At 32.8% G+C, this 72,089-nt stretch overlaps 5 protein-coding genes and 1 non-coding gene across 6 annotated transcripts in view; 5 read left to right on the top strand and 1 right to left on the bottom strand.

Annotated features, from left to right (window-relative positions):
• Nucleotides 1–19,061: 19,061 nt before the first annotated feature.
• LOC141716107 (small nucleolar RNA snoR31/Z110/Z27) lies at nucleotides 19,062–19,157 on the bottom strand. Its single transcript, XR_012572832.1, has one exon. It is a non-coding gene; the product is annotated as a small nucleolar RNA snoR31/Z110/Z27 (small nucleolar RNA).
• Nucleotides 19,158–21,831: 2,674 nt separating this feature from the next.
• On the top strand, nucleotides 21,832–26,035 carry LOC141711589 (ketol-acid reductoisomerase, chloroplastic). Its single transcript, XM_074514155.1, has 10 exons — nucleotides 21,832–22,201; nucleotides 22,360–22,452; nucleotides 22,930–22,995; nucleotides 23,089–23,229; nucleotides 23,776–24,003; nucleotides 24,084–24,201; nucleotides 24,282–24,421; nucleotides 24,557–24,724; nucleotides 24,836–24,991; nucleotides 25,442–26,035. The coding sequence occupies exons 1-10, from the start codon at nucleotides 21,905–21,907 to the stop codon at nucleotides 25,808–25,810; spliced, it is 1,776 nt and encodes a 591-aa protein (XP_074370256.1). The 5' UTR covers nucleotides 21,832–21,904; the 3' UTR covers nucleotides 25,811–26,035.
• Nucleotides 26,036–28,169: 2,134 nt separating this feature from the next.
• On the top strand, nucleotides 28,170–32,146 carry LOC141711590 (ras-related protein Rab7). Its single transcript, XM_074514156.1, has 7 exons — nucleotides 28,170–28,352; nucleotides 28,462–28,488; nucleotides 29,932–30,031; nucleotides 30,130–30,276; nucleotides 30,750–30,830; nucleotides 30,916–31,061; nucleotides 31,815–32,146. Exons 1-7 carry the CDS (start codon nucleotides 28,300–28,302, stop codon nucleotides 31,876–31,878), a joined length of 618 nt encoding a protein of 205 aa, XP_074370257.1. The 5' UTR covers nucleotides 28,170–28,299; the 3' UTR covers nucleotides 31,879–32,146.
• Nucleotides 32,147–33,032: 886 nt separating this feature from the next.
• LOC141711591 (aspartic proteinase nepenthesin-1) lies at nucleotides 33,033–34,686 on the top strand. The gene has a single exon (XM_074514157.1). The coding sequence runs from the start codon at nucleotides 33,234–33,236 to the stop codon at nucleotides 34,575–34,577; it is 1,344 nt and encodes a 447-aa protein (XP_074370258.1). The 5' UTR covers nucleotides 33,033–33,233; the 3' UTR covers nucleotides 34,578–34,686.
• A 32,634-nt stretch (nucleotides 34,687–67,320) lies between these two features.
• On the top strand, nucleotides 67,321–69,125 carry LOC141710565 (heavy metal-associated isoprenylated plant protein 36-like). The gene is made up of 4 exons (XM_074513130.1): nucleotides 67,321–67,445; nucleotides 67,624–67,699; nucleotides 67,933–68,290; nucleotides 68,681–69,125. The coding sequence occupies exons 1-4, from the start codon at nucleotides 67,425–67,427 to the stop codon at nucleotides 68,706–68,708; spliced, it is 483 nt and encodes a 160-aa protein (XP_074369231.1). The 5' UTR covers nucleotides 67,321–67,424; the 3' UTR covers nucleotides 68,709–69,125.
• Nucleotides 69,126–70,023: 898 nt separating this feature from the next.
• LOC141711592 (ammonium transporter 3 member 3-like) overlaps nucleotides 70,024–72,089 on the top strand; it is a 2,779-nt gene continuing 713 nt past the window's right edge. Inside the window, exons 1-3 of the mRNA XM_074514158.1 lie at nucleotides 70,024–70,904; nucleotides 70,997–71,282; nucleotide 72,089. The exon at nucleotide 72,089 is cut by the window's right edge and continues 713 nt beyond it. Of these exons, the coding sequence (XP_074370259.1) occupies nucleotides 70,257–70,904; nucleotides 70,997–71,282; nucleotide 72,089 (935 nt within the window). The 5' untranslated portion in view covers nucleotides 70,024–70,256. The remainder of the gene's footprint in view (nucleotides 70,905–70,996; nucleotides 71,283–72,088) is intronic.

A 72,089-nucleotide genomic window follows, 5' to 3' on the forward strand; every position in this document is an offset into this window, starting at 1 on the left:
GGCAGATTTCCATATTTTTTTTTCTTTGGGATAAGGAAAAGGTATCCGAAGAATAGTTGGGCTTTCAAGAAACAACGCTCGAAACAGGACGAAAGCCGACATTCATCACAATTCATTATAGGATCAAAATAGATCTTTCGATAGAGGAAAGCAACAGTATTTCAAGATATAGAATCATTCATATGATCAACAATTTCAGGAATCAGGGTTCTGAGCTTTAAGCTCCACAATAACATAATCAACTCTTTTCAAAACAGTATAAACCATTTTCATTTCCAAAAATCAATTTACTGAATAAAAGTTTCAGTTCCCTTTTTAAATAATCATTTAGAACCCTTGATTGGATCACTTATCTTTCCATTTCATTATATACGGGTGATCAGCCCGTATCGACCTCCATTCTGGTCTTTAAGGTACCATTCGACATAATTTCAGCCTTAAATTGGACTAGTCCCACTAGCCTCTTACCATGACTGGACTAGTCCCACTAGCCTCTTACGTCTCAATCCAATCCATCAGGAATTCATTCGGAAAACCTTGAGTTGGAAAAACAAATAGGTTTTCTAAAATCCATTTTATCATTACCAAGCATTTGAAATCATTCGGACTCTTTCAAGTCGAAACTCATTCTTAATTCAGATTTTAAAGAAACAAAGTTCAGGGAGTGAATCAAAGATACGCAAGGAACAATTCTCAAGAATTCTGCATCAAGGATAATAAGGTACTAAATTTGAAGGATCAGTAATAACTTAGGGATCATTAGGGCGATCAAGAGAAACAGGGTATCATTAACAGAGTTATCCAAGATAATTAAAGGTTCAATATAATTCATGGCATTATAGGAAACTGGAACAGAAAGGCAGATTATCAAAGGGTGAAATTAATAGAATTATCAATAACAGGTTATCAAGAACAAGGGTACTTCAAATCAATATCAGGGTTTCATAAGCAAGGGTTTTATACTTTAACAGTTCAATACTCTACATGGTATGAACAACATTTCCTTTATAATCATTTACACAAGTAATCAGAGTTACTTGCCTGAAATTGCTTTCCTGAGGGTTTAACTACTGCCACCTAGTATACTTTTCCCTTTCCTAGCCCGAATGCCCTCACGCTCCGAATCTACAATAAAAACCAAAAATCTTAATTAGATTCCCAACTCTCGTTCCCGGAACGATCTCTCTATACGATAACTCAATTATATCTTTGACTCGAGCATACGAATATAGCTTATACAAATAAGCACACAGCACATAGCACATAACACAATCCTTTCTCGAAGTTTTTATATCCTTATATACCTAGCAATCAAAGCGTACTCGCTTGACCTAGGCTATTTCTCAAATCACTCTAACACGACTCTTTTACGAGTACTAGACCCATTTACAACCAAACATTTACGTGCATACTATCACTTATATCAATCGACTTAATTCCCTTTTCTTTTATTCCTTAATTCGAACCAAAACAACAATCCAATCAAACAAAATCAAAGATTTTCACATATAACACTCAATCATTTTTTCAATTACCAAAATCAAGTTTTGACCTTTATTTCTTATGGCCTATTCGGCCTTAACACTTATCACAATCAAGAATCAAACATGCAAAAATAGATTTTGACATGCAAGGTTATATACCACATTTCTTTCTTGTTTTAATCCCCTATTAAATCATTCCATTCATTAAGTCACCAAACCATGCACTACTTAGTGATTTCAACTTAATCAATCCATCAAATCAACATGCATACACTTAATCACCAAGTTATCCCCTTTTTATCTTGTTTTCATTCGGCAAGAACATAATTTTCAACTCAAAGACTAATTACTAGCATGCACTCATTGATCTCCTTTAAAACTATCATGCGATTGCTTTTAAATCATACAAACTTAGTGTTTACCAAGATTATCTCACCAAATTCAATTTCCTTTCTTATTAACTCAAAAATTCGAACCTAAACTTAACATGCAACAATAATTCATTCCTTATTAATCTAATCACCATCCATCATTACTTTAATCAAGTCTACTCACAACAAACCACTTTAAAGATTCAACCCATTCGGGTTTATCAAGAAAACACACATACAAAGATCAATCTTGACATGCAAAGTCCTATATCACATTTTCAACTTGTTTTAAGCCTTAACTTAGTCATTTAACTCATTTTCATCAAGATTTCCGAAGCACAAAGCCAAACATCACCTAATAACTCAACCTTAATCAAATTATTCAATGCATGCATTCACTTAATCACAAATCAATCTCTTTTAAACCCATTTTCCATTCGGCAAACATTCAAAATTCACAATCCAAGAACCAAACATTGACATGCATCACTATCTCATCTTTTAAATCAACATGCAACTCTATTTCCTACTAATTAAGCTTAGTTCATACCAAGATCAAGTCACAAAATTCAATTTCCCTTTTTATTAGCATAAAGCCGAAGCAAAAACTCACATGCAAATCATCAATTTTGATTTTCTAAGCAACAATCACATGCACACATTCATTTTACAATCAAGGAAATCATTTTACCAATCACATACTCAATTTTCAACAAAAGAAACAAAACCCTTTTTCAAGCTTTCAAGAAACCATAACATGCAACATTAAAATCCAACAATCACATCATGGAAAACCCACCGGCTCTCCTTTGGATCATGGCCGGTGGTGGTCGAACTTGAGAGAGTCCATGACGGATCTCTTCTCGAGTTTATGACCTCCAAAACCTCTTATAATCACTCTTATAGTTATGCTTCAAGAAATTATTTTTCTTAAACACAACCATAGTGATCACTTCAACAAAACCTTTATAATCACTTACATGCAAGTAGGAATTAAAGTATATACCAAGAATAACAACTAATGGAAGCAATATCTTGGTGTTTGAGTGTGTTTTAATGGTTGCATGCGAGTGAGAGAGGTGAGAGATGAGAGAGCCGAGAGGGAGTTAGAGAGAGAGTGTGTGTTCGGGAGAAAGAAAGAAAAAGAGAGAAGAGAGAATGAGTGCTCGGGAAAGAAAGAAAAAAATGGGGAGGAAGGGGTTGATGTATACTCCACCAAAGCAAGGGCAAGATGGTAATTTAATAATTCCTTTTTGACTCACACATACTTTCTCTTTTTACTTAAATGCAACAAAATTCAAATATAAAATATATCTCTCTCGGGAAGTCGAGAATTATTGAAAATGACAATTTTAACACGTAGGTCTCGAAATTAGCTTTTTATCCATTACTCATAATAAGATTTTGAGCGAACGGTTAATTTTATATGAATTTCGCAAACTTGCTTTAATAAATACATTTTCCACATAAAATCAATTTAAAAATGTAAAGATCAACAATCAAATTCACTTATCATTTTTATAAAGTCTCTAAGGTCTTTACAAGGATAACAAAACAAATCCCATATTTTTATCTTACTCTGATGATTTTATAAAAATGCACGAAAGTTAAATAAACCCTTATTTAAATTAAATAATTCCTTTAAATCCATAAAAATGACACAGAGCACACAGTCATGCACACAGGCTAGCAATCACACATATACGATCATATAACGACCTAGGTCTAATAACAAATTTATTCCTCTTTATATCTGTATTCCCTTTTTATTCTTTATCATCTTTTACGCGTACCGGGTCACGTTCAGCCTGACAGCCCGACGCTCAGCGTTTCGATTATGCTTCTCATTATATTTGCCAATTAACACGTCTCTTAAGACGAAATACTTTATTCATTCACTTCACATATAATTCACATTTTATATTATTTAATTCCATATTAGGACGGGTTCCGTTCTACCTGACGGCCCGACACCACAGCTCGACTTCTAAGCTGACTCTTTAAATTGGAACGTTTTTATCCACGCTCCTTAACTCTAGTATACAGATAAGACAAATAATCACCGCTTAATCACATAATCTCATCACATAACACATACTTTACTTTCTTAATTACGACGCAAAATTCTCGGTCGTTACAATCTACCCTCCTTAAAAGGATTCTGTCCCCAGAATCTAATCTAAGCAAATAGATGGGGATACTTTTCTTTCATTTCGCTTTCTAATTCCCAAGTCGATTCCTCGACTAGTGGATTTCTCCACAACACTCTAACTAGAAGTACAACTTTATTTCTAAGCGTCCTTTCTTTTCGATCCAAAATTCGCACTGGTTGTTCCACATAGGACAAATCTGGTTGGATTTCTACTGGTTCCAACTCGATCACATGGCTCGCGTCGGCATTATACTTTTTCAGGAGAGATACATGAAATACATTGTGCAGATGTTACATTTGTGGCGGCAGCGCCAATTCATACGCCACTTTCCCAACTTGTCGCAATACTTTAAATGGTCCAATGTACCTTGGACTTAGCTTTCCTTTCTTTCCAAATCGAGTTAAACCTTTCCAAGGAGATATCTTCAACAAGACCTTGTCTCCAGTTTCAAATTGCACATCTTTTCGCTCTTGATTCGCGTACTTTGCCTGTCGGTCTTGAGCTGCAATTAATCTCTTTCGTAACATTTCAACTTTTTCCTTCGTTTGCTGCACTAGCTCGGGGCCAATTAACTTGCGCTCACCAACTTCGTCCCAATAAGTAGGGGATCTACACTTTCTTCCATACAACGCTTCATAAGGCGGCATGCCAATACTTGCGTGATAACTGTTGTTGTAGGAAAACTCAACTAAGGGCAAATGATCGTCCCAATTTCCTTTGAAATCTATTGCGCAGGTTCGCAACATATTCTCAATTGTCTGAATTGTCCTTTCACTTTGTCCGTCTGTCTGCGGATGATATGCTGTACTCATTTTCAATTTCGTTCCCAAATGATCGTGGAATTGTCACCAAAATCTCGAATTAAACCTTGGATCTCTATCAGACACGATAGATACAGGAACTCCGTGACGCATCACGATTTCATCCAGATACAATTTGACCAGCTTCTCTAATGAAAACCTTTCGTTTATCGGCAAGAAATGTGCCGACTTTGTCAATCGATCAATTACCACCCAAATCGCATCATGATTAGACTTGGTTTTAGGTAATCCTACCACGAAATCCATCGCGATATGTTCCCATTTCCATTCAGGTATGTCCAGTGGCTGAAGCAATCCACTTGGCCTTTGATATTCCGCTTTAACTCTTTGGCACGTGTAACATTTGCTTATCCATTCCGCAATTTCCTTTTTTATGTTTGGCCACCAAAAATTTTCTTTCAAATCCTGGTACATCTTCGTACTCCCAGGGTGAATTGAAAATCTCGAGTTATGCGCTTCTTGCAAAATCTCGTGCTTTAGTTCCACAACATCAGGTATCCAAATACGTGAGTTAACACGGTATATCCCTTTTCCATCCTTTTGAGCTTTAATTTCTTCTCCCGTCAACTTATTCCTTTCGCGATTCATCACTTGCTCTTGACAGCATCTAATCTTTTCCAAAATTTCAGGTTGAAACCGTATTGCATAAATGGCTTCACCTCCACATTCTGGAGTCTGCACCACTATTTCCATCTTTTCAAAGTCCTTGATTAATTCTTCTGATGACGTTAACATATTCAACTTTTCCTTTCGACTTAAAGCATCAGCTACCACATTTGCCTTTCCAGGATGATAGTTTATCGCACAATCATAATCTTTGATCAATTCCAACCACCTTCTTTGTCGCATATTCAATTCTTTCTGAGTAAAGATATAATTTAAGCTCTTATGGTCCGTATAAATCTCGCACTTTTCCCCGTACAAATAATGCCTCCAAATCTTAAGGGCAAATATAATTGCTGCCAATTCCAAATCGTGCGTTGGATACTTTTGCTCATGCGGCTTGAGTTGCCTTGACGCGTATGCTATTACCTTCCCGTGTTGCATTAACACGCATCCAAGTCCTTTATAGGAAGCATCACTGAATATCACAAATTCACCTTTATCATCTGGTAATACCAACACAGGGGCGGTTACCAACCTCTTCTTTAACTCTTGAAAACTTTCCTCACACTTTTCTGTCCAAACGAACTTCTCATTCTTTCTCGTCAATTTTGTCAATGGAACGGCAACCTTTGAGAAATCTTGCACAAATCTTCTATAGTATCCGGCTAATCCCAGAAAACTTCTGACTTCCGTCGGAGTCTTGGGTCTTTCCCAATTCATTACAGCTTCTATCTTGGCTGGATCCACTTTAATTCCTTCTTTATTAACTACATGACCAAGAAATTGCACTTCCTTTAGCCAAAATTTACACTTTGAAAACTTTGCATACAACTTCTCTTTTCGCAGAATTTCCAAGGAAATCCTCAAATGCTCCTTATGATCTTCCTCCGTTTTGGAATAAATAAGTATATCGTCAATAAACACAATCACGAACTTGTCCAAATACTGCTTGAACACTCTGTTCATAAGATCCATAAATGCAGCTGGCGCATTCGTCAAGCCAAATGCCATCACCAAAAACTCATAATGTCCGTATCTTGTTCGGAACGCTGTCTTGGGTATATCTTCCGCTTTGATCTTTAATTGATGATACCCATATCTTAAATCAATATTTGAGAAACACGAAGCTCCTTTCAATTGGTCAAACAAGTCATCGATCCGCGGTAGAGGGTACTTATTCTTGATTGTCAACTTATTCAGTTCACGGTAATCGATACACAATCGCATACTTCCATCCTTCTTCTTTACAAACAACACCGGTGCGCCCCACGGGGATACACTCGGTCGGATTACTCCTTTGTCCAACAACTCTTGCAACTGAGCTGCCAATTCCTTCATTTCAACCGGCGCCATGCGATAGGGAGCTTTCGACACTGGTTCCGTACCAGGAGCCAATTCAATCGTAAACTCGATCTCTCTGTCTGGAGGTAGTCCAGGCAATTCATTAGGAAACACGTCCGGAAAATCTCTTACTACTGGAATATCGTCGATCCTTACAGATTCTTTCTCCACGTCCACGACATGAGCCAAATAAACCTCGCATCCTTGACGCATTAATCTTCTCGCCTCAATAACCGTTAAAAACTTCTTATCTTGCCTTTTTCCTTTAAATATCACTTCATCACCATCCTTGGTTTTTAACTTCACTTTCTTACTTTTACACTCTATTTGTACCTCATGATTTGACAACCAATCCATTCCTAGAATAACCTCAAATTCTCCTAACTTAAAAGGAATTAAGTCAGCAGAAAAGTGCCGACCTTCTATAGACACATCACAATCGGGACAAATCTTATTAACAACAACTTTCTCTTGATTTGCTACCTCTATAATCAACTTAGGCTCTAGAGGGTACGCAACACAATTTAACTTATCAAGAATGCTTTCAGAAATAAAAGATCTGGTTGCTCCAGAATCCATCAAAACTTTTACTTCTACTGAGTTTATAACAAGCATACCTGCTACCACGTCCACATCTTGCACCGCATCTTTCATTGATTTGTTAAATGTCCTAGCTCTGGGTTGAGCTGATGGTGCTGGGAGAGACGGCGGTCCAGCAATTCTGAGAACATTAGCCTTCTACACAGGCTCCTTGCAATTCCTAGCCATATGGCCTACCTTGCCACACTTGAAATAAGCCAAATCAGGCTTCCTTATTTCATTTGAACATTCCGAAGAATAATGCCCCTTCTGGTTGCACTTAAAACATGTTATATCCAGCTTATTACACCTCCCCGGGTGTCTCTTTCCACAGTTCCTGCATTCTTGCATCTGGGGTCTACTTTCCTTTCCCGGTTGTCCAGCTTTTTGGAAATGGTTCTTCTGAGCTCCATTCCCGGGTCTAAACCTCTGGAACTTTTTGTTCTGACCTCCACCATTCTTCCCAAACTTTCCTCTGAACTTTGAACTTCCTTGCTCTTGCTCAGAGCTTTCAAACTTCCTCTTTCTTCCTTCATTTTCTCTTCGAGCAGCTTCCCGCTCACCTTCTACTATCATTGCCTTCTGAACCAAAGCAGCATAGTTCTTGATCTCCAACATCGCTATTTGACTCCTAATCCACGGCTTAAGTCCCTGCTCGAACCTCTTAGCCTTCTTTGCTTCAGTATTCACGTACTCTGGTACGAACCTTGACAATTCCGAAAACTTCACCTCATATTCTGCTACCGATATTTCCTCCTGTCTAAGATCCAAAAATTTCATCTCCAACTGATCTTGCATATAACTTGGCAAATATTTTTCCAGAAACATCTCAGTGAACTTCTCCCAAGATAAGTCTTTGCCTTCCAACAACGCCTTAGAAGACTCCCACCAGAAACTTGCTTCATCCATCAAATAATAACTTGCGTACTGAGCTTTCTTATCGTCCTTAACTTCGGCTAGCTCAAAGGCTTTTTCCATCTCTCTCAACCACGACTGTGCTTTAATCGGATCTGGCAAACCTAAGAACTCTGGAGGATGAACAGATTGAAAGTGCTTGAAATTTCCAACTTTTGGGGCCACAGGTTGTTGCAAAAGCTGAGCAAGTCTGCTCATCAAAGTGGTTTCTGGGTTTATTTTTGGGTCTTGGGTGGGAATTTCTTCTTCTTGGTGATCTGGTGAGTTGGCCATTTCTTACAAACCTGATTGAGCAACTATTTAGCAATACGATAGCATGGCATATATATAACAACAATTTTTTTATGAAATCTCTTTTGTGGGTTTTAAGTTTTACCCAATTTGCACATGCAATCCTATTACTACATAATTCTCATATCAGTGTTGTTTTATCATGGCACGGAATAGGGTTTTACGATCTTTAGACATGGTTGTACGAAAACATAGCTGTATTTAAAACATGGCATTGAGAACAGTTTATAAGATAAATAAGGTGCACAAAGGAAAGCAAGATAATAGATTTATTTAAATCAAGGGTTACATAGGAAATATTCTGGATTTTAAGGTTCTGAAACAAGGTACAATAAATAGCAGGGTTAAACAGAGGAAAAACTGGAAAACATCCCCCTATCTACCCCTAACTTCCAACTACTACTACTACTGCACTGGTCTGAAATACAACAAGATAAATGAAAAAGGGATCCCGGCATCTGACCAAGTTTCCCAAAGCCTACCGGCGCTGAAAACAACAACAACAATCTACGGGCTCAACCAACAGTCCCGTCTAATCATCTAGGATCTCTCTCAACACAACCAACATCCAGCGAATGATCTTATGCAGCCTCCGGGCCTCAGCATCAGCATCACTAGTGGATGGTCCCTCATCCAATCTCTTCCTGGCAACCTGCTCCACCATCTTCACTCGAACTCGCCACTCATCATCTATAACAGAAGCACTATGCCTAGACTCTCTGGCTAGTCTATCCACCAAAGCTCCTAACTCAGGAATGCGGAAGTACACAAAGTCTCGGTCCTGGGCTAACTTGACACCAATACTGACAGGAACAGTCTTAGGCATCTCCGACCCTGGCTCAGGGGCAGGGGTCTCTGAATCAGGCCTCAAGGGTGAAATCTGCATAGGGATCACACTACTCTCAGAAGGGTCCTCCTCTGGGTCTGAACTAATATATACAAGCTCCTCTGGAGAGGGTGGAATAGGGTCCACAGGGGTACCAGTCAAGCTAATCTCTGAGTCTGAATCACTACCACTACTAGGATCCTGAGAGAAAACACAAAACAGCAACCAAGAAACAATGTTAGGGTCAAATAAAGCTTCCAGCTAACTCACACCCTAACTCTAGTTTCTGCTTTACCAATTAAACACTTTCCTTAGACTATACCTAATAGTCTAACTCAACTCTACATGAGTCGAACTCTCTCGCGATATAGATATATTCCCAAAATACCCCTTTTTAAAACCTAACTTGTCTCAGGGACTAGATCATGTAGCTCTGATACCAACTTGTGACGCCCTCAATCTCGGGATTAGGAAATGAGGACTCACACACCTCTATTCTAATAATTAAATATGCATAAACCCCGATTAACTACTAACAGGATCAGCAGGATAAAGTATGAGACAAGATTATAACTACCAATCACAGAATATAACTTACAAACCCAAAATATTATTAAATAATCAATATCGATTCCGGCTGGGAACCGACAGATAACACATTGTATCTTTAAACACCTCTTTCTAGGCGCGAGCTCACTCATAACCAGTACTACCTGCTCTGGCAACTGGAAGTCCTCAACACGGTAGGGACCACCAGGTACGCTCTTACGAGCAGTGGGCCTAAGCCTGGCCAATTTCTTGCTTAACTGCCATGGTTAGATTAAGACAAAACAAATGAGTATAAAACTCAGCAAGTAACTAAATAGCAGTTCTACAATATCAAATCTCAATATACTTTGAACAAACTAGGGCATTCTACTTTAGCTAATCTAGGTGGCAGATTTCCATATTTTTTTTTCTTTGGGATAAGGAAAAGGTATCCGAAGAATAGTTGGGCTTTCAAGAAACAAAGCTCGAAACAGGACAAAAGCCGACATTCATCACAATTCATTATAGGATCAAAATAGATCTTTCGATAGAGGAAAGCAACAGTATTTCAAGATATAGAATCATTCATATGATCAACAATTTCAGGAATCAGGGTTCTGAGCTTTAAGCTCCACAATAACATAATCAACTCTTTTCAAAACAGTATAAACCATTTTCATTTCCAAAAATCAATTTACTGAATAAAAGTTTCAGTTCCCTTTTTAAATAATCATTTAGAACCCTTGATTGGATCACTTATCTTTCCATTTTATTATATACAGGTGATCAGCCCGTATCGACCTCCATTCCGGTCTTTAAGGTACCATTCGACATAATTTCAACCTTAAATTGGACTAGTCCCACTAGCCTCTTACCATGACTGGACTAGTCCCACTAGCCTCTTATGTCTCAATCCAATCCATCAGGAATTCATTCGGAAAACCTTGAGTTGGAAAAACAAATAGGTTTTCTAAAATCCATTTTATCATTACCAAGCATTTGAAATCATTCGGACTCTTTCAAGTCGAAACTCATTCTTAATTCAGATTTTAAAGAAACAAAGTTCAGGGAGTGAATCAAAGATACGCAAGGAACAATTCTCAAGAATTCTGTATTAAGGATAATAAGGTACTAAATTTGAAGGATCAGTAATAACTTAGGGATCATTAGGGCGATCAAGAGAAACAGGGTATCATTAACAGAGTTATCCAAGATAATTAAAGGTTCAATATGATTCATGGCATTATAGAAAACTGGAACAGAAAGGCAGATTATCAAAGGGTGAAATTAATAGGATTATCAATAACAGGTTATCAAGAACAAGGGTACTTCAAATCAATATCAGGGTTTCATAAAGCAAGGGTTTTATACTTTAACATTTCAATACTCTACATGGTATGAACAACATTTCCTTTATAATCATTTACACAAGTAATCAGAGTTACTTGCCTGAAATTGCTTTCCTGAGGGTTGAACTACTGCCACCTAGTATACTTTTCCCTTTCTTAGCCCGAATGCCCTCACGCTCCGAATCTACAATAAAAACTAAAAATCTTAATTAGATTCCCAACTCTCGTTCCCGGAACGATCTCTCTATACGATAACTCGATTATATCTTTGACTCGAGCATACGAATATAGCTTATACAAATAAGCACACAGCACATAGCACATAGCACAATCCTTTCTCGAAGTTTTTATATCCTTATATACCTAGCAATCAAAGCGTACTCGCTTGACCTAGGCTATTTCTCAAATCACACTAACACGACTCTTTTACGAGTACTAGACTCATTTACAACCAAACATTTACGTGCATACTATCACTTATATCAATCGACTTAATTCCCTTTTCTTTTATTCCTTAATTCGAACCAAAACAACAATCCAATCAAGCAAAATCAAAGATTTTCACATATAACACTCAATCATTCTTTCAATTACCAAAATCAAGTTTTGACCTTTATTTCTTATGGCCTATTCGGCCTTAACACTTATCACAATCAAGAATCAAACATGCAAAAATAGATTTTGACATGCAAGGTTATATACCACATTTCTTTCTTGTTTTAATCCCCTATTAAATCATTCCATTCATTAAGTCACCAAACCATGCACTACTTAGTGATTTCAACTTAATCAATCTATCAAATTAACATGCATACACTTAATCACCAAGTTATCCCCTTTTTATCTTGTTTTCATTCGGCAAGAACATAATTTTCAACTCAAAGACTAATTACTAGCATGCACTCATTGATCTCCTTTAAAACTATCATGCGATTGCTTTTAAATCATACAAACTTAGTGTTTACCAAGATTATCTCACCAAATTCAGTTTCCTTTCTTATTAACTCAAAAATTCGAACCTAATCAAGTCTACTCACAACAAACCACTTTAAAGATTCAACCCATTTGGGTTTATCAAGAAAACACACATACAAAGATCAATCTTGACATGCAAAGTCCTATATCACATTTTCAACTTGTTTTAAGCCTTAACTTAGTCATTTAACTCATTTTCATCAAGATTTCCGAAGCACAAAGCCAAACATCACCTAATAACTCAACCTTAATCAAATTATTCAATGCATGCATTCACTTAATCACAAATCAATCTCTTTTAAACCCATTTTCCATTCGGCAAACATTCAAAATTCACAATCCAAGAACCAAACATTGACATGCATCACTAACTTCTCTTTTAAATCAACATGCAACTCTATTTCCTACTAATTAAGCTTAGTTCATACCAAGATCAAGTCACAAAATTCAATTTCCCTTTTTATTAGCATAAAGCCGAAGCAAAAACTCACATGCAAATCATCAATTTTGATTTTCTAAGCAACAATCACATGCACACATTCATTTTACAATCAAGGAAATCATTTTACCAATCACATACTCAATTTTCAACAAAAGAAACAAAACCCTTTTTCAAGCTTTCAAGAAACCATAACATGCAACATTAAAATCCAACAATCACATCATGGAAAACCCATCGGCTCTCCTTTGGATCATGGCCGGTGGTGGTCGAACTTGAGAGAGTCCATGACAGATCTCTTCTCGAGTTTATGACCTCCAAAACCTCTTAAAATCACTCTTATAGTTATGCTTCAAGAAATTGTTTTTCTTAAACACAACCATAGTGATCACTTCAACAAAACCTTTATAATCACTTACATGCAAGTAGGAATTGAAGTATATACCAAGAATAACAACTAACGGAAGCAATATCTTGGTGTTTGAGTGTGTTTTAATGGTTGCATGCGAGTGAGAGAGGTGAGAGATGAGAGAGCCGGGAGGGAGTGAGAGAGAGAGAATGTGTTCGGGAGAAAGAAAGAAAAAGAGAGAAGAGAGAATGAGTGCTCGGGAAAGAAAGAAGAAAATGGGGAGGAAGGGGTTGATTTATACTCCACCAAAGCAAGGGAAAGATGGTAATTTAATAATTCCTTTTTGACTCACACATACTTTCTCTTTTTACTTAAATGCAACAAAATTCAAATATAAAATATATCTCTCCCGGGAAGTCGAGAATTATTAAAAATGACAATTTTAACATGTAGGTCTCGAAATTAGCTTTTTATCCATTACTCATAATAAGAATTTGAGTGAACGATTAATTTTATATGAATTTCGCAAACTTGCTTTAATAAATACATTTTCTACATAAAATCAATTTAAAAATGCAAAGATCAACAATCAAATTCACTTATCATTTTTATAAAGTCTCTAAGGTCTTTACAATGATAACAGAACAAATCCCATATTTTTATCTTACTCGGATGATTTTATAAAAATGCACAAAGGTTAAATAAACCCTTATTTAAATCAAATAATTCCTTTAAATCCATAAAAATATCACAGAGCACACAGTCATGCACACAGCCTAGCAATCACACATATACGATCATATAACGACTCAGGTCTGATCACAAATTTATTCCTCTTTATATCTGTATTCCCTTTTTATTCTTTATCATCTTTTACGCGTACCGGGTCACGTTGAGCCTGACGGCCCGACGCTCAGCATTTCGATTACGCTTCTCATTATATTTGCCAATCAACACGTCTCTTAAGATGAAATACTTTATTCATTCACTTCACATATAATTCACATTTTATATTATTTAATTCCATATTAGGACGGGTTTCGTTCTACCTGACGACCCGACACCATAGCTCGACTTCTAAGCTGACTCTTTAAATTGGAACGTTTTTATCTACGCTCCTTAACTCTAGTATACAGATAAGACAAATAATCACCGCTTAATCACATAATCTCATCACATAACACATACTTTACTTTCTTAATTACGACGCAAAATTCTCGGTCGTTACAATAACTGTGTTTGATTTGCAGTAATGTGGAATGAAAGAATAGTAGAAATCAAAACACTAAGTAATAAAACACAAGCTTTAAAACTTTCTGGTGGATTTGAATGTATCCGTCAGATATATATATATATATATATATATATATATATATTTGAATAGCTCACAGCTGCTTACAAGTTGAACAAACAAAACTATATAGAAATTCTTACAAATGTTGCCTTATCTGTTTCTCTGAGAAATGTAATTGCTTAGTTAATTGTTTACTTGCTACACTTGGTTTATATATCACCAAGTTTACATGACAGTAAGACAAGATAATAAAACAAAATATATCTAGCCTAAATCCATGCTACTTCACTACTCTATTCCAGCATTTTTGAATATCTTCACATTTGCATGGAAATGGTAATGCTTCTTTGTTTTCATAATCCTGCTTAACAGGCTGCCACATTCCTTTTGCATACTATCAACGCATGTGACTGTCAAGTCACTATCAACTGCTCTTTTGAAATTGAACATCCGTTGGAACTTCATTGGATCATCCGTTGAGGCTATGTATGATCATCCGTTAATACTCTGGGTGATCATCCGTTGAAACTTTATAGAACATCCGTTGAAGCTTTATCTGAGCATCCGTTGAAGCTTTATCTGATCATCCGTTGAAGCTTTGTGCAGCATCCATTGAAGCTTTATCTGAACATCCGTTGAAGCTTTATCCGAGCATCCGTTGAAGCTTTGTGAAGCATCCGTTGAGACTATTTTCTTGACAGTTAACTCCATTTCACTTACACAAGATTTCAAGGCATCATCTATTTACAATTGACCAACCTATCTTGCGTATCAATCTAGTAGCCAATATGACTTGAACATTTCTCACAAATCTAGTTCACTAAGCTTATACAAGTATGCATAAATGTGCTACTAACCTTATTTTACATAAGCTACTCTTTCAACGGATAGTGGAAGTAATCATCCGTTGAAGGCTACAAAATCACTAAGTTAAATCTACTAAGGTATTTTGTTTAACTTATCATCAAGTTCACGACATATTCCTAACAATCTCGCATCAATGCAAACCCGAAAATCACCGATTGATAATGATGATTGACTCCGGTAAATGGGACAAATGACATTACATATCTATTTGTCCGATAAGTGGTATCAAAAGCCACAACATTGCCAAAATTTTGGTAGGCCATTAGACATCTCGGATCAATCCATACTAGACACTTCAAACGATTCTCTTCACCAACTTCGGTCCTAATAAAATATTTAGAACTACTTTCTTCATTCAACCTATGCAACAAGTCCAACTCCGCTTGGGCATCACTAATATCAAACCTTTTCTTTCTCTCGTCTCTTATCACATTCCTAACATGTTGAACATTGAAACCAACTTTATCATTACCTTCATGAATGTTACCAATCACATTCATCACTTGCCAATTACGAACCCCCGAATCATAAAGAGTTTTAATCAAACTACGGGTAACGGTGTTGACATGTCTTTCGCGTTATACCAAATTCATCTTACTAGGGGAAACAAGACTGTGGTTGTGTACCAACTCAAGCCTAGTTATCTCCCAAAGACGTTTTTTCTTTTGATAATTGAAATACATCCTCACCTTGCACTTACTTTTAGGAAGAACCTCTCTACGCCGTATATTTTTAGTACTCTCGGCGACGACACTTTTTCCATAAAGCCTACAAACATATAAATGACCATATATCTCGTTGTCTTCATTACGATGACTCGCTTGAATTTTAATAGCAAATCCATTTCTTAAAGCATAAGCCCTTAAAAATGACCTGCCTCATCCGTATTTTGAGAAAATTGATTCAAATATGGAACTCCTCCCCCATCAATATTTTCATATATATATATATATATATCATCCTCTACATTATCATCTTCATCCTCACCCTCAACATTATCATTATCATTTTCAAGCTCATTTTCATCTTCAACATCAACCAAATCGTCATCTAAATTAATAAATTCCTCATTTTTATCTACAAACTCATCATCTTCAACAAATACAGGGTTTTTAGGTTCTTCACTAGTATGTAAATCATCAAGATGTAAAATATGATCAATACCTTTTTTTTTTCATTTTTAAATTTATGACGAAACATACGAGCAAATAAATTATCCGCCATGAAAAATTGAAATTGAAGAGAAGAAATATACCTTGAATTGACAAAAGTACTTGAATTTCTTGATAAAAATGCCCCAAAATCGCCTAAAATGTAAACTTGGAGAGTAGAGTTTTTTTGGAGATTTGGGTGTTTTTGTGTGGTGAAATGAGGGAGTGTTGGAATGCTGGGGATAAGGGAACAATACCAACCGCGAACAATTTCCGCGGTCCGTCGTTCCCAACCACGGACAATTTTCGCGGTCCGTTTGTTATCCCAACCCTTTATTCCTCATCCAACAGTCTACAAACCGTTTGTTACCAAACGGTCTACAACAAACGGTTGTTGTAGACCGTTCCCCATATAACAGAAAGCAAACAGGTGCTGCACAGTACACTTGCAGTTGGTTTGTAATTTGGCATATTTTTGTCCCACTAAAATGTACATTTGATTTCGGCATGAAATTTAAAAAAAGTGGAATGTTAGATGGAAAAATAAGAAAAGTAGTTAAAGTGATAAAATTAATTAATATTTAATATATAAAGTTAGTATAGTGAAATAAAGTAATGAGCGTAATTAATTTTTATGTTATAAATTTTTTATTATTTTTGATAAGTGTTGAAATGTATAGAATTAAATGAGATATTTAAAAAAAAAGTATATAGAAATGAATTTGAAATTTCCAGTTAGTCGCCTCTAACATTGCAAGCGACACTGGAATAGGCAGATAAGCATATTTTCACAACAAGAATTTTAAAATAAATAACTAGTCAGATTTTTAGTCACTATAAGCAAATTAGTTAGATAGATACTTACAAGTTAAATAACTAGTCGGATTTTTTTATTTAAATAAATTAAATAAATAAATTTTAAAAATAATTATCTCAATTCATAAATTTTAAATTAGAAAGATATGTAAAAACATAAATTTTAAAAATAAAAGTAAACAAAAAAATAAAAAATCAAAATAAGCTGAGAAAAAATAAGTCGTTGCTAACATTCAACTTATCAGCTTATAAGTCATAAATTCAACTTATAATCTGGGTAAGTAAACATTCGTCGATAAATATTTACCGACTTATAAACGAATACATAACTTATTTTGGGAAGCCAAACAGCCTCGAAATTAGACTTTGGAACTGAAAGTTTTTCTAAAAATAACTTGTGCTATATGATTAAAATTAATATTAGCAAACCCTCCATAAAAAGAGAACCGTGGACAATGGCTCTAGGTACCACTAGAGATGCACAAAAAGTCTGGGCCAGATTTACAATGGCTCTAGGTACCACTAGAGATGCACAAAAAGTCCGGTCAAACCCGTCCCGGCCCGATCCGGTCAAAACCCGGTCAAACCCGTCCCGGTTCCAGCTCGAGCTTCGAGGCCCGACGGGCCCTATATTTTTAGGCAAAGCCCGGCCCGACCCAATTAAAAGCCCGGGCTTCGGCCCGGCCCGATTAAAAGTCTGAAAAAACCCGGTTATAATCTAATTATTCTAATATATTTTCTTATATATTTATAGATTCACATTTACTATAAATATAAATAATAATTTAAACACATATAAATTAAATATTTGTGATTAATAATATTATTTATATACTTCGTTGCATAAATAATGAAAGAAAATATAATAGGTATACTATATATATTTGGATATTATTGTTATTATAACAATGATAAAACATATTATTCTATAAACATGTTTATTTTATGCCGAACTTATATGTTTTCAAAAAATATTTCATGTAAACTAATACATTTTTACGATGATCTAGTTGTTAACATATGTAGTCTTCGAAATCTCTAATAAAACTCGATCGATTTAAATTAGAAAAAAGCCCGGCCCGATCCGATTCGGATCAAAAAAAGTCTGGTTAGGCCCGGCCTGGTCAAAGTCAAAGCCCGAAAAGTCCAGTCAAATCCCGAGTTTTTTAAGATCCGATCAAAACCCGGCTCGGTAGGACTTTTGTGCATCTCCAAGTACAACAACCCTCAAAAATCAACACAGACATACACCAATATTTCTATATGATTAAAATTAATATACTGAAACCTTGATTAATGTGTATATATTTTTTAATCAGGTTAAGTTGGGTTGGAAAATTTTAAAAAATCAAAATTTATATTAAACCCATTTAAATCAGGTTTATCATTTTTTAATTCAAAAATATTCAATTTAAAAATTTCAGTATGAATCGGATAAAATAAGATCGGTTTAAAATTTGTTTGGTCAGTTTAACTCGAACAGTATGCAGTAGGGACATCCCAAACTTTAATTCAAGGCATCTGATTATATTCTATAACCCCTCAAAAATTTCTATATTATTATCAAGTCAATATTCTTGCAAACATTACTAATACCTTCAATATAAATTGTAAATCCCAACAATTTAATTACTCAATTTAATTACTCGAAATTTGAATAACGAGTACTCGAGTGATATCCAAAATTAGATAGAAATGAAGTTGCGTACAGGTATACTATAATTCTTGAACAAAACATTTATTATTTTAATGAAAATAATCAAATTAATAAAAAATAATAAGCAGAGCACGTATCAAAACCAGGAAAATACGAATACTTCCAAAATACAAATTACAAAAGATGAGCTTGAACAATTGTGTTGAAAATCACAAATTAAACAAAATAAGAATAGTAAAAAATTAAAGTATTGAAATCAGAAACTGAAATCTTGTTCTCATACACAGCATTGTCATTCTGTGTCAGAAGGTGTCCTAAGATTTACAGATCTCATCACTTTTCTAGTTCATACATATACAATCAAATGATTGTTTACATATAAACATACAAGTGAAACATATACAATCAAATGATAGTTTACATATAAACATACAAGTGAATTAAGAAAATAGTGAACGAATCAGAAAGAACGTAGCGAGGAGATAATTGGATCATTGTAATTCACCCTCCATCACTTTCCTCATATTCATCCGGGTATTTAATAATATCGGATAAATTCAATTCACAAACAGAAAATAAAAAATTGAAAACGAGATAAGATGTGTTTGAGAAAGTACAAGAGAGAGGAGAGGATGAATGCGATTATTTATAGGTGATGTATGAAACCCTAATTGGATGGATGGCTGTTTGGTAAAGCCTTTATATTTTCCCTCCGGACATTTTAGCCCCCGGTAGTTCTCTCACTTAATAATATTTTTATTTTTTAATTCTATTTTATTGAATTTACAAAAAAATATGAAAAATATCTAAAGTAAAAAGAATATAAAATTGTAAATAGTACATAAATTATTTATTTTTGTCTGACATATAATGTAACGTCAAATGACGTAATTTTCAAAATAGGTCGTCTTGGATAATATTATTTTGAAATAAAAAGCTAAAAAAGTTGGTACGTCTTGACCTATATAATTATATATTTAAAAAGAGAATTACAATTTGCATCCCTTAGTTTTGACCCAAAATCAGTGTCATAGAACTCGGCCGTTCCACCGATAAATCGGCAAAGTTGCTGCTGCCGATCTAGTTTCATTGAATCGCTCCGTTATGCGATTTTGATCAAATCGTGTCAAAACTCGGGTCAAATATAATTAAATCGGGTCACAGCATAAAACCTATCGAAGCGTTAATTGAAATGGCTTAAAACCTGGGTGGTGATGGCGGTGTTGTATCATCAGACTTTTAGTGTTGGTTACTTTCAATACTTGTATTCAGTATATATATAAGTATATGTAAGTATATATTTGTCAAACACGACATGTCCAAAGAAGAAGATAAAAAGATTCAAAGGCTCCTTTGGGCTTTTTTGCTACTAAGGCCCAAAAAGGAAGAGGAAATCGAGAGAATTAAAGACAAAGCTGAAGTGCCCAAGTCCCTGTTAGCCCCTCCATTTTAAATTTCTATGAAAATTTTAATATGATTTATTGTATTTTCTAGTTATCCTATTTCCGGTGGGTTTTAGACATTGATTTTTTTATGTTACCGGAAAATTGTACATTTCACTTAAATATTTGTAATATATTTTTTTATGTTTATATAAATATTTATTAATTTTAAATTATTTCCGATTTTCTACCGATTAATCCCCGATTCACCGATTAATCCTTATACGGTCATGTGACCGATCTTCCCCATTTCCGATTTTTGTAACATTGTCCAAAATCAATATTGTATATCTATTTTCAGAAATTACAGTTTCCATCTATGTTCTTTGAAACTTGATACAAATAACACTCTTTTCCCTAATTTTTTTTATTAGGCATGGGCAAAATAGGAATTTCAGCTTGAAAAATAATTAACATATATTTTATATGTTCTAAATTGTATTAAAATTGAATTATATATATATATATATATATGTTAATATAAATATTTTTAGTTTTTTAGAAATATAACTACTAACTTTATTTATATTTTACATTAAAATTCCTATTTTACCCCTGAGTTGTAAATGTCAAAGGGGTGCTTTTTGCATACGAACTAAAAGTTAGAGATTGCAAACTGTAATTTCTGAAAATAGGTATACAGTATTGAATTTGGGTCAAAGGTAAGGAATATAAAATGCAATTATCTCATATTTAAATCATAATTCTTCGGTGCCCTTTCATCGTTTTGAACAGACAAGGTCCAAGCTGTTCCCGGTATACAACCTCTCAAAGCCCAATTAAGCCCAACCCAAAACTCACGTGCCCCTTTAAATTAAGACCGGCCAATATACCCGAGTAGCGGTTGTGTATAACAAAATCGATTTGTAGCTTTTTTTATCCAGCCAGCCAAGTTGAATAATAATGCATAAATTTGATACATACACAATTTTTTTTTTTAAAATTAATCAAAGTCTAATTAGAGTTTATCAAGTCTAGTTAAAACACTCGACTGAACTCAAATTTTTTATTAAAGCCTCGCATTTTCCTTTAAATTAACTCAATATACCCGAGTAACATTTATGTTTATCAAATTTGAGTTTGGAATTTTTTTTATAGAGTCGAGTTGAGTAATAAAGCATAAAATTGATACATATACATACATAATTTCTTATAAAAAGAATTAATCAAGTTTAAATAAAGTTTATCAAATCTAACTAGAAAAACTTGACTCAACTCGACTTAATATTTTTATCGAACCTGAAAATACAATAAACTCGAGTTCGTTAATGATTCAGAAATGACTTGGGTCAAAATGCCCACCCGCACTGCTAGCTTTCCTGCTTTAGCTCTCAAAACAGGAATAAAATAACGGGTTTTCTAATGTGTGCCAAAGAGTACACAATAAGTACCAACTCCTATGAGTTTAGTGCATTTTAATTGATTCTCTAATCATAAATATTGATGGACCTGTATTTACAAAAACTTCACCAATCAAAATGCACAAAACTGAGGAGAGTTACCGATCAAAATACACCAAACTTGCTAGCACACGTCAGAAAGACCTATAAAATAAAACTGAAGCACGCCCACACACAAAACAGTCCAACTATAAATAAAAAACACCTCAGCCTCATCAGTCCTCATCTACACACTGAACGACCACTAACAATGGCGGCGGCTGCTACTTCATTTTCTCCCTCTTCCATTTCATCTACTTGTTCATCTACTAAGCTTTTAAAGCCTGAATCCAAAACCCTAGCTTTTCCTCTAGGCTTTCTTTCCTCAAGCGCCTCGAGAACCGCGTTGAATTCGCTCAAGACTCGAGCTTTAGGGTTCGGGTCGGGTCATGGGTCGGGTTTAGCTGCTCGGATGGTGTCCGCCCCGCCGATTAACGCTCCGGTTATTCTTGATTTCGAGACTTCTGTTTTTAAGAAGGAGAAGATTTCTCTTGCTGGCCACGAAGAGGTAATTAATTGATTATTTAATCAGTTAATTAAATTAATTAAATCAATTCATTTATAAGTGTTTTTTTATTATTATGTTTTAATTTGATGTTGATGTTATTGATTGACTCTTTGTGAATATGTTATTTTGTTATGTAATGTTGTTGTGATATTGTGTAGTATATTGTGAGGGGAGGAAGGGATTTGTTTCATTTGTTACCGGAGGCTTTCAAGGGTATTAAGCAGATTGGTGTTATCGGTTGGGGTTCTCAGGTATATCTATCCTCTGTTTTTATTTATCCGCGATTTTGTTTTGTTTCGGATTGTATTGTTGTTGCGTAAATGTCACTTAGATAATAATTGGTAAAATTGCAAGAAGCTGGAAAGAGTTTGCTGCATTGTCAAGCGTATATTTTGTGCGTTTTTAGATATTAACATGGTTTAGTGATAAGAAGTATGTATTCTTGGTGTTGCCGAGTGTGGCATTGCAATAATTATATTCTGCTATGTATTTGGTTTTCAAGCTCTTGGAGTTTAATATAAGATATTGATGGGGCACTTCATTTTGAGTTCAAGGTGAAGAACTTGGCTGGAGACACCATTTTAGGATTTTTAATGCAAATCGTAACTTTTATGTTTCTTTACGAGGTGGATTGCATAACATGTTTTAGGACTGTGTTTTCTTCTGCTTAAATAGCAGAATAATGTGTTGCATATTATGTCACTTGAATTTTTGATGGTCATCCGCAGGGCCCTGCTCAAGCCCAGAATTTGAAGGATTCTCTTGTAGAAGCAAAATCTGATATCGTGGTCAAGGTGAAAATTTATTGCATTATTTACCCTTTACAGATGATGATTGGTTTCGTCTTCTCTGTATTCAATCTATTCTTGTAATGTTTTACAAAACAGATAGGTTTGAGGAAGGGTTCTCGTTCATTTGCTGAGGCCCGTGCTGCAGGTTTTACTGAAGAGAGCGGGACCCTAGGAGATATATGGGAGACTATATCTGGCAGTGACTTGGTCCTGCTTTTGATTTCTGATGCAGCCCAGGTTTGTTTCTCCTGTCGCTTTGAATAAACAATAGCTTTGTCAACTTTGACTAAACAATATTTAACAAATTACCACTTGAATACTCCATACTTGCATATAAATATAGACTTTTTTATTTAAGTAATTTTCTAATCTAGAATCAGCTTTGTGCTGGTACTTTTTAGGTTGGTTATATCAGATACTTTAATTGTTTATAAATTTGTAATTCTATTGTAGTCACACTTTGTGTGCACTTTCTGCCTTTAATTTCATTTTTCCTCCAGGTACATGATGTTTTTGGGTTTCTGAAAAAATATCATGTAAAATAATTCACAATCAGTCATCAGGTGTACATATTTGTCACCTTCAAATATATCGATGGAGATTTGAACAGTGGAAAATGATCATAACAAACTCTAGCAGAAACCTATGTCATCTCAAACAACCATATTGTTTTTGCTGTATTCTTAGTAGACACATCTCCAACCAGCTGAAGTGTGTTGGCATATCTCTAACTGTTCTTTATACTACTTCTGCACCAACTTCTGTATTTTCATTTGATTGCAGGCCGATAATTATGAGAAAGTGTTATCCTACATGAAGCCTAATAGCATACTTGGGCTTTCCCATGGGTTTCTATTAGGCCATTTGCAGTCATTTGGCCTTGATTTCCCAAAGAACATTAGCGTTGTAGCTGTGTGTCCAAAGGGAATGGGTCCATCAGTGAGGCGCCTGTATGTGCAAGGCAAGGAGGTCAACGGTGCAGGAATTAATGCAAGTTTCGCCGTCCATCAGGTCAGTACGTCTCCATCCTTGTGATCTAATTCCATCTTTGCCAATATACTGTTCTCTAAGGTTCTATGACAACTTTACAGGATGTTGATGGTAGAGCCACAGACGTTGCTCTTGGTTGGTCAGTTGCTCTTGGTTCTCCATTTACATTTGCCACTACACTGGAGTCAGAGTACAAGAGTGACATTTTTGGAGAACGAGGTAGTCTTTGCTTTAGAAGCGAATAGCAAGCACGTGGTCCTTCTACGATGGTGGCTAATTTCCTGTTTCTTGATGTGTAGGGATTTTACTGGGCGCTGTTCATGGTATTGTTGAATCATTGTTCAGAAGGTATACTGAGAATGGTATGAGTGAAGATTTGGCTTATAAGAACACTGTAGAAGGCATAACAGGAATCATATCCAGGATAATATCTTCCAAGGTTGGGTTATAACTTATAAGTAAATTTTTTATTGACTGGAGTTTTTAGTTATTTTGATGTTTTCCCTTCTTTACATCCTGCTTAGTATTTGTTGTTGAACCATTCATGACAATTATCTTTTTTCTTTATTAATAGGGCATGTTGGCAGTCTACAATTCATTGTCAGAAGATGAGAAGAAAGAGTTTGAGGCTGCATATAGTGCCTCATATTACCCATGCATGGAAATCTTATATGAGTGCTATGAAGATGTAGCCAGTGGTAATGAGATCAGGAGTGTAGTATTGGCCGGGCGTCGTTTCTATGTATGTTTCACATTCTCTTTAGATATAGGACTGTGGTATTGTAGTTGTTTTCTATCACCTAGCATATCAATTAAAATTTAAGCAACTGAATTGAAATCATTTGTTTTGCAGGAAAAAGAAGGCCTCCCAGCTTTCCCTATGGGAAATATTGATCAAACACGGATGTGGAAAGTAGGCGAACGAGTTCGTGCATCACGACCAAAGGGTGATTTAGGCCCACTACATCCTTTTACTGCTGGTGTGTATGTGGCTCTCATGATGGCTCAGGTAACCCTTCTTCGATGTACGAATATTTTAGAAGTTGGATAGTATTTGTTACTATGTATTCATGCACCTCAGATATGTATATAGCTGAATCACTTTGAAATCTTTAATTTTTTGTATCTTTGTCTTTTTTCAAAAACATATGAGGCCACATTCTATATAAGTACTAGCAATATAAGTATTATGATAATTTCGGGCCACAACAGGAGGGTATTTAGTGAACTAGTGGGAGGGATGATCTCTAGGTTATGGATTGTGCTCCGACGTGGATGGTATTGTCCGAATTAATGCAACTGTTTGAGAAGTGGACTGAGTCTATTAATATGAAAAATAGGTTCATCTTACCTAGTCAATTGTGACAACCACATGGAACATACTTTGTAAAAGCTTCTGATAAGTTGAAATATATGAGAATGGTTACTGACAAGGTATACTTTAATTTCCTTTTAACAGATTGAAATCTTGAGAAAGAAAGGGCACTCCTATTCCGAGATCATTAATGAGAGTTTGATCGAGTCTGTCGATTCTCTGAATCCATTTATGCATGCTCGTGGAGTTTCTTTTATGGTGGATAATTGCTCAACAACAGCACGACTTGGTTCAAGAAAGTGGGCTCCACGATTCGACTACATTCTCACTCAGCAGGCCTTGGTGGCAGTTGACAACGGTGCTCCCATCAACCAGGATCTCATCAGTAACTTCAAGTCAGACCCAGTGCACGGAGCTGTTGAAGTCTGTGCCCAGTTGAGACCATCAGTTGACATTTCAGTGCCTGCAGATGCTGATTTTGTTCGTCCAGAGCTCCGCCAATCTACCAACTAAGTGTTACGTGCACTTGAAAATAAAACCTTCATCATCTTATTATTAGTGTTTGAGTAGTAGGGTTTTAAGTAATAGAGCACTGTATCTTTACGTCGGCTGCTTGTATGTGGGATGTTGTTCTAATGTGTAATGTTCTCGCCACTAGGGAGAAGTTTATGTTTGTGATTCTGGTGGGATGATGCAAAACTACTTTCCAAGGAATGCGTATTCTGAACTTGTTAAATATGTTCATTGGTTTTCATATATCAATGATATATTCGTATAAAATTTAAGGGTCAAACCCAGATTTTACCAGAAAGTGGTGAGCTCGAAAGCGTTTTTGAAGCTTGTACTTGTATTATACCCCCCGGCACCAAGTCTTCATCAGAGGCTAACTGCACACAAGTTCGATTCAATGTTTTCACGAGAGGCCAAATGCACAAGTTTTGGTCCAATATTTTCTTGGTCAGATGAGATATAGGCTTGAGCTTGATATCTATATTCTTGGCGTAATTCTTGAGCTTTAACTCAGTTGTCGCAAAGTGTACGCTGTAAAATGTATCCTGTGATTTTTACAGTCTTGCATAATTGCATTTACTAGTTTCTACGCTTCCCCTGTATTCATTTCTTGGAGTTGGGGCACCCCTTGTCAGGTATTATTATCTTACCACTCAGATAGAAAAGTTTAATCCAGCCATACTTCATATGCAACTGCATCAAACGAGCACTCATGAGATATACCGATGGCCCGAAATCTTAATTCATTTTGATAAGTTTTATATCAAATTGTCCACCGAACTCGTTAAAATATATCAAGTAGCTACCCAATCTCCACAGTGACTCATTTAAACCACTAAAATACTAGTATATATCACTCCGTTAGATTTTTTAAAAACTTTTAACGAAAAACCTTAACTTTAAAAATTTATAGTCGTATATTTTTGTTGAACTGTCAGACACATAAAATTGATATAAACAAAGAGAGTCCTAATTTAAAGGACATATTCTTTTCATCTCTCTGTTGAATTTTACTCAAATTAATACTGCAATTGCAAATCACCCAACTTTTATTTTACTCGTGAAGATAACGATTATTTTAGGATCAATTAAACAGATATACAGATGAGAGATGCATTCAAATTTGTTGATAAATCATAATAATCAAAGAAATACACGGCAAACACAACACTTCTGTTAACAAATTTTAAAAATCTTACCGAGTTATATATATCAATATTTTAGTGGTTTAAATGAGTCGACGTGGAGATTGAGTAGCTACTTGATACATTTTAACGAGTTCGGTGGGTAATTTGATATAAAACCCTAACTCGAATGGCTCGAAACTTATACAATCATTTATAAGATTAACGCGAATCATCAAAATTGACAAGTCTAGAAATGCAATTTGAGCTATTTTTCAGTTCAAAAAATTAATTAATAGTTTTACATATTTCCATTTTATATGAAGTTAATACAGTCCGACCTGATTTTTTATACGTACATTGCACCTAAAATTTGCTGCAAAAATATTTGTAAAATTTCGATCAACTTTGCTGGACTCGAACATTTTAAAGATTTTCATCTTTAGGAAGTGCCGTGACCATTATTAACACCACTGCCGACTTGCTAAATTGAATGTTTGGGGCCGTTGGGGTCGTACAAGAATAATAATCACACATTCATTGTTAACTTATCATTATTAAGCTGCACGTCACATCTTATTAAACATTTTATATTCGTATTAATGTGTGACTGTGTCTCTATTATAAAAATCACCGATTTTATTTATTAATTATCCAAATAATTATTTTAATATACTCTGCTGATTCGATTTTATAATTCGAATAATCATTGCACTTTTTTCTTAAATTTATACATTTAGTTTAATAAATTAATTATTTTTATATTTTATTAAATACATCCAATTAATGTACAAATTAATTAATTCGAATTAATTACCGATTATCTGATTAATTACTAGTACCGATTTTTGCTTTTTTGAATAAAAGTGCTCTATTATAATTTCTTAAACAAATAATTTTTAGTTTTAAAATGAACGAAAATCAAATTTAGAAATTGGGAACACAAATTACGAGTTTAGCTATGGCATAATTACTCTACAAAATACTACGCCGAGCATAATTATCATTATATAACGATTTTATGTAAGGATGGTCATAAAAATTGGCTGATTTTTCATTTAATCAAAAATATTACACAGATTTGATAAATTATTTATTTTTCAAAAATTACCAAAAAAATCATAATCAATAATTCAATCGGTTAATTTCGATTTTTAAAAACTTTAACCATGTTATTAAAATTTCCAGAATTCTGCATTTATTATATACATTTATTTTGAAATTGACATACCGTAGTTAATATCGGAGTAAACACATTGTGTAAATATCGAAATTGGCGCCCCTTTCTCTAACAGATCCTCTTTCTCCTTCTATACATACAAATTATAAAAATATACTTACACACACATACACTCATCAAATAAATCGATGTCGATGCGGAGACGCACTCTTCTCAAAGTCATCGTTCTCGGCGACAGCGGGTAATTATTTACAATTTGTAAATTTTTAAATTTTTTGACCTAATTTTTGTATTTTGATTAATTTGTGTGTTTAATTACTTGAATTTTGATGTGTTTTTTGTTTTGTCAGGGTTGGTAAGACTTCGTTGATGAATCAGTATCCTTTTAATTGAATAGATCTGTAATGTGTTTGGTTTGATTTTGTTTATGAATTTGTTGAGATCGTTGTTTGTTTGACAGGTTTGTAGTTGAGAATTTGAATTGTTGATGATTGCGGAGGTTGTATTTATTTTAGAAGTTTTTATCGAGATTAGGTGGTTTTTGTTTAGGTTGAAACTTAGGTAGTTACTGGATGTACTGTGTACATGAAATGAAGTGATAGTATAGGTTATAGGTTACGCCTTTCTTTGTAAAAGAATGCAAGTAGTTTTGACTATTTAACATGCTATTTAGGGCAACGTATAGGTACGTAGTTTTGACTAATTAAATTTTATGCGAAAAGAGGAATCAATAAAAATTATATAGTCGATTATGTAGTTTAGTCACCTTAGACTACGGACAGAAATGAAAAATGGCTTGCAGTTTCAACAGGAGGGAGTATATTACTGTTCTTATGATTATGAATAATGCCTGGCAAGATGAGTAGGAAAAGTTGTGGTTATAATGTTATGGCAGTGCAGAACTCATCGTGAATTTGGTTTCCTTATAGTTTATTAAGTTGAAATTAGATGCAGCATAAACTGATTTCGTTTGTTGCTTGAAATAAAATCTTATCCAGAAAAATATCTCCAGGAACCTCGACTCTCAAATATAATTATTGTTTCTACTATCATCTATGATGTTGTGCGCTGCATTATAGGGTATTAATGTTACAAGCGATGTGAAATGTATTTTTTAAATATATTTCAAATCCTTTAGTCTTTTTTTTACCCTTAAGTTATGTTGCATTGGTAATTACTGTAAATTGTAACTACTTATAAGAAAGAAATTGTACATTAAAATTGCTCGCTAAAATTATATGAGCACTAACAGTGGTTCATACCATATTTTGCATGATGATTCGATGAAAGGACGATATTTAATGTCTCTACGAGATGCTATATTACATTAAGGACATTGAGTTATTAACAGGTTATAATATGGACCTAGTTGCATGCACATAGTTCTCTGATTTAGAATTTTCCTTTTAGACTGATAATGTTAGATAAGTAGGATGTCAGAGACCACATACTCAAATTGTTTAGCTCGGGCTTTACTGTTTAGTATATAAATGATTATCAATGTGTAACATGAGTACCGTTGTTAAATTTCTCTGTTTATTGAAAAGAGAACACTTGAAGATTAGATGTGATTATAAGAACCATGCCGGTATCTCATATTTAGGTTCTAAAATTCACTTTGTACTGTGTATCCCAAACTCGACTGAGACTTGTAGGTTGTTTTGTGGGTAATTCTGATTAGTTACTTGAAAATTGAACTAGCACTCATTCCTGTCCTATATACTATGGAGGTCACTTGCAAACATTAAATCACGACATCATTACTGGGATGTTTATCATGGTATTGTAAAGTAGCAACGTGGTTCTTTAACTCTATCTAGATATGTACACAAAAAATTCAGCCAGCAATACAAAGCTACCATCGGAGCTGATTTTGTCACCAAAGAATTGCAAATTGATGACAGGATCGTTACTCTGCAAGTGGGTTCTCCTACCTCTATCTCTATGGATTGCATATATGCTAGATGTGAGTTGCACTGAAGTTTTGCTTCTGGTAATAAAATGCATTTTGTCAACAGATATGGGACACTGCTGGGCAAGAGAGATTTCAAAGTCTTGGGGTTGCATTTTATAGAGGGGCAGATTGCTGTGTTCTAGTATATGATGTAAACGTCATGAGGTCGTTTGATACTCTTGAGAATTGGCATGAAGAATTTCTGAAACAGGTTTACTTACAAACATAGTGCATATTTATATCAGATTCGAATCATTCCATTTAATGAGTTGTTACCTGGTACATCTATGCCAAATTGCCAATATACATTACAAATCTGGAGATGAAATATAGAGAATGCAAGTCAGAATGAAATTTTTCATATCTATTAAGCTCCAATAAATAGATTTAATGTAAATTAATGTTATATGTAGTAGGGAGATTACAGTTGATTTAAGACTTAATTCTTATACAGTCAGAAATTGGAAATAAATATCTTAACTATTTCCTTGTTTTTAATTGAAACTCAAATTACTCTTATAAACCCCAATACCCCCTCCCCTCCCCCAAAAAAGGGTTACGTACTGACATGCACATGTCAGGTCCCATTGCGTCTATTTAGCTACTTTACATGGACATGTTAGATCCCTTTTGATGTTAGAATTAAAAGTCTCGTAATACTGATTAGTATCTTTTTAATTGTAGGCAAATCCAGCTGACCCCAAGACGTTCCCATTTATATTGCTTGGTAACAAGATTGATATAGATGGTGGAAATAGCAGAGTGGTAAGATTTTGAGTGCACTATGTCAGAAAATGCTTGCTTTAGTATTGGCGCCTATAGTCCCTGATTGTATTGAATCTGTGTATAGGTTTCTGAGAAGAAAGCTAAGGACTGGTGTGCTTCAAAAGGAAACATCCCCTACTTTGAGACATCTGCAAAAGAAGACTACAATGTTGATGCTGCATTTCTTTCCATTGCAAAATCAGCTTTATCCAATGAGCATGATCAGGATATGTAAGTTCTTGTACTGAAACTTTTCTAACAGACACGTACTACTAGTTGGCACATTTTTGTAGAATAAATGAAAATTTTCTGTTGTCATTTTTTTTACATATATGTGTAAGATAAGTAATATCTATTAAACTTTTTAATATCGTTCTTTCTGGAGAGAGCCAAGTTGCAGATAAATATATGTGAACGATGGCCTTTGATCACTTATCCTCATAAATAATTAGAAACTACAATTTTTCCCTGAACATGTTCGCAGAATTAGATTTTTTTAGTGAAGACACCTGCTACTCGGCTATATGCATAGTCTGCGTACTTTTACTGGATGTTGTGTGGCAATATCCACTTTGCTGCCTCCTATACTTAGCTGTTGTCTTTAAAATACGATAGATGTATAATTTTGCTTTTGTCATTGATCCAGGATATAATCTATTTCATGTATAGTACAATATTAATTAGATGTATAATCATGCTTTTGTTAGTGATCAAGGAATGAGTGTCATTTATATAATCTATTTCATGTATAGAACAACCATCTTCAAGTAGTCTGTGAACTTCACTTGGTATGGACACTGTGTTAACTCTTAAGGGAGTAGATTTTACAAGGCAGTTTCATGTTATTGTCTTTTCTCTCTGGAACACCCATTACGCGCTCACCCACTCACTCGTGTTGTTATTGGCTCTTGCACATGTACAAAGTTATTTGGTTGATTTGGTAATGTCAATTCTAAGGTAATGTCATTTTTAATTTGACTGCAGCTACTTCCAGGGCATTCCTGATGCTGTTACAGAAACGGAGCAAAGAGGTGGTTGTGCGTGTTAAGTGTGACACTGCATATGATTTGACGAGGGGCTATCTTGGTCATTTTGATTCCTATAGCTTCTTATTTTGTTGTGGTCATTTTTTGTAATCATTGTATACTAAGATTGCACGATTTCATAATCCTCAGTTTTCCTTTGCAAGGACCTCGGAAGAGTAGTAATTGTCATTCTTATCAAATTTTGTGCATGAAGTGTAGATACCTTCTATCGAAATAGTTGGTGACCATGATTTCCACTTATGATTAAGACTCACGAGTACCAGTTTACTACTGCTTCAGTGCTTTTGCTTTGAACAATATGTTTTGCATATTCAGATGCATATAGTGCACAACAAAGCAACTTACACTTTTTATCCATGGTGAAAGTTTCTTCCTTTTTTGTTGCACCACATCTTCTAATAGAAGCCATTGGACATTACATGTTAAAGGGATGCAGTAAAGTTTACAGGGTCATATAGATCATTCATCTAGATACAAAGTTGGCAACAAATTGATAAAGCTAAACGTATTACTTCCTACCTAATTGAAACAGAACATATCTAGACCCTGAAACTATCTTCTTGTCAACAAAGCGTGGAATATAAACAAGCAAATTCGTGTATGTTGTGGTGTATTGTTATTGGTAAACAAATCAGGTCACCCACCATATCTGAAATGACTCTAAATTAATTATTCTAAGAATCTCCCCGCATGTTCAAGTAAATTTTAATAATGCTCTCGGAACAATGGTTTTTAGTCGCTGTGCATCTTACTTTTATAAATTTAAATCATTAATAGTTTATAATTATTTTTTTAATGATCACAACCGGATAGAATTCTGTAAATAATTCAATCGAGCAATCAAGTTTCTTTTTTTGTTGCTAAACAATCAAGCTATCAAGTTGTAAGCTGTAAAGTCTTACTCTTTTATCATTGTATTATGAAAATAATTAGGTACTTTAAGCACATCAGAGTTGTTTCTCAACCAAGTTGCTGACCTATTATCATTACTATTAAAAATGTTATGTATTGGAATCGGTTCCAAAATCGTTAATAATCTCTCATTGTAGATATATACGTATACGAATTAAAAAATATCACATGTCATATAAGATGGTTTGAAAAATAATTATTTTCTTCAAGGCATCAGAAAATCAAATATAAAAACGAAATCACGGGTACATTCTTTTAAACGGGTTGTTTACTTCTGTTTATCCTTGGTCTTGATAAATAGTCATCAGACCCTCTATTAGCTCCAACTCTTTCGGCAATCACGTTACATACGTTCTTACACTTCATACTCAATCAAGACCTCTTCTTCCACTTAAGTTCTGTATAAATATTTCCAATTCCGATTTACACAACATTCTCTTTAACCATGGGTACACTTTCTTCACTTATCTTTGTAACCCTGTCATTAACTATACTTCTCTTCATATCACCAGCATCTTCAACATCTAGACGTGCTCTAGACAAGCCCGTCCAAAAATCGGGCTTTCGAGTCACCTTACGACACCGCGATTATGGTAAAAATCTAACCAAATTCGAGCTCTTCGAACGAGCAATCAAGCGCGGAAAAAACAGGTTACATAGGCTTAACACAATGTCATATTCCAAGGCAGCTACAACAAGAACAACATCAGCTGCTGCAAAATCGAAAGTACATGCAGGAAGCGGCGAGTATTTAATGGAAATTGCCATTGGTACTCCAGCAGAATCATATTCAGCTATTTTAGATACTGGAAGTGATTTAATTTGGACACAATGCAAGCCTTGTGAGGAATGTTTCGATCAGTCCACACCCATTTTTGATCCATCGAAGTCATCTTCATTTTCGGAGATTTCGTGTTCTGATAAACTTTGTTCAGCTTTACCTACGAAAACTTGCAGTAAAAGTAAAGATGCATGCATTTATCTTTACACATACGGTGACCAATCCTCGACAGAAGGCGCATTGGCAACCGAGACTTTCACGTTCGGCAAAGTGTCGGTTCCTAAAATCGGATTCGGATGTGGTTCGGATAACGAAGGCAGCGGGTTCAGCCAGGGTGCAGGCCTGGTTGGGCTAGGCAGGGGTCCGCTGTCCCTGATTTCGCAAATGGACGAGCCTAAATTCTCGTATTGTTTAACATCTATTGATGATGAAAGTAGTACTAGTACACTTTTCATGGGGTCAGAAGCTAAAAAATCAGATGCAAAAATGATATCAACTCCACTAATTAAAAATCCATCATATCCTTCTTTTTATTATCTTTCACTCAAAGGAATCACAGTTGGTGACACAAAATTATCAATCGATGAGTCCGTTTTCTCACTCAACGACGCGGATGGGAGCGGAGGCATGATCATTGATTCAGGCACCACAATTACTTACTTGGAAGAAAGTGCATTCGACGAATTAAAAAAAGAGTTTGTTTCACAAACAAAATTGCCAGTTGATGACTCAGGGTCTATAGGACTTGATGTCTGTTTCAAGTTACCGTCTAATGCAGACAGTGTCGAGGTTCCGAAATTACTGTTTAATTTCGAAGGAGGGAGCCTGGATTTGCCTGCTGAAAATTATATGATTGCGGATTCGAGTATGGGAGTGGTGTGTTTGGCAATGGGAAGTTCACAGGGAATGTCGATATTTGGGAATGTGCAGCAGCAGAACATGATGGTGCTTCATGATCTTAATGCTCAGACAGTGTCTTTCATGCCAACTCAGTGTGATAAGTTGTAATCATGTTTGATCATACTCAGTAGAAGTGTGTTTTTAGTTATTACAACCATTATGCATGCATTCCTTATTGATTTTTACTTTGTTTATATACAAAAAGAATTTGAGGCTAGCTGGTTATAAATTTTTTCATAATTAAAAAATAATACTTTGCTGGTTGTCTTCATATTGATCAACTTTCTTTTTAAGTTGGATACATTCATCTTAAAATTTTAATATATCAAAAAGAGGATTTGCAAATTTTACCTACCTAAATCAAATTGTATGGAAATAGTTACAAAATGAGGTGGCTCTATCTCTGGGCCTATCTGAATATATACAGGTTCTCATATTATCACTAGAAAAGTTACCATTTATAAAATATTGTGAAAAAAATTATAATAATATTTGGGCCCCTAACATTTTTTCAATTTTTTATTATATTCTAACACCTTTATAAGTCAGTTCAATGACTACTTTTAAATACATGGACACAGGTACACAATAATTGATTAGTTTAAATCTCACAATAATTGAGTAGTCAGTTCAATGACTACTTTCGCTAATAATTAAATATTTTCAAAATTTTATATATTCAATTATATAATAATTTTAATATATTTATATAAATATATAATTATTATAGATTTATAATATCAAAATAATAAAAGAATTAGAAGAAATTGTGGTCATTGTTTAGTAGGATGAGTTTTTTTGACAATTAGTATGATAAGTTTAGGTTGTAATTTAACGGGATAAAAAGACAAATTTTAATAATTTAACAATTTAGTAGTTTAATATACTATTTATTTTTATTGTTATAATGGGATAATCGTTAAACCAAAAGATATCAAGTATATATATAGAGTAAGGATCAAATGGTAACTCAATTTAAGTGAGTAACTTAATTTGAGTCGTAGATTAATTGTATATTAACGACCAAGATTCTTTGAAAACATAGAAAATAACGGGTGAAGGACAAATTTAGCCTATTTTTACACAAAATTGAAAAAAATAACCAATTTTTGAAAAGTTTGCCACTTTGGCCGATGGATACCCAACTGTCAGTGGAGTATCCATTTTTTATATAAGATATCCAACTCGCAGTGGAGTATCTTATACAAATTGGGATACCCACTCACAGTGGAGTATTCAATCCGCCAAAATTGACCACTTTTTTCCTAATGACTATTTTTGTTAAAAAATTTTAAAAATAGACTATTTTTGTCATTTTTTCGAAAATAACTAACTACTTAACGTTGGTATAAATTGGAAGGAGGTTTAAAATCTAACTTGCACTTTTAAACACCTTTTTATTGTTTAATTTTTGTATGACACATTTTTCTTTACTGTTCTGTTTTTTTTATTGTTGTGTTCTATTTTTATTTTGTGTTCTTTAAATAATTTTATTTTCAACTCAGGTATTTTTTTTCCAGAGTTATGTTTGTTTGTTTTATGTTCTTTCTAATTTTTCTAATTTTGAAATCCTATTTGTTAGAAAACGCGGGATAGAAAATACCTGAATAAAAATACTATTTTTTTTTTCTTTCTATCTTTTATCTTTTACTTTTTATAAATTTTTTATATGTGTTTTTATATTTTTTATACGTGTTTTTATTAAGTGTTCTTTAATATTTTGTGTACAATAATTTGTATGTGTTTTATAATTAAGTTTATTTATTTTAATGTTAATTTATTTAACACACTAGATAATACTTGAACACATATTTTTTGTATCATGATTTACTATTTTTTTATAGTATTTTAGATTTTTTGTAACATGTAATTAAAATTTTAGTTTAGAAAAAATAAACAATATAAAAAAAAATAGACCGTATTACAAAAAAAGTAGGTGTTTTGATGTGTTGTGTTAAATAATTATCGAATAAAAAAATTATATAACATTAATTAAAAATACATAATGCATAAAAATTACGTAACATTAGTTAAAAAGAACACATAAAAAATCCATAACATTAATTTAAAATACAGAACATATAAAAAGTATATAACATTAACTAAAAAGACAGAACACTGACAAGAAAATACACCATACAAAAATAATAATTAAAAAACATTAAAATATCTATTGAATACATAATTACTAGATACAAATATAAAATAGTTAAAAATTAGAGCACACGTATATAAAAAAATATAGAACACACCGTCAAAAATGCACACTCATAATGAATAGCAAAACTGTAGAACATGAATGGCGTTTATGTTGATAAATGTGTGTTATATATGTGTACCAATCATAACTAGTTACTAAGGGGTCATTTGTTAAATCTGAATGAGTATTTTCTGGATGATTAAAATTCTGAAGGAACGGCTATCTCGATGATTCATTTATTCTATTATTTGATAAATAATTATCTGACTTTTCTGAACAGTAATATATAATTATTTTTTTAATAATATATATATATATTTTATTACTTTTTTGATAAACACAATATAAAATAATTTTTGTGATTTCAATACAAAATGAGTATAATGAATTAAAAAAAATAATTATAATATTATATATTATTTCTTGTACACTCAATAATTTTATTTTTTAATATTGTAATAAATTATATCACACCTGTCTTTTAGACCTTTTTCAAATAATTTTTGATAAATGATCAAACTATATAATGAAATTAGCATCTATCAAAATTACTAAATATTATTTATATAATTTCAATATATTGTTTTAAATGAGGTTTGTACATGCAAAAATAAAAATAATATATAGACATTTTCAAAGAAATAATTAATAAATTACAATATTAATAAATTTATTGTATTTTTATTGGAACTTGCAAAAGAATGGAAAAATATAGGTACACTCGACATAGTTTTTTAGGTTGTGTCGTCGAGAATAATTTTGGTCTCATCCAGCAAAAAAAAAACTTAACAAACAATCTTAATCAGCTTATTTATAGCTCATCCAGTTCATTTAGTATGGTTCATGGGTAAACAAATGAGCCCTAAGTCTACACTCTTTAGAAATTACAATCAAGAAAATGCCTAACAAAAACCCTCAAACCCTAAAATTCTATCAACCTTGAAACAACCTCCCTATCATCTCTGAGGGGCTTCCATCGGCTTTCACCGGTGGAAAGCTCCGATCTCTTCTTCTTTTTATTATTGTTAGTTCATCACTGGCTTCCATCGGTGGAAAGTCTCAATCTCTTCTTCTTTTTATTATTATTAGTTCATCTCTTGTTAATCTTCAATAATTTCCCAATTTATTTGGGTTTTGTTTGTCTCTCCTTGTTAGAGTTTGTTTTTATTTGATTTGTTTGCAGTCCATCATGCCCGAGATTACAGATGTGCAGAATTTTCATGGTGTTGATTCGGTGATAAAAGTTTTTATGGTGATGCATTTGTGGTTGATTGCTCAAAACAACAATTGGAGGATTACATCATGTAGATATCACTTCAAAAAATCGATTGGTTGCCTATCCAAGAAGGAAGGACAGCGATATAATTATGCGTTTATTCAATTTCGATCATATGTGTAGATGCCGTATGACTTTTCATTATTGAATTATTTTCATTTTAAAAAAAAAGTTGCCCTGATACACTAATTACCCCTAACTATATATATATATATATATATATATATATATATATATAATAACCTATAACCCGTGCGATGCAAGGGCCAATTTTAACATAATATTATTATTTATATAATAATTTTTATAAAAATAAAAAAATTATAAAAGATAATTAAATAAAATATGATAGTTATGTATTATTGAAATTAATGATACATATATTTTTTATATTATACTTTTGACAGATCCAAATTTGAATATTTATTTTATCATAGGTAACCCGCAGCCGCTACTCTTCGGGTGCGCACTGGCTAAACCCTACGGGATCACGCAATAGCCTGCAAACCACCTGAACCATTATTATATTAAATATTGTTCAAATTAAATATAACAATTCTCATCTATTTATTTTAAAATTTAATAATACCATCACAATTTAATATTATATTATTAAAATCGAAAGAAATTAAAAATGTAACATAACTACTCATATTTTAATACTTACACCATAAATTCTTTAATTTATAACAAAAATTTTAGTGTACAAATCCTAAATTCAAATTTTTTTTTATTTCGAAAACATACATTTTTTAGTTATCAGTTTTTCTTAGACAAAAGGAATCCTATTTCAACATAACGAGTCATATTCCATGTTGGCTTATGTAAGATTGTAAGAGAATGCAAGTTTTGTGTTTTTTTCAATTTCATGTAGTTTTAATTTAATTTTTAAATATAGTATCTATGTTCATATGATATGTATTAACTATTAAGAATTAATTGATTGTGAGATTATTTGGTCTCCTACTCGAAGATAATTATATTTTGAATTAATTTTAGAAGAGCCAAAGATACATGTTTTTTCTTATTTTTAATATTAATAATGTTTTTGAAAGTCGTGTTAACTATTTTTTAGGAATGTATTAACCAAATAACAAATCATAATCTATTACGCTTAAAACAGCATATTACGCTTAAAATAGCATATAACATGTGCGATGCATGGTTTAATTTTAATATTTATTATATTATTATTATTATATTTACTTTTTAAAGTTAAAGGTAAATTATGAAATAAAATAAATAATTTTTGAAATTTAAGAAATTGATTTTCATACAAATTATTTAATCTTATTTTTTCAAATTTATTTATTAATTTTGCGATCCAAATATGTTTTTGATATACATGGCGAATGGAGTAGTGAGTCATGTGACAACGAAGTGTGAGTGTGGGAATTTTGGCAGGACTAATGGATGTATAGCTTGATTATATGGCATTTTTAAAATTAATTATATATTTATAGTCCCACGATGAACGAAATGTAGTTGGTGAGAGAGAGGCATACATTGAGTCGGCGTACTCGTAGCGTAAAATTTTATTTATAACGAAAATTGATAAGTGTTAGCCTGTTTTTTTTTTGGAAAATGTTAACCAATCAACCAAACAAAATCATGTTTTGCTTATAATAGTATATATTATAGATAGATAGATTGATATTATTTTTTTAATTTTTTCTTCTTCTTGATTTATTAATTATATTGTTATATTATAATTTGAATTACTAAAATTAATTTTGAAAGTGTTTGGTTTTCTCCGAAAGAGTTAAGAAAGAAATTGAGTGCAATTAGACATTAAGTTGGATAAGAATTTATAGAGTTGCTTAGCAAAAAAAAAGAATTCATAAAGTTTGTAATTATATTAGATACTTGATTTTTTTTATTATTTAATAAAATTATATAATTGTTTAAACTTTATTTTGGAAGGTGTTAATATACTTTTTAGGAAGGTGTTAACCAACCAACCAAACGAAACTATGTTCCGCTTATAATAGTAGAGTATATATTTATTAAATATATTGTTATATTATAATCAAAATTACTAAAATTAATTTTGAAAGTGTTTGATTTTCTAAGAAAGAAGTTGAGTGTAATTAGATATTAAGTTGGATACGAATTTATAGAGTCTGTAGTTATATTGATTACTTGATTTATATTTTTAATAAAATTATATTTGCTTAAATTTTATTTTAGAAGGTGTTAACATACTTTTTAGGAAGGTGTTAACCAACCGACCAAACGAAACCATATTTCGCTTATAATAGTATAGTGTATATATATATATATATTCGCTGTAATTTTTCGAGTAAACAAAAAAATTGTAATAATGATATATTAAGCGGTTAGATGACTTGAGCCACACATTAAAAAAATTTAATAAAATATTTAATTGTAGGGATCAGGACAGAGAGATTACATAATCAATATATTTTAAGGACATGAAATCAAACAGATAAAGTAAAATGCAATTTAAAGGCATGTATGTATATTAATATGCTAGCCTATAACCGATGTGATGCACCATCATTTTTATCATTATATATTGTAATTTATAATTTTAATATATTGATGATTGATTTCGAACCTTATATCTCTTTAATAATAATTTTAAAACTATATTTAACGGTTCTCATCAATTTGACCTAACGGCTCTGAATTGAGTGACCAAGTACCAACAACCAAACTTTCAATGTTTCATCTTTAATATAATAATATAGATGCACTAATTAGTAAATTTGACACCCTAGTTTAAAGGCAATAAGACGTGTTTGATGAATTTTCACGTAACTAGCTATGTGGCCCGTGCAATGCACGGTAATACTCTGGGTTGTGCTAATTAAAATTGTTTTCGCTATAATTGTTAACGATATATTTATGTTATTATCTAATGGATGAATAATTTATTTATGCATATGAGCACGAATGATTGAGGTATGTTTCCAATGGTGCACGCGCAGTAATTAATAAATTATGTTAGTATACATTTTTTGCCATTTTATAATTAAATGGTATTTGTAATATGTTAATGATTAGAAAGCCGAAAGGGAGCTAAGAGCATACATAGTAAAATAAATACAAGTTATTATGTGTGTAATGTATATCAATTATTCTAAATATAAAATAATTATTAATTTATTTTTTAATAATTTAATGTGTTTATGTGTTAACATGTGATTGATGGGTCATACTCCCTCCGTCCCCCCTCATTTTTTACGTTTCTTTTCAACTACTCGGCACGCATTTTAAGGTTTAGATATAATATTATTTCATAACTTATTTTCAAAATTTTCTTTTTCTGAATTAAACTTTAAATATTTAATTTTTATTCAGAAAAAAAAAATCTTAAAAATAAGTTATGGAACTATAGTATATAGAAGCCTTAAAATGCGTGTCGAACATTGAAAAAGAAATATGGATGGCAAATTAATCCGATCCGACGGATATCTGATCTGAAACCCGAAGTTTTGGATATACTGAACTCGAATTTTTGGATTTGGATTTGGATTTCAACTATACTGAACTGATAACCGATCCGAAATCTGAAATCAAATCCAAACCCGATCCAAACTCGAAACCCAATTAAAACCCGACACATTTATTATAGATTATAGATTATATGTAATATTTTAGATGTAATACATATAATTTACATAATTTTCTTGTATTATTTGAGTAATAGTAGATTATTATCAAGGTTGTCAATACTTATTTAGTGAATTATAACTTTTTATTTCAAAATTAGCTTTTATTATGTAAAATTGTACTTTGTATATATTTATAAAAATAATAATTTGAGATGAAATATTAAATATTACGTTATAAATATATTTTAGATATTACTCACCATGTCAACCCGTGCAATATAATGTGTTTAAATGCCCATTAGTTAATGTATTTTAATTTTAGCTATCATATGAATGTGATTAATAGTGTTTATATGTACAAATAATATTAAATTTGACTACATTATTCGTAATTTTGGATACCCGAAAAATACCCGATCCGATCGGAAACTCGATGGATTTGGATTTGTATAACCCGAAAATATTTGGATTTGGATTTGGATTTTACAATACCCTATCCGAACCCGACCCGTTGTCATCCCTAAAAAGAAATGTAAAGAAATGAGGGCGACGGAGAGAGTACTATATAGGCAATTGACGTCATTACTGTAAGTTTACTCACTGAATGACAGATGATATTCTCTGTCCCAATAATTTTCTATTTTGGAATATTCCAACAAATTGTTAATATTTCCTAAAATAGGATATTATCTTTATAATAACTCCAAAATTTAACCCTGCTTTCTTAATTTTTCTTCAACATAATTATTTTTTTTAATCTTTGTGTCTAACAACAATGTTAACAAACTATGGGATGGTGGGTATATATGATGTATGTCATAAAATGATTAATAGTGAAGTATAATTTGTACATATATGTAGAAATAATTATTTTTTATTTCAATGAATTTAATATAATATTTCGTCATTTCATTATGTTGGAGGACGAGCTTAGATTGATGACAAATAAGAATGTACGGGTATGTATGTGTGTGTGTCTCTGTATTAATTTATATATATATATATATATATAATTGTATGTATGTATGTGTGCACATTTTAATTATACAATAATTGATACTTTTTAATAAATGAATGACGAGGTGAATTAAATATTATATATTCATATATTAATGTAGGGGTATAATTATCATATGAATTAATTTGCTCAACAAACCTCCCTAACGATGTTAACAATCTATAAGACGGTGGGTGTATATGATATATGTCACATAATTATTAACAGTGAAGTATAAATCATACATATGTGTATAAATAGTTTATTTTATTTTTTATTTCATATAATTTAATATAATCTTTGGTCATTTCATTGTGTTGGAGGACGATGTTAAATTGATAACAAATAAGAATATATGAGTATGTATCTATGTATGTATGTGTGTATGTGTGTGTGGGTGTGTATGTATGTGTATATGCATGCATGGATGTATGTATTTATTTATGTATGTATGTATGTATGTATGTATGTATGGATGGATGGATGTGTGTATGTATGTGTGTGTGTATGTATGTATATATGTATATATGCATGCATGTATGTATGGATTAATGTATGTGTGTACATATTAATTATACAACAAATAATAATTTTTAATAAATGAATGATGAGGTGAAATAAATATTATATAGATATTAATGTAGGGTATAATCGCCATATTACATTATGGTCTTACAGAACGACAATTACTTAAATACGTTTAGGTAGAGCACCTCGTTTACACGCGCGCCAATGTTTTTCAGGGGGGTCCATCATGCAATCAAAAGAAAGGTTGTCCACCAAAACCGGAAGCAGTTATAGATGCTATAACAAAACTTCGTAAGAAAATATCTCGAGAAATCTATGAAGAAACCCCTCTGTTGTTGTATTATATATATAATAGATTATATTTTTTTGGTTATAAGGATATCTAATATAAATCGATTAATAATCAAAATTGATTAATATAAACCTTACAAATCATGTTCTTGTATGTGTCATGTAATTGAATATGTGTTTATGTAAAAATAAAAATTAATACATATAACTAACTGGTCAGTACATTCACGTGAAATAAAATAAAAGTTTTTATATATATATAGGGGACTACTCCAATAGAAACCAATTTTAGAATAGAAACTAAAAACCAAATATATTTTTAAAAAAAATTACTTCGAAATATTACACATATGGTATGCAAATCGATCGTTGAGAGATGGAGAAAAATACAGTAAAGTTAGATTTAAAAAAAACTTACCGTTTGACGGGAAAAATCAAATTAAAATGGAGGGAAAAGATGAAATTGTGTGTGGGAGGGTGCAGATTAGTTGAGTGTGGTGCTTTTAGGGGGAACATTAGATTATATTGATCTAATAGTTTAAATTAGTTTCTAGTTTTAATTTTAAGTTTAGTTTGTATTTTATCATTCCCCTATATATATATAATAAATTGTCTAGTTAAGTAATGATAAAATTTTGCATATTTAAATGTTTATTGTAATTTTATACGTTGTATGCTCATTTGTTAGCATATATTATAAAATTTCAAAATGTGATTACGTGACTATTGTGAGAACTTGTAGCAGTTAGGTCAAAAAAAATCAATTTGTACTTGATATAATGTTTCTCAATATCAGTTATTTCATGAGAATTTTTTTCAAATAATAACACAAAATAAATGTCAAAGGTCAAAATAATTTTTATTTAAACAAAATAATCAATTGAATTTAGTCGGTGTAATTGATTTCGGGCTAAAATAAATTTATAACTACTATTGATTCGACTAAAAAAATATATCACTGAAATGGTAATGCGTCGATCCGAATAATAGTATGGGGGGCTAAAACAAAATTTTATTTACTATTTATCTATGTTAAAAGTTTATATAACTAATCCACGTTATAACAAAACTAAAATCAAAATAAAATATGACCACTTGATACAAAATAATATATACTATTGATCATGTGAATTAAAAAAAGTATATATTTACCCGGTTTTAAACAAAATTAAAATTAAACTAAATATAATTAATTGGATTTGATAAGAGTATAATGTATTGGGATAGAAAAAATTAAAATAAAACGAAACATTATTCGTGTGCTATTGAACCCCGATAAAACTTATCGTTTAAATTAAATCATAGTTATATTACGTAAACAAACGTATAAATAACAATAATAAAATATTATTCAATTAGTAACATTATTTTTTTCAAATTAAATACCTCTAAATAAAAAAATTAAATTATATCTTTATTATAATATACCTAATGCGGATCTTATTCAATTTTTTGATAGTTATGGTACATGTACTATCAATTTAATATGAACCGTTGGATCTTTTTACAAATTTATGCGTACATGCATAATTATTATCAAATTATACCATATACAAAATTTTGAATGAACAAATTTCGAATCTTAAAAGTTGTATTTAATTTATATTTTAAAAATTATATAATATCGAAAAAAATCGGTGTATCGCACGGGGGTAATAAGTTAGTAATATTAAAAGGATTTGGACCGGTGAACAGTAGTGATCAAATTTGGACCAGTACTCTAATCCAAATTTGGATCACTTTTTAGTTCATGGTTGGAGAAATTTGGGGCAAAACTGTCCTTGAATTTAAGCCCACCGTTGGAGATGCTCTGACCATTTTGTATAGACAAAGGCTGTTTTCTTTGTGTTAGTTTTGAACTTTTGATTATTTCACATGAAATTGTAACACGTCACATGTTTGTAGGCAATGTTCAATGCAAAAAATTAATAGATAAAATATAATCTTTCAAAAAAGAGAGCAATCAAAATATGAACTTGTTGCCCAAACGGTACGATCACTAAGGAAAATAATAGAGTTCTCAAATATTATTATTAAAAAAATTCAAATATTTTATAAAGAGTAAATTTTCTCGTAATAAAATGAAAAGCCGTGTGCATATATATGTGCCCATCAATTAAATATCGACAAGTGTAATGTCAAGATATTTTATAATTACTTTAATACAAATTTTGGTTTACCCTGACATTACGCGTTAAATTATTTTGTACAATTAAATTATTTTGTATTCCAATTAGTGAAACTTCAACACCTACGTGTGTCACAGGCATATTCTTCTTTCCTTCGAATCGCCTGTGCGGCCTGCTCTCGTGCTTCTGTCACTGAGCAGCCCCGCTGCCCACACAGTTGTCGTCTGCCCAACCATCACAAGAACAACAGCCTTCCCTCACAAACGCCTATATGATATAAGTACACTATCTACCACAATATGTATATGAAAGTGCACATGACATACGGCGAATGCCAAACTTGATATTATTACCACAATATATACAAAGGATTCCACAATTACACCTAGATTTCCCCCCAACTCAAGTGTCTCCCACACTATTGCCTATAGTATAATACAAGCAATATGATATCACACAATATATGTTTACAACTGAATGCCTAACATATAAATAGATCAGCCACGAATTTGAACTCTAACTGCCGTGCAGTTTATAAAACTGTCCCCCATGCCTTACAACTGGCCCCTTGAGTGCCTGTCACATGTGCCCCTATTATTTGCCGGTTTACCTTCTCATCCAACTGCTATGACTCCTCAAAATCGTCAATAACCGTTATCAAGTGATTTGCTACTCACACAATAGCTGTTGCTAAAATTGTCGCATGTAATCCCAATAGAGCCAGTAGCCCCGATCGCCCCAGCAAACCAGATTGCAAGCACAGCTGTCGCCGACTAAAAGTGGCCATGCCCAACCGTCTTGGCTATCGTCGAGCGGCGTCTGATCCAATTCAGTTTGCCTGACTTATGGTGTTAGATATATTTGATAATGTCATGGCTAATATGTTTTATGTTTAGATTTCAGATCTTATTTGAACAGGACAAATCAGTACTTAACTGATCAGTACTTATACTGGACGTCAGGACTTAAGGGATATCAGTACTTATGTTATCAGGAGATAAGCATCAGGAGATAGATATCAGAACTTAAGTGCTGAAGGACGATCAGATAAGGGCAGTAGCTGATTAAAGTTAAGAAGATCAAGATAAACATAAGAAGAGATATGCATGAAGAAGGAATTCCGTAAAGAATGGAATACTTGGAAGAAAAGATATCTGATTGATATATATTAGGAAGCAGAATTATATTCCATATCAATTAGCGATTATCTTGTAACTGTGTAATATATAAACACAGACATAGGGTTTACACTATAAGTGTTATCATTATCGAGAATATTATTTACTGTAACCCTAGCAGCTCTCGTGATATTTTGTTCATCACTGAGAGATAACAGTTCCAGATTGTAACAGAGTTTATTGTTTCAATAAAGTTTGTTTTCTGTTACTTAAGTTCTTGAAGTTCGATTTGATTGTAATAAACACTGTATTCACCCCCTCTACAGTGAAAGTGTGACCTAACAAGTGGTATCAGAGCCTTCTGTTAACATACATACAGTTAAAGATCCAAACACAATCATGTCTGACACAGAAACTCCAACTAAGCCTACCAAAACTGAGGAATCATCAAAGACATCAATTCAGAGTCGATATGAGACTATCAGAGTTCCCATATTGAGACCATCTGAATATCCCATATGGAAGGTAAGGATGACCATGTTTCTGGAAGCAACAGATCCAGAATATCTTGATAAAATCAAGGAAGGGCCTCACAAACCTACCAAGCTCGCTGTTGTAGTTGCAGGTGAAGCAGCAAAGACTGTACCAAAGGAAAAGAGTGATTACAATGCTGAAGATATAGCATCTATTGCTAAGGATGCCAAGGTACGACACTTACTGCATAGTGCCATTGATAATGTAATGTCAAACAGGGTAATCAACTGCAAGACTGCCAAGGAGATATGGGATGCACTGGAGACAAGGTGTCAAGGAACTGAAATATTAAGAAGAACTGGAAGACAATACTCACTCAAGAGTATGAACATTTTGACTCAAAATCTAATGAGTCATTGAATGATTTATATGATAGATTTGTCAAACTTTTGAATGATTTGTCATTGGTTGATAAAGAGTATGATCTTGAAGATACCAACCTAAAATTCCTGTTAGCTCTTCCTGAATGCTGGGATTTGAAGGCAACAACAATAAGAGACAACTACAATCTTGATGAAACAACTCTTGATGAAATCTATGGAATGCTCAAGACTCATGAACTTGAGATGGAACAAAGAAGCAAGAGGAAAGGAGGAAAGTCAAGGACAGTTGCTCTCAAGGCTGAAGAGGAATCCCCCAAAGCACCTTCCTCAAAGAAAGACAAGGGTAAAGCTCTTTTCATAAAGTCTGATACTGAGTCATCAAGTTCTGAGAGTGATGATGACTCAGATTCTGAAAGCTTGCCTGAAACTGATGTTGATGAGGAGATGATGAAGCTGTGTGCTCTTATGGTGAAAGGAATCACAAAGATTGCATACAGGAAGTTCAGGAAGGGAAATAAGTTTTCCAGGAAAGGCATAAGTTCTGATAAGAAGAATTTCAGAAGATCTGAAGGAAGAAGAGGAAAGTCTGACAGAGGAGATTACGCCAATGTTAAATGTTATAATTGTGGTGAGAAAGGCCACATATCTCCTGATTGCAAGAAGACCAAGAGTGACAAAGGCAAAGCTCTTGTCACAAAGCAGAAAAGCTGGACAGACACCTCAGACTCTGAAAGTGAGGAGAACTATGCATTGATGGCAAATGCTGATAAATCAAGTTCTGAGAGCAGTTCTGAAGCTGCTGAAACAAAGGTACCTCAGACTACTTATGCTTTTCATACTGATGATATTAATGAGTTGAGAAGATATCTTAAAACCATGTTTGTTAGTTATAGAGATCAAACTTTAACATGTGAAAGATTAACTTCTGAAAATCTTGTTTTTAGGAAAAGAAATGATTTCTTAGAAAAAGAGTTAGTCATGTTCCATCAAACTCAGAAGGATAGAGATGATGCTTTTTATGTTAGGGATGAAGTGCTAAAAATGAATGAATCTCTAAAAACTGAGTTAGAAAAGGAGAGAGAGATTATTAGGACTTGGACTAACTCTGGCAAAACAACTCAAAATTTGCTAAGCAGTGGAAACTGGAAAGAGGGCTTAGGTTATGGAGAAAATAAAAATGAAAAAGGAACTGTAGAAATTAAGCCTGTTGATAAGCAAAAGCCGAAGTTAAAACCTGTTAAGTTTGTAACTGAAAAATCTGAAAATGAGAAATCAGAAGTTAAAAAGGAATAAGCTTCTGACAAACTAAAACAGGAAAAGACAGCTGAAGTTAACATAGGCTTAATGACAAAGAAGCAGCTTAAGCATAAGCTGAAAGATGTTAAGAATGCAAACAAGGTAAAATCACCTAGGAAAAACAGGAATGGAAAGGAAGGTGTGAATAAAAGCAATAACTATAAATCTGTTCCTGATGCTCCTAGGAAAGTATGTCATAACTGTGGAAGTTCTAACCATCTGGCTTCTTTTTGGAGGAAGAATAAGAATATTAACTCCTTATCTTCAAAATCAGGAGTTAAGAGTCAGTCTGTTAGATACAAACCACAAAATCCTTGTTTTCATTGTGGTAGTTTATGGCATTCCATTTATACTTGTAAGGAATATCATAGTTTGTACTATGATTATTATCAAATAAAACCTTCTTTAAAGAAAGTTTCTGTTATTCCTTCTAGTGTAAGTTCTGATTCAAAGTCTGGTAGTATAAGTTCTGATAAGAAAACTGTTAACATAAAATCTGATGCTAAATCTGCTGTAAATGTTAACAAACCTAAAAAGGCCAAAGGATCCAAGCAAGTCTGGGTCCTTAAAACTAATAATTAGTGGTCTTTTTGATTGCAGGGCAACAGGAAAAATATTTTAGTTCTGGACAGTGGATGTTCAGGACATATGACTGGAAATAAGGCCCTGCTATCAGACTTTGTGGAGAAAGCTGGCCCAAGTGTTTCTTATGGAGATGGCAATATTGGAAAAACTTTGGGATATGGCAATATCAATCTTGGGAATGTCATCATTAAAGATGTAGCTCTGGACTCAGGACTTAAACACAACTTACTGAGTATAAGTCAAATCTGTGACAGAGGTTATCATGTTGATTTCTTTGCAGAACATTGTGAAATAGTTAGTAAATCTAAAGGAAAAGTTGTTCTGAAGGGATTCAGGCGTGGTAACATTTATGAAGCTAAGCTTTCAACAAGTTCTGATGGTTCTGCAATCTGTTTAGTAAGTAGAGCCTCAATTGAAGAAAGCTGGAATTGGCACAAGAAACTCTCTCATTTAAACTTCAACAAGATAAATGAACTGATCAAGAAAGATCTTGTGAGAGGACTGCCAAAATCAGTGTTTGCTCCTGATGGTCTTTGTGACTCATGTCAGAAGGCCAAACAAAGAAAATCTTCATTCAAGAGCAAGACTGAATCATCAATTCTTGAGCCTTATTATCTACTTCATGTTGATCTATTTGGTCCAGTGAATGTCATGTCTATTGCAAAGAAGAAATATGCGTTGGTCATAGTAGATGAGTTCACCAGATACACATGGGTGTATTTCTTACACACAAAAAGTGAAACTGCATCTATCCTGATTGATCATGTCAAACATCTGGATAAATTGATCAAAGATTCTGTGAAAATTTTGAGGAGTGATAATGGCACTGAATTCAAGAATCTGATAATGGAAGAGTTCTGCAAAAATCATAGAATAAAGCAGGAATTTTCTGCTCCTGGAACTCCACAGCAAAATGGAGTTGTTGAAAGGAAGAATAGAACTCTCATTGAAGCTGCACGAACAATGCTTGAAGAAGCAAAGCTTCCAACCTATTTCTGGGTTGAAGCTGTACAGACTGCTTGTTTTACTCAAAATGCAACACTCATTAACAAGCATGGAAAAACACCATATGAGATGGTGAAGAACAAGAAGCCAAATCTAAAATACTTTCATGTATTTGGATGTAAGTGTTTTGTTCTCAAGACTCATCCTGAACAGCTATCCAAGTTTGATCTAAAAGCTGATGAGGGAATCTTTGTTGGATATCCACTTTCCACAAAAGCCTTCAGAGTCTATAATTTGAGAACAAAAGTGGTCATGGAATCTATCAATGTCTCTTTTGATGACAAGAAGATCACTGGACTTGAAGATTGCATTGATCATGATCAGCTGAGATTTGAAAATAAAGATTCATATTCTGATACCTTAAGTCCTGACAGTCTAAGTCCTGATACTGTAAACTCTGATGGATTAAACTCTGATGTTATTGAAACTGTGGTGACTACGTCAAAGGAAGATGCACCAATGCAGGGGGAGCATACTCAAGATATTATCACATCTCAAGAAGCATCAGAACATACATCTGGCTCTTCAAGTTCTGATTCGTCAAGTTCTGATAAGCCAAGTACTGACAGTGCTGAAAATCTAAATGCTGAAGGATCCAATTCAGAGAGCATAGTTTCAGGGGGAGCATCAGAAAATGAAAACGAAGACAGCATGAATCATGGGGGAGCATCCAGTTCTAGAGAAAACCTTCCATCTTCAAGGAAGTGGACAAAATCACATACACCTGATTTGATAATTGGAAATCCTGATGCAGGTGTCAGAACTAGAACAGGTACTTCGAATGAATGTCTTTACAATTCTTTTCTCTCTCAGTCTGAGCCAAAGAAAGTGGAAGAAGCTCTTCAAGATGCTGATTTGGGTGCAAGCAATGCAGGAAGAGTTGAATGAATTTGAAAGAAACAAAGTCTGGACCTTAGTGCCAAGACCTAAGAATAGATCTGTTGTTGGTACAAAATGGGTATTCAGAAACAAAACTGACAGTGATGGCATAATTGTAAGGAACAAGGCAAGGCTGGTTGCAAAAGGATATTCTCAACAGGAGGGAATTGACTATGATGAAACATTTGCGCCAGTTGCTAGGTTAGAAGCCATAAGGATATTCATGGTTTATGCTGCTCACAAAAAGTTTACTGTCTTTCAAATGGATGTGAAAAGTGCTTTTCTCAATGGAGAATTGGAGGAGGAAGTATATGTTGAACAACCTCCAGGCTTTGTAGATTCCAAACATTCAGATTATGTCTACAGGCTTGATAAAGCACTTTATGGACTTAAGCAAGCTCCTAGAGCATGGTATGAGACTTTAGCTCAGTTTCTTCTGGAAAGTGGATTCAACAGAGGAACTATTGACAAAACATTATTCTATCTCAACCATGGCAAGGACTTACTTTTGGTCCAGATTTATGTTGATGATATCATCTTTGGGTCTCCAAATGACAAACTTTGCAAAAAGTTTGCCAAACTAATGCAGTCAAGATATCAGATGAGTATGATGGGAGAACTTAGTTATTTTCTGGGCCTTCAAGTCAAGCAGAGTGAAGAAGGCACTTTTATTTGTCAATCTAAGTACACCAAAAACTTGCTGAAGAAATTTGGAATGCAAGACTGTTCAAGTGCATCCACTCCCATGGCCACTGCAACAAAACTGGATAAGGATACTGGTAATTCAGTAGATATTACTGATTACAGAGGTATGATTGGCTCACTTCTCTATCTAACTGCTAGTAGACCAGATATCATGTTTGCTACCTGTCTTTGTGCAAGATTTCAAGCAGATCCAAGAGAACCTCACTTAACAGCTGTAAAAAGAATCTTTAAATATCTTAAAGGAACAGCTGATCTAGGATTATAGTATCCTAGAGAATCAGATTTTAAATTAATAGGTTACTCAGATGCAGATTTTGCAGGTTGCAAAATTGACAGGAAAAGCACAAGTGGAAGTTGCCAATTTCTTGGAGGCAGATTGGTTTCTTGGTATAGCAAGAAATAAAAGTCAATTTCCACATCAACTGCAGAAGCAGAGTATATTGCTGCAGGAAGCTGCTGTGCACAGATTCTTTGGATGAAGAATCAGTTACTGGATTATGGGTTAACATATTTCAAAATCCCTATTTACTGTGATAATCAAAGTGCTATTGCTATGACAGGTAATCCAGTTCAACACTCTATGACAAAGCACATCAGCATCAGGTACCATTTCATCAGGGAACATGTGGATGAAGGTACAGTGGAATTGCATTTTGTTCCCACAGATCAACAAGTAGCAGATATCTTCACAAAACCACTGTGTGAAGCTACCTTTACAAGATTGGTAAATGAACTTGGAATGATTTCAGGTTCTTTCTCTAAATCTGCTTAAACTTGTTCTATGTTATCAGACTTTATGATCAGTATTTATAGAATTAATCTCTTTGTGTATTCTGTGCTTAATTGATAAATGTTTTTAAGTACTGACTGTTGTCTGATATATATCTCTTAACTCTAATAAGTGATATATCTGTTTAAGTAATCATTCAATCCTATGAGAATAATTGTGCTAGATACTGACCTACTAGTCTTCAATAAACAAATGATCCCATGAAAGAAGTAATTATTTCTATGGAAATCTTATGACACAAGCAAATTCTGATACTTGAGCTTAGTTTAGTTTACTTTATTCATCTTATTACTAAGTCCCAAATTAGAATAATGCTACTCATCTGTTTAAGTTCTGATTCTAGTAAAACTGCTGAATGTACTAAGTGCTGCTAAACCTCACTTATCAAAAGAAGAAGAAAAAGAATCAAAGAATAATATCAGGTACTCCTTTGAGATCTAGAGTAAAAATGTGAATGGGACGACCCAAGTGCATAGCTGGTATTAAGTAAATATGCATTAGAAAAGCACAATATTTTCTTGGTGACTTTTCACACTCTATGATTACTGGAGAAATACTCTGATAATAGCATAAATTCTGATAAGCAGTCGTAACTCACTTACACTGAGAAGCCACTGTAAAATAGAATTTAAAAAGATGCATAAAATTAGCACAAAAACAGTTGAGGTGGACTCATGCATGAACTCATTTATCAGTAAGTTTCAGGATAATGACAGCTCTTTAGCAAAATTTTAATTATGACTTATTTCTAAGATGTACTGAAGTAAATCAGACTTTACTCTTTATTAGTTATTTAGCTTAATGCACACACAAATCACTCCATATGAATGATGAAATTTTTGTGGTGGTCTATGTTCTTTTAGACAAACAGTCACTGTGTCACCTTGCACAAATTCTGAGGACACGTTCTAGTTATATGTTCTGATGATTAAGTTATGAAGACTATAACTCAGAACTTGTATGAAAACTTACTAAGATAGATATTCCTTGTTCGAGTTAAGACATTATGTTCTGATGACTGTTAAGTTCTGGTATAGGTCTAAGTTCTGATTTTTCAGTCTAACCCTTTACTTGAAGTGGAAGATTAATAGTCTATAGTTAGGACTAATGGCACTCGTCCTTGAACAGTTCACTCTTGTTACATGTGCACATTCCTTTTCAAATGACTGTTATTCTTTTTCAAGTCTAGGGAGACGAGGTAGACTTAACTCTATCTGTCAGCATTAAATATCTTCGCGTCTCCTGGCATTCTCTTGCCTATATAAACAGCCACTTCACATTAGCCTTTCCATCAATTTTTCTCATAATCTTAACTTCATATTCTTTTTCAAAAACATCATGGTCCGATTCAACATGTTTTTGAATTACCAAAATTTTCATATGGAGCTAAGCTGCGCCGACTGGCAGCAGGAGTGGCATGTCACTGCCATTCCTGAAGAGATATGGGGCTCTGTCCCATAGGCGGTGCTGAACCGACTTCTGTTCTTCGAGATGGACTACCAGCTTCATCTTGATCGATTGGAGGAGGAAAGGCGGGAAGCTATCCGTCAGCAAGAGCGAATCATTCGACTCGCTATCTTGTTTGTCGAAGATAGGAAGAGGAAGATGACTTAATCTCGTCTTCTTCATGTTCTTCTTCATCCTCAGCTTTGTCAGGCTTCTTAGCTAGGACTAAGGCTGTTGATGTTAGATTTAGAAGCTTAGGACAAGATTGTAAAAGTTCTGATGTAATTTCAATTTCATCAATGTATTATTTTGATATATTAATGGAATTTGTTTTTGTCTTATGATCTTGTCTCTGAGAAATTTTGATACGCATTGATAAATCCTGATAAATATTCTGATGATCGTATAAATTGTGTCTGACTTTAAGTTCTGATAATGTTTTATCAGTACTTACTTAATTGATTGATTTTACTCATTCTCACACACAGTTTTTTTTCAGAATATTGATATTGCAGAGTAAAATATTTGAATTAGTGGGAACAGTTTCAATTTTAAATTAAAACTGATTCACCTTGATTAATGGAATCTAGGTAAGTGGAACGGTTTTTCCTTGAAAAACTGCAAGTGGGTGGTAATTATTCCTTATTTACCGTGCCCATTACTTTTTGCCTTCTCTATGTATAACAGGTGTCAAGGTATTTACCACTACTTTTAAATGCATGTCTGCCATGTGTCCTCAACGGTTACTTTTTGTGTATAAGTAAAAGAGAGCAAAGATTGTCAAATCTTTTATTTACCTTTATATTTTATCTCTCTCTTTACTTTTCAACTCTCTCATCTACTGACGATTTTCTTTTAAGAGGCATTTTCTCAAACACATTACAGGTTACCGATTTCTTTCCAAACATAATGGCACCCAAGGACATTCTCTTTGATGGAGCAAAGTTTGTTCCTAATAACTTCTCTGCGATACTAAACACTACAGAGGCACCCTCTGAACTTCATTTCATTCAGGACTTTCTCACTAGTTCTGATATTGGGTTTGCTCTAACTGAGCCTACATCCATTTCTGGAGTTCAAGTACTGGAGTTTTGGAGGAGTGGAGTATATGACAATGGTGGTGCTCAAGGGTCCCCAAGTATAATATTTTCATCAGGGGACGATGAGTATGTTGTGACTTTGTCTACAGTTAGACAGGCATTACAGCTACCTGAGGACTGTGTTTATTCTACTGTTGATGACTCAGTTCTTCAAAACATGATGGTTAGTCTGGGATATGAAGGAACATTGACCAAGCTTGGACAGTTGAAGAGATCTTTCATAAGGAGGGAATGGAGTTTCTTCTTTGATTGCATTACCAAAGCTTTCGCCAACAAATGTTCAAATTTTGATGCAATTCCCATATTCAGCCAACAAATCGGGTATGCACTTCTAAATCACACTGATTTTGATTATGCACGAGCAGTCTTAGGTTTTATTGGGGATAGGATGACAGAAGATCGCAATACTGTATATTTTGCAAGATTTTGTCAGCTTATTTATAGTTTTTGTTGTAATCCGCCCCAAAATTTTGGTGATCTAATTCCATCTTTCAGAATAGCTAAGAGAGCTTTTACTGATTTATTATCTTCTGATACTAAAAAGGCTGTGTTAAGACCCCTCTTAATACCTTTATCTGTCAAACAAGCCTTAATCACCTATGATCCTGTTAAGTACACTGCACTTTATCCTGATGTTCAAACATCAGAACCTGGTTCATCAGCACCTACCACCTCTACTCAGCCACCTCAAACCTCTCAACCATCTCTCAGAACATATCTCAAGTCCTATGTGAAGCCTACATCTTCTAAGTCAAAGAGAACAAAGACTGTTTCTCAAACACCTCAGAAGAAGAGGATGATTACTTTGAGAGATGAATCAGATTCTGAGGAACAGATTCTTTCTTCAGAACCTGTGGTAAATGAAGCTGAGAAAGCAACTTCTCAGAAGGATTCTGATATTGGGGGTTCTAAGCTTCTCAAAAGGCTTAGACGAATGACTGTTCCTGAAACTCCAAAAGAATCCAAATCAAACAAGAAATACAAGAAACATAGGGCAAAAAGGCCAGTTTCAGATGATGAGGAGGAAGCAGCTAAGGAAGGGGATCAGGAATCTCTGATCTCACAAGAAAAAGAATTTGATCCAGTTACTTCTTCTCCATCCACTCCATCTCAGGAAACTGTATCTGACAAGGCTAATTTCCCATCTGTGTCTCTTGGTAATCAAGGCACAAGTGCTGATAATGCTGATCAACACTTAGTTGTGCCTGGAGTAATTCTCTTAGAAGCTCCAACAGCAACAAATCTTTTGCCAACACCTGTTCCTGATGCTATTCAAACTCCGGAATTATCTAAGTCACATTCTCTGCATCTAGACACTGATGATCAGACTTTAGGTGAGCATCAGGATATGGCTGTTGATCAGAACTTAGCATCAGCTCAGCAACTAGAGGATGCTGAAGCCTCCATTGCTACTCACACTGCTATTATATCAGATGATACTGATTCTATAAGTTCTGATGTTGCACATGCTGGAGATACTGGTGATGCTGCTCCAACTGCAGATACTGATGCAGCAGGTCCTTCAGGACATATTCCTCTTTCTAAGTCTGAACTAGTAAAGAAGTTTATTACAGAGGAACCACCAGTGCCTTGGAGTGAAACTCCTGCAGGACAGGAGTGGACTAAGGAATGGAACTCAGTCTCATGTATTCCATATGCGTTACATCTTACTGAGCACTTGACTAAAGCTGATGAAATGTTAAATTCTGATGATTTCAAAATTCAGCTTCGTGTCACTGCATTGAGTACTAAACATCTACAAGGTCTTCATTCAACTACTCATGCAGAAATACACAAGATTCAGGAGAACTTTATCAAACAAGAACAAGTTTGGAAACTTGATAAGAAAAAGTTCTTTCAACCATCTATGGACAGGATTGCTTATATTGAGAAGACTCAAGATCGTCAACAAGCACAGATTGATAAAATTCTGCAAAATCAAGCTTCTCAGCAATCACAACTGACTGAAATCCAATCTTCAGTGGAATTGCTTATCTCTCTTCTACTTCCTGCTGATGCCAAAAAGGGGGAGAAAGTGATTAAGTCCAAATGCAAGGATGACAAGACACTGCAAGGAAAGGATGATGAAAAAGATGACCAAGGAAACTCTGGAATGGGTGGAGGTCATAGTCAAGGTAAAAGATTCTCATCAAGAAATGCTGAAATTGCAAGTCACAGGATAAGTTCTGATACTGGGAAGAGAATAAGTTCTGATACTGGTAAAAGAATAAATTCTGATGAACTTCTAGATCTTGATGAAGAAATGTCAAGACAGTTATTTCTTCAAGAAAATCCAGGAATGGACTTGGAAAGTTTAAAGGAAGAAGAAGCTAGACTTAAATCAAAGAAAGCCACATCTAAACCTGAAGCTTCTGGTAAAAAGTCACTTCCAAAACTGAAAGGTATTGTGATTAAAGAAAAGGCACAAACTGAAGCAACATTTGCTAAATCACAACCAAAGATAGATCCAAGATCCAAGGGTAAAGAAAAGGTTGGTGAACCTGTTAAAGTTTATGTACCTCCTGAAGATGAAGAAATTACTGATGACAAAGATAATCTTGCTCTGACTTTAAGAAAAGTTCTTAAAACAACCTCTGACAAAGCTTATGTCATAAGACTAGATCAGGAGTTGAGAAAAGCAAAGATTAATGATCTCAGAGCTGCAATATTTCAAACTGGTGAAGATACTGCAGAGCTTAAAGATGTCAAACGGAGAATGATTGATGAACTCAGATATGCTGAGAAATGTTTGTTGAAGAATTATCTCAGAACAACTCCTGACATCAGAGAGATCAGAAAATGATGAAGCCAAGTCGAAGATCTACAACTGCTTAAATTCTGATGTGTATACATACTAAAGTTGTTATCAGAAGTTGAATTGGTAAAAGCTTTAAGGACTGTAAGTTGTAGTTATCTTGTCTAATTCTCATGCATTTGTACTTAATGTTTTTGACATCATCAAATATCTGTTAAACTTGTATATTTTGCTAATTTACAAGTTGGGGGAGATTGTTAGATATATTTGATAATGTCATGGCTAATATGTTTTATGTTTAGATTTCAGATCTTATTTGAACAGGACAAATCAGTACTTAACTGATCAGTACTTATACTGGACGTCAGGACTTAAGGGATATCAGTACTTATGTTATCAGGAGATAAGCATCAGGAGATAGATATCAGAACTTAAGTGCTGAAGGACGATCAGATAAGGGCAGTAGCTGATTAAAGTTAAGAAGATCAAGATAAACATAAGAAGAGATATGCATGAAGAAGGAATTCCGTAAAGAATGGAATACTTGGAAGAAAAGATATCTGATTGATATATATTAGGAAGCAGAATTATATTCCATATCAATTAGCGATTATCTTGTAACTGTGTAATATATAAACACAGACATAGGGTTTACACTATAAGTGTTATCATTATCGAGAATATTATTTACTGTAACCCTAGCAGCTCTCGTGATATTTTGTTCATCACTGAGAGATAACAGTTCCAGATTGTAACAGAGTTTATTGTTTCAATAAAGTTTGTTTTCTGTTACTTAAGTTCTTGAAGTTCGATTTGATTGTAATAAACACTGTATTCACCCCCTCTACAGTGAAAGTGTGACCTAACATATGTTCAGCCAAAAAGTTTTACAATACTATGTCTGTTTATATGCCTACGCTATGCTTGTCGGTTGTCTGCAAGATTGACTCATATGTATCGTTCAATTATTAATGTACTATTAATTCTTTTTTTTTTCGAAAATATATAATTCAAAGTTTTTTGAAAAAAGAAAATATATTATTCAAAGATAGCTTGACATTCAGAATATTAGGGATCACGTTGATTATCAGAAAACAAATATATTTATCACTTATGTTGTAATATTATATACTGCTTCAGCCTGTTTACTCTATTCCCTCCAACTTGAACTTTAATTCCTTTTTAGTTATCACTTTTTGGTAATCAAATTGACGAAACTTTAATTGAGTTTTATTAATATTTTGTAATTAAATAAAATAAAAAATTTATATCATTAGAAAGTATATTTAATCTAATTAAATATATTATTTTAAAATTTTTAAAATAACATAAGAGTAGTTTTTAATTTTTGATCAAAAAATTGATTAATTTGACTAATAAATAAATGTGAGAATTAAAAAAAAACAGATTGAGTAGTACGTATTTATATTACTTGAATTGCACAAGTTATGACAAATTAATATGTAACTCATTAGTAAAAATTAGTCATAATACAATACTTCATAAAAAATATTATTTCCGAAAAATCCGTTTCATTTGTAATCCATATAAATGTCATTACATTATAAATGTCATATTGTCATTACGTCGAGTTTGATTGATTCGGTTTTTTTGGGATAAATTAGTAACTACGAAAATTTGCAAGTTACTAGAATCACTGATCTAACAATTATAAAATTGGCTGTTAATGAAGAATTTGGTATGATTGCATTTATCACTATCTAAGTCATATGAAAATAACATGTCTTATTTTTGTATTTATGAGAAAGATATGTGATATATCACCTGATTTTTTTCTACCTCATTGATTATTTCCTAGTCAAGAAATAGGATAGAACTTGTGAGTCAGGTTAATATTTATTTATCTATTCCGACAAAAAAAATGTTAATTATTTGTCTAAAACTAATCTAGGAAATCATAAAATTATTAAACTGTATAAAAAATTCATCATATTTTATAGAAAATGATAATCAAATATATGCATTATCTCATTTTTTTTAAGTCATCATAAAAGCTTTATGACCGAAAAAACAAACATCGGAAATATGGACGGCCATTTTCCCGCCCCGTCCGACCCCGATCTGATCCCCGCCTGTTCGGGGCGGGGAATCGGAGATTTTTTCGGGTACGGGGTTAGGATCAGGGAGATATGCGTAAAAAATTTGGGCGGGAATTAGTGTTTCCCCGCCCCGATCCCCGACCCCGAATCGTATTTTAAATAAAAATAATATTGTATATATATAAATATCTTAAATAATTATTTTAATATATAAAATATATTATTATTTTTAATTTTTATCTTCTAAATAATTTAAATTTATCTATCATGATATTATTTCATTATAATAATAATATTTTTTATTAATATTATACTATAATTAAATATTAATTTAAATTAAGGTTAAACATTTAATATTAAATTTTAAAAATGTCTATATATTATGATTTACTATGTGAATATTTATTGAAAATAATTATTCAAAATTATTTTTATTAAACGAAAAAATAAAAAAATCCCTGAAATCCCGCGGGAATCCCTGTTCCCCGTTTGGGATGGGGTACGGAGTAAAATAATCCCCGAACGGGGTAAAATAATCTCCGTCCCGTTTTGGGTTTGAAAATCGAGGGCCGGATAGTACTCCCGACTCCAAAGTGACAATATGGCCATCCCTAATCGAAAATGAATGTGAGCTGTTGGGCTTGGGTTGTTGTGAGATAGTCCATTACACATGAATGGACAACAGAGCAAGCAGCTTGTGATACTTTCAGTAAAGCAGCTTGTGATACTTTCAGTAGAACTACAATTACAGACTGGAGCCGGTACATGTTTTTTAATAGAATGGTCGCGACAACTTTGGGTAAAGAGAAACAAAAATATTTACTGGGTATCATGGTCAAAATTATTATTCTAAAAAGCGAAAATCGACATTATTCAATGGAACACTCTTTTAGTAATTAATCAAATAATTAATAACTAATCGGATTGATTAATTGAGTAATAATCGGATGTATTTAATAAATATAAAAATAATTAATTTATTAAACTAGATATAAATTTAAGACAAAAATGCAGTCGGATTATAAAATCGAATCGGCAGAGCATATTGGAATGATTAATCGATCGAATGATTAATCGGTAAAATCGGTGATTTTTAAAACAGAGATCAAAATGAACATAAATAAAATTGATAATTTAATTTTTATTTTTATTGGGTCAATATGTGTATAATAAAAAATAATTTATGGTTTGAGATTAAAGCATTCCATGATTATTTATGACAAAGTTTACCCATTATCGTTTTTGTTGCACAAAACAAATCTATTATTAGAAAAAATGTCTGTCAATTTCTTCCATGCGTTGTGCACGCAAATATTAGCATTTTTTAAAATGGAGTTAGCATTTTACAGATATACACTGGCATATAAAAATTTGAAATTACAAAATTATCAAAATATGATGATGTTTGTAATATTTTTGAAAAAGGGAGATTAAGAATCAATTTCCTAATCTACATATAGTTAAACATGATCTAAAATAAGTGACATACTCTAATTATAATTTAAAAATAAAATATTTAACAGAGACACCACCATCATAAATCACAATCTTGCTGAAAATATAATGTTTAGTCTTATTTGTGTATAAATCCAAATAGATATTATACTCTTGATAAAAAAAGATACTATGGTATTATTTAATTACGAAATCTATTTTTTCTTTTGATCATCTATTATAGTAACCCGAGCGAGCCACGAGTCATTTTCTAGAAATTTTTTATGCATCATGCAATTATAATGTTTGTAGAGCAATTTCAACAATATCCTTATATAGGCTCTTGTGTCAAATTTTGAAGAAATTGAGATAAAATTTCTCTCCAGCAAACTTCATGTCCCCCTCTATAACATTAGGAGCTTCAAATACTTTCTCACTTTAAGGAGTGAATATCCCCTCAACTATTATTATATTATATTTTTCTTACCCGTTATTTTATATTTAATGAATGAATATAAACAAGGTACTAAGTGTACATTTAAAACGAAAAGATTAAACTTAATATGTAGAATGCCGTTATTATGTTTACAAATAAAAAAGCTACAAATTAACATATATGTTGAATACAGAGTTGACCAAAATCTTAAATTTTATTAAAATAAACTATATGTACTACTCTATATTATTACCGAGTTCACTAGTAACTTATAATTAACTTACTCATTTAAAAAGATAAAAAATGGATAACTAAAGTCCGAATGACTTGCAATCATAATATACAATAATGTAAAATTTACATTATTGTTAGATAACTTCGAATTATAATGAGTCAATGTATTTTAGAACTTGGCTCATTGTTCAAAAAATACTCAAAATTTGACTACATGACCCGACCGAAAAATATTGTCACATTCTACGTTTAGTAAATTTAAATTACAAGCTCGGCGAGAATATCTTACCAATAATGTGAAATTTTTTAATATCTTATGTTAATATAAATTATTGTGTTTGAGTTTTTTATAGGATCGATTCAATTGATTATTTATATTAAAATTACTAACTTCACTGGTAACGCATTATTATTTTTGGGATTTGTCTCGATTTTAAGAATATTCGAAATTTGATATGAGATCTCACGAGATTTGTTAAAACTACGATGATATATTATATCGATTTATTAAAAACTAGTTTTTTAAAAAGAATTCTTTTAGATGAGTAATATTCATTGATCAAGATAATATTGTACAAATATATTGAATTATTTTAATATTTTGAATTATTCAAATAAAAGTTATATCTATACTATATTGTAGCATTTGATATAATGAATTTGATAATATTTAAGGAGAAAATATATATTGTTCAATAGTTTGAAGGAATTAACCAGTTCAACTGAAGTTTATAAAACTTTATCGAATTGAAAAATATTTAATTTAGGAGAATAGTATACAATGTTATCAAATTATTATATGAAAAAATATTAGATTCGTAATGAAAAAAACTTAAAAACGGTTTGGATAACGATATAATTACCATTTTTCCTTCGAATTCTTGGAAAAAATCATGAATATCAATAATAAGTCTTAAAAATATGTAATTTGTTTTTATGTTACAACCATAATTGATACTTGGTTGCGTAAAAATAGAGATGGATTGTTTGTTAGTGATAATGTGAATACCAAATATAAATCATAGCAATTTATTTATTACATAATTTTATTTTTTGAATAATTATAAATGCATGTTATTTAAGTAATCAATTGTCTCACAAGATGTTAATAATGATTATACATGTACATAAATCAGATATTTAGCATATAGATAATTGAAACCATCATAATTTACTAAGAAATGTAACATACAATAATTTACATGATAACACACACATACATTTAACTTAATCTTACTTTATTAACAGTAGTGTAAATAAAAAATTAACCTTCTCATACATACATACGTTAATTTCAAAAACTAATATTTTTCCTTAAAATCAACTTTAATATTAACAATAATGTAAATTTGACATTATCATATATTATGATTTTTTGACAATATTAACTAATATTTTGCAAGTCATTCTAACTTAAGTTATGTATTTTTTTTATTTTTTTAAATTGAGTAAATTAATTTTAAGTTAGTAGTGAAATCGGTAATAATATAGACCACTACATATAGTTTATTTAAATAAAATTCAATTTTTTTGATCAACTCTGTATTCAACATATATGTTAATTTTTAGCTGTTTATTTGTAAACATACTAACGGCATTCTACAGATTAAGTTTAATCGTTTCGTTTTAAACGTACAATGACTACCCTACTTATATTCATTCATTAAATATAAATTATACAACACAAACAATAATATATTTTTTGTTTAATGAGCTATATTAGAAACATTGTGTAATTTGGTAACGTTTTGTATGAAAATAATACACATTGATAAACAATCAATTTGTATTTGATATGTGTTAGACATTGTACAACATTTACAAATAATAAAACAAATAAGAGCAACTCCGACAACCTCCTTACATTTTCACTACAAATAATATAAATAAATGAGTTCCTAATTAATTAGAAGCCAAACTCAAACAATTTCTCCAACAATTCTCCTTAAACTCACTCTCTATCTATCTTTTTACTCATTAAAGTCATTTATGTTAAATAGACGAGTAAGAAAAATATAATATAATAATAGTTGAGGAAGGGGTATTCACTTCTGAAAGTGAGAAAGCATTCGAAGCTCCTAAAGTTATAGAGGGGGACATGGAGCTTGTTGGAGATAAATTTTATCTCCATTTCTTTAAAATTTGACTTAAGAGCATAAATAAGGATATTGTTGGAGTTGCTTTAAGAACGTTATAATTGCATGATGTATAAAAAAACTCTAGAAAATGACATGTGCCTCGTACGGGTTAGTATGCTAGTTATATATATAATAGAGCAAATAGGGGTTTGGATGAGACAATTTAATCATACTAAAATTACTGAATTGCCCCTCATAATTGTATGTTAATAATTAATTTAATTTAATATACATGCATTAATTACCTCTAATTTAATATGCATGTATTAAGTATTATGTCTCATTATTACGTATATTTATTACTACTTGATTATTTAATATTAACAATTTATAACTATATGGATAAATTAAATATATTTTTAAGAAAAAAAATAATATTAGTGTACAAAGATCGAAACACGAATAATAGAATTTATTTTTTATTCTAAGAATGTGAGAACTATTATAAAATAGTATAATTTTCATAAAATTGTTAAAACTATACGTAAACAACGATTAGATTGAAATTTTAAAGATATATATGATATATTACTGAATTTTTTTAACCGTATTAATATATAACATATATTAAACTTTCATGCATATAAGAAAAATAGTTCAAAAAACTCGAGAATCAATAATATTACACATACTTCGAGTTGATGAGATCGTTAGTCCAACACATACTTCCGGTCAAGATCAACAATTATGTAGCTCACTTATCGCACTTTTAGCATTCGAATACATTAGGTATTCAAAAAAAGTAATATGCATGCATTAATTACCTCTAATTTCATATGCATATATGAAATATTATGTCTCATTATTACGTACATTTATTACTACTTTTAATATTAACAATTTATACCTATATGAATAAATTAAATATATTTTTTAAGGAGAAAAATAATATTAGTGTACGAAGATCGAAGCACGAATAGTAGAAATCATTATTTATCCTAAGAATGTGGTAACTATTATAAAAAAATACTCCCTCCGTTCCCCTCAATTCTTTACATTGGGGGACGGGGGTTCAACACATACTTTAATACTCTTATTAAATGTAGTTGCATAAACTTTTTTTATTTTTTTTCTTCTAAATAAAAATATAATGTTCAAACTTTTATACAAAAAAAGAAAATTTTAAAAATAAATTACGGAAATATATGTTATAGTTGTCTTAAAATGCGTGTCAAGCATGCGAAAAAAACTGTAAGGAAATGAGAGGGACAGAGGTAGTATAATTTTTCATAATATGGTTAAAACTATACGTAAATAATGATCATATTAAAATTTTAAAGATATATCTGACATAATACTGAATTTTTTTAACCGTATCAATATATAACAAATATTAAACTTTAATGCATATAAGAAAAATAGTTGAAAAAATCCAAGAATCATTAATATTACATATACTTCGAGTTAATGGAATCATTAGTCTAACAACACATACTTCCGGTTCAAATCAACAATTATGTACCTCAATTATCGCACTTTTAGCATTCAAATATATTAGGTATTTAAAAAAAAAATTATTCACATTTCGGGCAAAGAACACCCCTACATTTCTCTATTGTTTCAGTTTAATGTTAAATGCCGAAGAACTTGTTTTGCATCAATATAACCACATGCCAAAAAGTAAAAAACTACTCATATAAATACGTTTATGTCATCAATTCACCTAGAAACAACACGAATACACTGCCAACAACTGCAATTAAAATCGCGCAATCTAGAGCATGTCCGTGGTTATAGAGCAATCGATCAACTTGATGTTTTCAAGTGCTCAATGACGGCAATTTAGCAATAGAATTCAAAATATAAAACAAGTACAACTTTTACGAATATAAAATATCAATTATTCGATATAAAATAGAAGAAAATACATCTTACAACATAACTTAAATTTCATTTATATAATATGTATACAGTTAATTAACATGTGAGTTTAGAGAATGTCTGTACCTCGCACGGGCTATAAAACTAGTTCTTTTTAGTACAAGAAACTTTATTACCATTCAACTAATGAAAATAGAGACTATGAAGAAAAATAATAGAACATACTAGATTGATATTAGAATAGATATTATAGTATTTTTTTATTACAAAATCTTATTTTTTAAAAATAATTTTTAAATAAAATGTTATATTACATGTTATCTTAAAAAAAACCTCGTTATCATAATTAAAATAGAGAGTTTTTTGAATACGAGACTTTGTAAAGAGTAAATTTAAAAGAAAAGAACAGACTATATCAATGTAAAGCGTTGGACTTTTTGTTGCAACCATGATATTTTACTATTAAAAATATTTTCTCTCAAACTCTTTCTCCTTTGCTTTAGGGATGTAATTGATTATTTTTCATATATCTAATTTTTTTTATTAAGTTAATATTGATGACCTTTGTTTTACAAAGGAAAACCTTTTAAAAAAATATTAATTTTTTTAGTGTTCTTTGATTACAAAATCTTATTATCTTATACTCATTATAAATTTTTTTCAAATAAATATGATATTACCTAGTTATCTTAAAAAACTTCCTGACCTTGTAAAAAACCTTGATTATCAAATCAAAATAGAGACTTTGTAATTGTGAACTAGTCAACTGTAAAAGAAAGGAACAAACGATATCAATGAAAGCTATTGGGCTTGGGTTGTTGCAAGATAGTCAATTAAACATGAAGTGGACACAAAGCTATTGGGCTTGGGTTGTTGCAAGACAGTAGGCCATGATACTTTCCATTAAATTACAATTAACCTTTTTCTATCAATTTTTTTTATTATGCTCTTTTGGTTTAGAGATATAGTTGGAATGCATTTGTATATTTATTTTCAAAATAATTACTAAATTGTCAAATATTGATGACCTTTGTTTGAAAAAAGAAGACTAACAATCAGCTGCAAATCAATGGCAAATCAATACCTTTCCTATAATAAATACAGATAAACATGATCTAAAACAAGAAATAATATTCTGTAATCACAGGTGAAAAAAAAAAGATTTAACAGAATCATCTCCTCCTAAATCACAAACTTACCTAAAATATGATGATGATTATATAAATAAATCAAAAAATGTTATTGCTCTCAGTCCTGCCACCATCAAAACCCTAAGAAATTTAATCAGTTATTCATGGATCCCTATGCAAACATGGTAAAACTAACACACACACACAAATTGCATTAACCAAGTGTTCTAATCATGAAATTCTTTGTCTCTGTGTTGTGGATTACTAATAAGATGTTATGAAGTTAGTGCCTGTGTTTTATAGGTAGTGCTTATTACAAGAAAGGAATAAATATTTTGGTTTTCATGGATTTCAAATCTGCAGGGTTGTGTTCTGAAAATCAGTCCCAACTGTGAAGCATGCAAGATGAAGGTGATGGAAGTTGTCGGCTCCATTTGTGGTGCGTATCTATTTTGAGGATTAATTTTACATAAGCGTAATTATTTGTAAACTTGAGGGAGATGGTCAGGAGCATACGTTTGTTGCGGCATACCCTACGTATGTTATAACATTATTGTCCCTGACCGGACCCCAAATTTGGTTTGGTGATGAAACTTGATAATTTGTTCGAAAAAATGAATAACTGATCGATAGTTTGAATTACAAAATCTGAGATTTAACATAAACATGCAGGCCTTTACAATATATCAATAGATGCCCATAGAGGTATTGCAGATATATCAGGACAAGTAGATCCAAATATGCTGTTGTATGCATTAGCCAAAGCAGGACAACACGCAGAGCTGCTTCGAGTTAAGCTTCAACATCCATCCATAAGTTACAATAACAATTCATACTATGGTTTAGGCATGGCTGATATGTATGGTATGGCTTCGCCCTACGGTAGCCATTATCATCAGCCCTATCCAATCCATGATCCGTACTGGTATTCGAGGAATATACACGATCCTTATGACTACTCTCATCAAGCAAATTATCACCGTCGTTATCCCTACCGTAGTACTTCTAGCTTTGGCTTTGCTCCCATTCGGTACGTAGTTTACTATTTATTGATTTTCAGTTTTTCACTGTTTGTTCTATTAATTCCACTTTATATATACTTATTGTGATCTGCTCTTTCAACTTAACTCTGAATTGAATTAGTGAAGGAAGTTGTTCCCTGTCAAATGATTGTTGTTAACCATCTGTCCATCTGTCCACTATAATTTTTCGTGGAAAGACAACGTGACATTGTGGATTCATAATAGAAAATTTTAGCGAACTGTTACAACAATTGTTTGTCACGGACTCGGATCCATTAGTTAAATACCTGATACTTAAGTGTTAAGTCCAATGATATTAGGCATCACAAAATGCATATCTAAAACCATAAATATGTGCATCTGATTCCCTAAATGTTCATATATTAATTTGTATGCAGAAATGGATGCTGCCACCGCGTTTATTAAGAAAGAATGCCTGAAGTCAGCGGCATGGAGGAGCTGGATATTAATTAAGGTCTCCGGATCTGCATGCACACAACTATCTATATCTGATCTAGACTATTTGAACTGATTTTTAAGCATTGAGATATTGGTTTGATTAATGTTACAGTATTAGCAATAAGAACTTGTTTAATAGTTTCTTATTAGTGCTTATTATTGCAATGACTATATTCAAAAGTTTTACGCACACCTGCACTTTCATATCATTTCTATTCAACTCAAACTCATGAAAGTCTTGAAATCACTATCTTGATATCATTTCTATCTTCATTATATGTTTAAGCTGAGCCATTAACGTACAAGCAAATTGGTTAGTTGTGCATAAGAGCACGCGAACTCCGTACATAAGTGCTTGATGTTGATTGTTGATTATCCGTTAAGTTAAATCCCTAAAGTATTAAAGATTATTTATTAATCTTGCTTTGTTATTTGTTCATTTGAAATGTCAATGGACAGCTGCTTTTGTATATCAACGGATTGAATGTGAATTGCCAGCTACATGCTCTAATCAAAATTATATCAACGTCACAAGTAGATTCCTCGGAAAATCTTCACATTTTGTTGTCTAGAAGGTATCTTTAGATGTGTTGACTTGTCTTTTTTTTTTCCAAGTCTTCTATAGTATTAGTTTATATATTGACAATTTGAAATTAATTAAGAAAACGAATGATGTGCACAGTCAGTGAAAAAACCAAAATTTTATGAGGCCGCGACTTAAAATTTACCACTTATTTCCAAGTCGTTATGAAAGAATTTGTATTTCAGCAAGAAGTCGAAAAGATTCCAATTAGTGTTGAAAATTAGCCGCGAAGCTAGCATGGTTCTAGTTCGTCCACCATTTACAAATTACAAGTCTCTGATTGAATCTGCTAGTTGCGATTTTACTTGCTCTATCGACAGGATTGGCTCTTTGGGTGGCTGTCTCTAGTTCTGACTTTTGAGTACAAGTCTTCTTTGATGCCTGAGTTCAAATCTACTCTCTTTATCAACAGGGTTGGTTTATTGGGTGGTTAGACCTTAGAAGTCGACTGATCACTCCAAACAAAGAATGCAACTGTGGCTAGACTTTTCTTAGTTGACTAGCTATGTACCTTCAATGAAACCGCGTCCTCAGTGGTACTCTGTTCTTTTACCCACCTTGTCTTATACAAGTTTTAAACCCTCGACAACCAATAGAAGAAGTGAGGTAGATACCGCTACATTAAGAGATATTTGGTTTTTATATGGTACTGTTACCTTTAAAATATCTCACTTCATTTTGCGCATTCAATGTTTCATTATTCTGTTTGTGTATAGAAACATTAGTATTCAATGTTAATGTATGAGCACGTACTGTCCAAGACAGCACATTAGTTTGTTTTGTATTCATTGACCATAACAGAGTCAATGGATCTCTGAGGAATCTCTATGTGTAAATGTGTTGTATTTATACACAAGCCAAGTACTATATATGTGCATCTTACTAACCTAAATAACACATCTTGAGTATATTCTCAAATATACTCTGTAGACATGGCTACCACGGTTCCTATTGCGTACCAAAACTTGACTAAATCGGCGCCTGACTGGCTAAACAAAGGAGACAACGCATGGCAAATGATGGCGGCTACTGTCGTGGGACTTCAGAGCGTCCCGGGACTTGTTATCTTGTATGGAAGCATTGTCAAGAAGAAATGGGCTGTCAACTCAGCTTTCATGGCTCTCTATGCATTTGCAGCAGTCATCATTTGCTGGGTGACATGGGCTTACAAGATGTCGTTTGGCGAAAAACTTTTGCCCTTTTGGGGAAAAGCCGGTCCAGCTTTAGGCCAAAAGTTCTTGACCATTCAAGCTGAGTTGCCCGCTACAGCACACAATTTCGCCAATGGAACGGAACAGACGGCTATGATTGAGCCGTTTTTCCCCATGGCGTCTATGGTTTGGTATCAGTGCGTGTTTGCATGTATTACTTTAATTTTATTGGCTGGTTCGTTGTTAGGGAGGATGAACATCAAGGCCTGGATGATGTTTGTGCCTCTCTGGTTGACGTTTTCGTATACAGTTGGAGCGTTCAGCTTGTGGGGCGGTGGATTTTTGTTCCAATGGGGTGTTATTGATTACACAGGTGGCTTTGTTATTCATCTTTCTTCTGGAATTGCTGGCTTAACTGCTGCTTATTGGGTTAGTAATCATTCTAATTTATCTAGCTTGTTTGGTCAAAACGAGTATTTAAATTTCTGTAACCGACAATTATCTTGATTTGTTGTGATCAGGTCGGGCCTAGATCGAAGGCAGACAGGGAAAGGTTCCCACCTAACAACATATTGCTGATGTTGGCTGGAGCAGGACTATTGTGGATGGGATGGGCTGGTTTTAACGGTGGAGGGCCTTACACCGCCAACATAGACTCCTCAATGGCAATTCTCAACACAAACATTTGTGCAGCAACTAGTCTGCTTGTCTGGACCTGGCTGGATGTCATCTTCTTCAAGAAACCTTCCGTCATCGGGGCAGTTCAAGGCATGATCACCGGCCTCGTTTGCATTACTCCTGGTGCAGGTATTAATTTCATACCCCTCATCAAGATATCGCTTTCTCATACTTTTCAACTCTTTGGTAGTCTATTTTGTTGACAGGCGATAAAACTTGGATTTCTCTTGAGTTTTAAGTGTGAGTCTCTTTCAAATCTTATCCTGGGGCAAGAAAATTGAATTTTTTTTGTTTGTTTTTTTCTGTTGTCTATACTGCAATTGGCCTTGAACAATAGTTCCAAATGAAATCTTAACAACAATAACAAGTAGTACTAAGACATGTTTTATATTTACAATAACCGTAGCTATCAAACTAGTGTCAGTCGACTTCAGATTTGTTTGTCATTTTGATTTTAAAACAGCCATATTAGACTATGACTGTTCCTTATACATGAAGAAAACATAACGTGAAGTTGAGAAAAACCCAGTTTTAAATTTGTTAAATTAGCTCACCATTTCCTCAAATTTGGGCAGCTTGCTTGACTACTGTATTGAAATGATAGGGTCAACCTTAATGTTGGCATACAATTTTTAAGGTGATTAAATTATGCTAAAGACAATTTTTAAGGTGATTAAATTATGCTTAAGTATCTTTATAGTTTAGTTTGGTTACATTGTATATGTTGCCGGTCAGATCCTGGAATTATATTTTGGGAGTACTGGTCATATTTTGTGGACTTTCATATGTTTTCAAATATTATAATAATAAAAAAATAAAATTTTATTTTAAGAGGACACGTCCCCCAGTACACCTTACCAGACTCTCCCCGATATATTGTGATTATATCAGATTTTAAAACATCTAAAATGCAAACATGTTTGTGGTTATTGAAGG

Source organism: Apium graveolens, chromosome 3, assembly GCF_009905375.1.
Source record: "Apium graveolens cultivar Ventura chromosome 3, ASM990537v1, whole genome shotgun sequence".
NCBI lineage: Eukaryota > Viridiplantae > Streptophyta > Magnoliopsida > Apiales > Apiaceae > Apium > Apium graveolens.

Coding starts and splice junctions, on each gene's coding strand:
- LOC141711589 (XM_074514155.1), top strand. CDS start 21,905: ATGGCGGCGGCTGCTACTTCATTTTCTCCCTCTTCCATTTCATCTACT. Junction 22,453..22,929: donor TTATCGGTTGGGGTTCTCAG/GTATATCTATCC, acceptor GGTCATCCGCAG/GGCCCTGCTCAAGCCCAGAA. Junction 22,996..23,088: donor AATCTGATATCGTGGTCAAG/GTGAAAATTTAT, acceptor TTTACAAAACAG/ATAGGTTTGAGGAAGGGTTC.
- LOC141711590 (XM_074514156.1), top strand. CDS start 28,300: ATGTCGATGCGGAGACGCACTCTTCTCAAAGTCATCGTTCTCGGCGAC. Junction 30,277..30,749: donor ATGAAGAATTTCTGAAACAG/GTTTACTTACAA, acceptor TTTTAATTGTAG/GCAAATCCAGCTGACCCCAA. Junction 30,831..30,915: donor ATGGTGGAAATAGCAGAGTG/GTAAGATTTTGA, acceptor ATCTGTGTATAG/GTTTCTGAGAAGAAAGCTAA.
- LOC141711591 (XM_074514157.1), top strand. CDS start 33,234: ATGGGTACACTTTCTTCACTTATCTTTGTAACCCTGTCATTAACTATA.
- LOC141710565 (XM_074513130.1), top strand. CDS start 67,425: ATGGATCCCTATGCAAACATG. Junction 67,446..67,623: donor TGGATCCCTATGCAAACATG/GTAAAACTAACA, acceptor TCAAATCTGCAG/GGTTGTGTTCTGAAAATCAG. Junction 68,291..68,680: donor TTTGGCTTTGCTCCCATTCG/GTACGTAGTTTA, acceptor ATTTGTATGCAG/AAATGGATGCTGCCACCGCG.